At 42.2% G+C, this 72,089-nt stretch overlaps 1 non-coding gene and 4 pseudogenes across 1 annotated transcript in view; all 5 read right to left on the bottom strand.

The window, feature by feature from the left end:
- Positions 1-27,453: 27,453 nt before the first annotated feature.
- Positions 27,454-30,254, bottom strand: LOC149517757 (25S ribosomal RNA; annotated as a pseudogene).
- Positions 30,255-30,486: 232 nt separating this feature from the next.
- On the bottom strand, positions 30,487-30,641 carry LOC149517756 (5.8S ribosomal RNA; annotated as a pseudogene).
- A 294-nt stretch (positions 30,642-30,935) lies between these two features.
- Positions 30,936-32,735, bottom strand: LOC149517755 (18S ribosomal RNA; annotated as a pseudogene).
- Positions 32,736-57,334: 24,599 nt separating this feature from the next.
- On the bottom strand, positions 57,335-58,833 carry LOC149517754 (25S ribosomal RNA; annotated as a pseudogene).
- Positions 58,834-72,053: 13,220 nt separating this feature from the next.
- Positions 72,054-72,089, bottom strand: part of LOC149517753 (25S ribosomal RNA) — a 3,348-nt gene continuing 3,312 nt past the window's right edge. Inside the window, exon 1 of the ribosomal RNA XR_016344422.1 lies at positions 72,054-72,089. This exon is cut by the window's right edge and continues 3,312 nt beyond it. This is a non-coding gene — a ribosomal RNA (25S ribosomal RNA).

Raw genomic sequence — 72,089 nt, 5'->3', positions numbered from 1 at the left:
CCTTAGCCTAGGCCCTAATCTACACACTCGAGCCTCGTATGTGCCTTTAGGGCTTGGTCTTGATTTTTCTTGGTCCTTCACCTACACCAACTCAAACAAACTGTGTCTCTTGACCCTTTTGGCTTAGGACTTGCATATAAACCATGACATTCTCCCATACTCATTCTAGCAATGCCCTTATTACTAAAGGATGTCATTCTTTCATTATACATGCATGCTAGATGATGTTCCACTCTTACCTTGATGGTCCATGGTATATGATGGTTATTTGTACATGATGGTTCTTGTCACACCTTACCAGTTATCCCTTGCTTTGGTTTTGATCCTAATGTGGTTCCTATAAAATAACGCTTGTCAAAGCATGCAGTGCCATAGTTGGTGATGTGGCCTTACCATCTTCCCATACTTAATGGGCCTTTTAGAGTGTGCAATGCTCACATTACATAGGCTTCCATAAATCTTGGCTTGTTGAAAAGTGTAGTGCCTCTATGTTTGATGTGCCATTACCTTTTCCTTTGCACCATGGGTCTTTTCCCTTTTCTCGCACTCAATGGGCTTTTCGAGCTGTACAGTGACATAAGTGTAGGGCATGTAGGGTGTGCAATGTTCATGTCTAGGACATTACCCTTTCTTCAACAAATCATCCATCTCTAAGGCCTATGGCTCTCTGTAACAATACTGACCTTACCCTTATCAGGATCCTGAGAGATCATCTCTTCTCAGCTCAACTACCATTACAACTCTTGCCATTGGACTCTGCCTATGTCCTCATAATTGCTTTAGGCTTCTTCCACTATGGGTGTTCCTTGGCCTTATGTTGAGCACAAGAAGTAGCTAAAGGATATGGTCACCATACATTTATCCTAGACCAAATCTTTGGTCCTTGCCTTTCAATGGCGCAGCTCTTCATTGGCCTTCTCTTCCTTTAAGAAACTACTACTTTTATTTTTCCCACTTAACCTTTATCCCTAGGCTTAACTTTTACCTTTGTGCTATGGAGACTTAGTGCACTTAGCCTCAACCACCAACTTAAAAATGGTTATATTTTACATTAAGTCTCGTACCCTACCACTTCATTCGACTCTACCCATGGCTTTTACCCTTTTTTGGACTCTTCACACATGGAGTCAGCACTTCTATATGATCCTTGGTGTCTTTAAATTGGCTTTCATGGATGACATCTTCTTTAAAATAGCCTTTCTCTTCTTGTGCATGGGTGGGTGGCCCTCATGCACATCACCCATGCATTTAACCACAAACAAGAAGCCTAAACCAAGGATCTCCCACATATCCTTATGAGCAAACAAGCATCCTTGTGCCTTACTCTTGGCATAAGCAACCAACAATGCCTGCACCACGTAATCCCATAAGTAAGCTATCATTATAAATGCCACATTAGAATGCAAACTGCCTGTGCAACTAAAATTGACATCAATATCAATCATAACAAAGGTTTTGATCCCCCTCGATCAGAACCTACTATGATACCAACTACCATAAGCTAAGCCTAGCACCTGTGTGGCCTTAGGCTAGAAACTACCATGTTTCTAAGTTAGCCTCTTTTTTGACTCAATGCCAAACACTTGTGCCATGCATTCCATTGGCTCCCTAAGAGCTTACGAGAAAGCTAGGAAAAAGAGTTAAAGCAATTGTATTTCTATTTACCTTAAGCTACGTACAATTGTTCAATGACCTTACACTGACTCCTATGTCTATCCCCAAGTCTCTGATATGGCAAAGTCTATGACTTGGTTCTTCTTACTTTTTTCTTATTGCTTTTCTTGTTAACTAAAAATGAGGGGGAAGGCCCCTATTTATACTTGAGCCTTCCCAACACATATAACGCTTATTAATCTAAGTGTGTGGCCCTTATAGGCCTTTTAGATCCTTCTATAGCCATTTGACACTTTCTAGGTCAGCTAAGGCCTTTGCAAAAATCCAGCTTGTTTTAGGCTTCCTACTGAACCTTGAGTTTAGAAGAGTCTAGGCACTTTCACTGAGTGCCCATACCTAGCGAGTTTTAGAACCTTCCTTGTCTAGTCGCTGTTCTACATGTAGCTTGGAACTTTAAAAGCCTTCCTAGTTTGGGTGCTACAATACCCACTACTATTTCCATACTAGGCTATTCTAGAACCTTTGGTGCCCGTGCACCTAGCTGGCCTCCAAGGTTCTCCAAACTCTTCTGTGCCCATGCACCTAGCTTGTCACTAGGCTAATCTAGAGCCTTCTTTAACTATTTGCTTGCACCATTTTTCTAAGGCATTCTAAATCTTTTTGTTAAGCAATCCCCATGCTCGACACTAGGCTACTCACCTTGCTTTGCTCTTACACCATAGCCTAGGCCCTAGTTCGTACATTCGAGACTCGTATGTGCCTTTAAGATCGTGGTCTTGATCATTTTCGATCTTTTGCCTAAACCAACTTGAACAAGCTGTGTCTTTCAACCTTCTTGGCTTAGGACTTGTGCATAGATAGTGTTTTTCACCCTTACTCATTCTAGCAATGCCCTTATTGCTAGGGGATGTCATTTTTTCATTACACGCCACATCGGCTTCCATAAATCCTAGCTTGTACAAGCATGCAGTGCCTCCATGCCAATGTGCCCTTACCCTCTCTTTTGCAACATGGGGTTTGTACCCTCTTCTAGCACTCAATGGGCCCTTCGGGGTGTGCAGCACATCCAAATACAGGGTGTGCACCTCTAATGTCTAGGCCATTACCCTTTATTCAACATACCATCCATTTTTAGAGCAGGTGGCTTTCCACAGCCACACTCACCTTGCCTTTATTAGGAGCTTGAGAGATCCTATCTTCTTTATTTAACCACCATCATGACTCTTCGCATTAAACTTTCCTTAAGTCCTTATAATGGCTTTAGGCTTCTTCTGCTGTGGGTGTTCCTTGGCTTTATATGGTCTTGAGCAAAAGAAGTAATTAAAGGACATGGTCATTATACTTTTGTCTAGACTGAATCCTTGTTCCTTACCTTCTGATGTTGTGGTTCTTTATTGGCCTCCTTTTCCCTTGTGGAACTACTACTCTTGTCTCTCCCAATCAAGCCCTTACCCCTAGGCTTAACTCTTACCCTTGGGCTATGGAGACTTAAAGCATTCAGCCTTGACCACTAACTCAGTAATGGCAACATTCCCACTTTAAGTCTTGTACCTTATAGCTTCATTTAGCTTTTACCCATGGCTTTTACTTTTTTTTGGACTCATCGTGTGTGGAGTCTAGCACTCATATGTAATCCTTGGTGTCTTCAAACTAGCTTTCATGGATGACAACCTCTCTTTTGAACTAGCCTTTCTCTCCTTGTACATTGGTGGGTGGCCCTCATGCACATCACCCATGCATTCAACCACAAACATGAAGCTCAAACCAAGGATCTCTAGCACATCCTTATGAGCAATCAAGAATCTTTGTGTACACTCTTGGTATTGACAACCTGTAATGCCCATTCCAAGTAACCCTGTATGCAAGCTATCATCACAAGTGGCGCACTAGCATGCAAGCTACCCATACAACTGAAATCGACATCAACACCAATCATAACAAAGATTTTGATCCCCCTAGGTTGAAACTTGCTTTGATACCAACTGTCATGGGCTGGGGGCTTAAACCTAGCACTTGTGTGGCCTTAGGCTGGAAATTACTTTCCACGTGCCTAAGCCAACATCTTTTCTGACTCTGTGCTAAACATTTATGCTATGCATTCCATTGGCTCCCTAGGAACTTGGGAGAAAGCTAGGAAGGAGAGTTAAACCAATTATATTTCTTTTTACTTGATGCTATGTACAATTGCTTAATGACCTTATAATGACTCTTATATCTATCCTCAAGTCTCTAATATGGCTAAGTCTATTACTCGATTCCTCTTACTTTTCTTTTGTTGCTTCTCTTATTAACTACAAATTAGAGAAAGGGTCTTTATTTATGCCTAAGCCTCCTCAGCACATATGGCCCTTATTGATCTAAATTTGTCACCTTTAATAGGCCTTCTAGACCCTTCCATAACCCCGAGACACTTCTTAGGTCAGCTAAGAACTTTGTAAAATCTAGCCTATTCCAGACTCCCTACTAAGCCTTGGGTCTGGAAGAGTTTGAACACTCTTGCTGAGTGCTTACACCTAGCAGGCTCCAAACCCTTTCCCAGCTGGTTGCTACTTTACCTATAGCTAGGGCCTTTAAAAGCTTTCCTCATTTGGGTGCATAGTACCCACCACTGTTCTCGTGCTAGGCCATTCTAGAACCTTCAATGCTGACACACTTGGTTGTTCTCTAGGTTTATCCAGACTTTTTTGTGCCTACACACTTGGCCTATCCCCAAGTTAATCAAGAAGCTTTTTTGCTTATCTACCCATGCCACTCTTCTTGGGCATTCTAGATCCTTCAATGAATAGTCCTTATTCTTGGAACTAAGCTGCTCACCTCGTCATGCTCTTGCACCTTAGCCTAAGCCCTAGTCCATACATTCAGGCTTTGTATGTGCCTTTAGGACCTTGGTCTTGATCCTTCTAAGTCCTTTCTCCCTTACCAACTCAAACAAGCTACATCTATGGACCCTTTTGCATGACACAGACAAAGGCTTAAGGTCAGTACGTTAAGCCCTTTTTTCACATGGACAATAATAGATCAAGGCCATGGGCACCTATAAGTCATCAAAAAACATGGCCAAAAAGCATATATGACTTGGATTTTGCTCTAGGGATATTGCCATGGATGTATACAATGATAAGCCTGTCAAGCACACCTATTTCCATTATGAGGGGAAAAGGGGCTTGGACAACCACCTTTTAAAGTACATGAGAGATTTTACAAATATGATAGCAGTAGACATTAAGGTGTTTAAAATGGGCACACCTTTTTCAAATAGACATATACCACACCAAGGGTCCACAATCAAGGCATGTGTTCGCACCAAGGCCCAACATGTGCCGATAGTGTTTAAGGTAACTGTCTACATCAAGGGCCATCTTCTATCAATCTTGATCGAAGCATGTGCTCACACCAAGTCTAAATTATGCTGATGTTGATCAAGGTATGTCCCCTTACTAAGGGCTAGCATGTGTAGATGGTGGTTAAGGCAATTATCCATACTAAGGGCCAGCTTATGCTGATAATGGTCAAGGTAAATGCCTATACCAAAGGCTAGCTTGTGCCAATGATGGTAAAGGCATGTGCTCACACCATGCACCGGCATGTGCCATTGATGGTTAAGTCCTTGGCTGAAGTTTAATTTTGGGCCATGATGCACATGTTGGCTTGAGATGAAGAACTCGACCAATGACATTAGGGGTTCCAACAATTGGGGGTAGGGGGCTGGGTGGTGTGCGCACATAATGTACGATAAGCATTGGTCCTTGGACCTTATATTGGCCCCTGGACCTTATATTGGCCCCCTATCCCTCAAGGAACCTTAACATCTCACCTACCCTTAAAGAGCATAAAACCTTTTATAGGTTTATAGCTGTAGCCATTAAAGTGTTTAAAATACAGATGCTTGTTTCAAATGGCCACCAAATCTTCTAAATTTTGATTTTTTTAGCAAAAATTTTTATATGGACGCCAAAAAAATACAAGGATCACATATACCAAAATTAGGGCCATAACTCTTAAAAAATTTTTAAATATCTTAAATTGAGATAAATTATAAAAATCATGTAAAATAGAAAATGAGTCATCTTTCTATGAAACTTCGCATAACGGCTTAGGAGACCATTATATGAATTTACAAGCCATAAAAATGGTATTGGCATGGCAAAAATATGAAAATATGCATGAACCCATGGATTGCTTGATCGTGGTGCATGACCCAAGCCTAGGATACTTACATATGGTACATGGCCCTACATGTGCTGATAGTGGTCAAAGCATATGCCAAGAACAAGGGAAATATGTGATAATGGTGGGTGAGGCATGTTCATGTGTCATAATCCGTATGCTAGTCCAAGCCTAAGGGTTCTTTTCGAGTCGAGGTACAATTCCAGTTCAAGCAAGATAGGGTCTGATAGCCAGGGGGACCAAGCTTTAAGGCCTACTGAAAGCCCAAGTTAGAGGAACTAGCCCAGAATAGTGCTATGGGTAGTGATCAAGACTCTAGAGGCTTAGGCACGGTGTTCACATTTGGCAGAATTAAGCCAAGCCTAAGTGCAGGCAATGGCGAGTGCTTATATGAATTTACTAGCCATAAAAATGGCATTGGCATGACAAAAATATGAAAATGTGCCTAAACCCATCTACAACCTAGTTATGGTGTGCATGGTGCGTGGCCAAGGCCTAAGATACTCATACATGGTGCACAACCTAACATGTGTCAATGGTGTTCAAGGGAACTACTGCACAAAATGCCAACATGTGCTAATGGTGGTTGAAGCATATGCTGAAACCAATGGCCAACATGTCCCAGTGGTGGTCGGGGCATGTGCATGTGTCATGGTTCATAAGCTAGTCTTGGCCTAGGGGTTCTCTTTAAATCGAAGAGTAGTTCCAGCTCTAACAGGATAGGGTATGACAGCTAAATGGATTAATCCTTAAGGCCTACTAAAGGCCCAAGTCATAGGGAACTAGCCTAGAATAGTTTTGGGTAGTGATCAAGACCCTAGAGGCTCACACATAATGTTTAGGTTTAGTAAAATTGAGCCAAGCCCAGGTGCAGGCACTAAAGAGTGATGTACAGACACACAGTCAAACCCATGTGAAGGCACTAATGATCAAGGTGTGGGTAGATAGTTGGACCTAGGTACAAGCACACATAAACATAGTCCTAGGAAAATTAGATTTAGGGGCTTCTAGAAGACCTAACACTATAGCATAATCTTTGATGAGCTAGAATTATGCTAAGCACTTGAGTTCGTAGGCTGACCTAGGCACATGGAGCTAATTCTTTTTCTAAGGTACCTGGGGTTTAGCTTAAGATTAGGGCTTGTGACACATGCACCGAGTGTCATTAGGTGTCGATGCCACTCGAGGGGCAGACAAGTGCATTGGAAAGGATAAAGAAGTGGTGGAAAGGTCATGGTACACATGTTATACCAAGTGCTAGCATCTAGGGATGGTGTCAAAAGTAACAACTCACACCAAGGACCCACATGTCTCGATGGTGGTCGAGGCATGTGCATGTGTTACAGTCTACATGCTAGTCCAGGCCTAAAAGTTGTCTCTGAGTCAGGAAATAGTTCTAGTTATAGTGGGACAGGATTTGATAGCCAATAGGACCAAGCCTTAAAGCACACTGAAGGCTTAGGTCATAGGGAACTAGCCTAAAATAGTGATACGGGTATTGATCAAGACTCTAAAGGCTTAAGAAATGTGTTCAAGTTTGGTAGAATTAAGTCAAACCTAGGTGTGAGGCACTAGTGAGTGCTTATATGAATTTAAAAACCATAAAAATGGCATTGGCTTGGTAAAAATATGAAAATATCCCTAAACCCATCTACTGCCTAGTTGTGGTGTGCATGATGCATCACCCAAGCATAGGATACCCGTACACGGTGAACAGCCTAGCATATGTCAGTGGTGTTCTAGGGAAATACCCATATGAAAGGCCAACATGTGCTGATAGTGGTCAAAGCATGCACCAAGACCAGGGGCCAACATGTCCTAATAGTGGTCAAGGCATGTGCATGTGTCATGGTCTATAAGTTGGTCCAAGCTTAGAGGTTATCTTTGAGTTGAAGAGCAATTCCTGTTTTAGTAGGACAAGGTCTGACAACTAGGGGGACCAAGCCTTAAGGCCTACTAATGGCCTAGGTTGAGGGGAACTAACCTAGAACAATATTTTGGATAGGACTAAAAGCTCAGGTACATTGTTCGTGTTTGATAGAATTGAACTAGGCCCAACTGCAAGCACTAGTGAGTGCTTATATGAATTTATGTGCCATAAAAATGGCATTGCCACAAAATAAATATGAAGATGTGCTTGAACCCACCTACTACCTAGTCATGGTGTGTATGGTGTGTAGCCCATGCCCAAGATTTTGGCATGTGGTGAGTGGTCCAGCATGTGCCAATGGTGTTTAAGGGAACTGCCCACACAAAAGGCTACCATGTACTGATGGTGGTCGAAGCCTATGCTGAGATGAAAGGCCAACTTGTCCCAATGCTAGTCTAGGCATGTGTAACTGTCACCATCCACAAGCTAGTCCAAGCTCAAAGGTTCTCTTTGAGTTGAGAAGCAGTTCCAGTTTTAGTAGTATAGGGTTTGACAGCTAAGGGGACAAAGCTTTAAACCTATTGGAGGCCTAGGTCATGGGGAACTAGCACAAAACAATGGTATGGGCAATGATCAAGACTCAAGAGGCTCAAGCATGGTGTTCATGTTTGACAGAATTGAACCAAGCTTAGGTACGGGTGCTAGTGAGCACTTAAATGAATTTATAAGCCATAAAAATGGCATTGGCATGGCATAAATTTGAAGATGTGCCTGAACCCATCTACTACCCAATCATGGTGCACATGGTATGTGGCTCGAGCCAAGGATACCCATATATGGTGCAAGGCCTAACATGTGCTAATGGTGTTTAAGTGAACTACCAGTAAAAAGGGCCAGCATCTACCCATAGTGATTAAAGCTTGTGTCAAGACCAAGGGCATGTGAATGTATCATGGTTCGTAAGCTAGTCTTGGCTCGAGGGTTCTCTTCGAGTTAAAGAACAGCTTTAGTTCTAGTAGGACAGGTTCGATAGCCAAAAAGACCAAGCCTTGAAGCCTACTAGAGGCCCGGGTCATGAGGAACTAGCCAGAACAATGGTCTAGGTAGTGATCAAGACTCTATAGGCTTAGGCACAGTGTTTATGTTCGGTAGAATTGAGCCAGGCCTAAGTGCAGGCACTGGTAACTATTTATATGAATTTACATGCCATAAAAATGGCATCAGTATGGTAAAAATATAAAGATGTGCTTGAACCCACCTACTACCCAATCGTGGTATGTAGCTCAAGGCTAGGAAACTCGCATGGGGTGTGTAAATCAGCATGTGTCGATAGTGGTTGAAACAAGTGCGAGAGCAAGGGTTAACATATCCCGAAAGTGGTCAGGGCTTATACTTATGTTATGGTTCACAAGCTAGTCCAGGCCTAGGTGTTCTCTTTGAGTTAAGGAGCATTTCTAGTTCTAGTGAGATAGGGTCCAATAGTTAGGGGGACCAGGCCTTAAGGCCTACTAAAGGCCTAGGTTGCTAGCAACTAGCCTAAAACAGTGGTATGGGTAGTGCTTAAGACTCCGAAGGCTCAGGCATGATATTTATGTTCAACAGAATTGAGCCAAGCTTAGGTGCAGGCATTGTTGAGTGCTTATATGAATTTACAAGCCATAGAAATGGCATTGGAATAACAAAAATATGAAGATGTGCATGAGCCCACCTACTGCCTAGTTGTGGTGTGCATGGTGTGCGGCCCAAGCCTAGAAAACTAGTGCATGATGTGCAACCTACAATGTGTCGATGGTGTTTAAGGAAACTACACATAGAAAGGGCCAGCATGGTCGATGGTGGTTGAAGCATGTGCAGAGACCAAGGGCCAACATGTTTCGATGGTGGTTGAGGCATATGCTTGTGTCATGGTCCACACATTGGGCTTGGCCCAATTATTCTCTTTAAGTCAAGGTGTAGTTCTAGTTCTAGCAAGACATGGTTCGATAGTTAGAGGAATAAGGCCTTGAGGCCTATTAAAGACCTAGGTCATGGGTAACTAGCATAGAATAGTGGTATGGGCAGTGATTAAGACTTTAAAGGCTTAATCATGGTGTTCAGTTTAGTAGAATTGAGCTAGGCCTAGGTGTGGGTGATGGTGAGTGATCTGAGGGCACACAATTAGGCCTAGGCAAGGGCATTGATGATCAAGGTACAGGCACATTGTCAAACTTAGATGCAGGCACACCTAAACAAAACCTTGGGAGGAATAGATTTAGGGGCCTTTAGAAGGCTAAGTGCTGCAATGTAATTTTAAGAAGTTGGTATTATGCTGAGCATTCGAGTTTTATAGCTTAACTTAGGCATATGGAGTCAATTCCCTATTTAAGGTTGCATAGAGTTTGACTTAAGACCAGAGCTCGTGACACATGCTCCGAGTAGCATTTGGTGCCGATGGCACTTAAGGGGCAAACAAGTGCCTTGGGAAGGACAAAAAAATGGTGGGTAGGTCACAGTAGACATGCCACATTAAGTGACAGCATCTGGCTATAGAGTCTAAGGTGACTACCCACACAAAGGGCCAAATATGCCAATGGTGGTTGAGGCATGTGCATGCATTGAAGGTCATTAGGTCTAGATGGTTGTTAATGCATGTGCATGTGTCTTGGTTTAGAAACTAGTCTAGACTCATGGTTCTCTCTAAGTTAATGAGTAGTTCGAGTTCTAATAGGATAGGGTCCGATAGCTAGAAGGACCTGGCCTTAAGGTATATTGGAGGCCAAAGTTGTGGGGAACTACCCAGAATAGTGGTTTGGGCAGTGACTAAGACTCCAAAAGCTTAAGCATAGTGTTCAAGTTCAGTAGAATTAAGTTGGGCCTAGTTGCAAGTGTTGGTGAACGCTTATATGAATTTATAAGCCATAAAAGTGGCATTGGCACAGCAAAAACATGAAGATGTGCTTGAACCCACCTATTACCCGATCATGGTGTACATGGTGCATAACCTGAGCCTAGCATACCCATGTGGCATGCATGCCCAGTATTTGCCGATGGTGTTCAAAGCATGTGCTGATACCAATGGCCAACATGTCTCTATGGTGGTTGAGTTATATGTATGTGTCATTGTCTGCAAGTTGGTCCAAGCCTAGGGATAGTCTTTAAGTTAAGGAGTAGTTCCAATTTTATCGAGATAAAGTCCTATAGCTAAAGGGACCAAGCCTTGAGGCCTACTAGAGGCCAAGTTCATGGGGAACTAGCCCAGAACAATAGTTTAGGCAGTGATTAAAACTCTAGAGGTTTAGGCACGGTGTTCATGTTTAGCAAAATTGAGCTTGGCCTAGGTGTGAGCATTGGTGAGTGCTTATATGAATTTATAAGCCATAACAATGGTATTAGCATGGCAGAAATATAAAGATGTGCCTAAACCCACCTACTGCCAGATAGTGGTAAGCATGGTGCATGACCCAGGCCTAAGATACCCGTGCAGGGTGTGTGGCCTAGATGTGCCTTATAGTGTTTGAGCGAACTGCCCACACAAAGGGCTAGCAAGTGCCGAGACTAAGTGCCAACAAGTCCCAATGGTGGTTGAGGCATATACAAGTGTCATAGTCCTCAAGTTGGTCTTAGCCTAAAGGTTCTCTTCGAGTCAAGAAGCAATTCTAGTTTTAGCAAGACAAGGTCCAATAACTAGAAGGACTAGGCCTTAAGGCCTATTAGAGGCCTTAGTCACGAGAACTAGCCCAAAATAGTGGTATAGTTAGTGATCAAGACTCTAAAGGCTCAGGCATAGTGTTCAGGTTTGATAGAATTGAGTCAGGCCTAGGTCCAAGCACTAGTGAGTGATGCATGTGCATACAGTCAGACAAAAGTGTAGGTATTGATGATCAAGGTGTGGGCACACAATCAAACTTAAGTGTGGGCATGTTTGAACACAATCTTAGGAGGATCAAATTTGTAGGCTTTTAGAAGGCCCAGTATTGAAAAGAATGATGGGTCGATAGTTTAATGCATCAAGCCAGAAGCCTACCAACACGCATCATCATAGCACCACTTTTATGCCCATTGCATAGAAGTAGTAGCATCCATGCACATTGGTCCACAACCCACCCAATCGATTACTCAACAAACAAGCTAAGCCCTTGTGCCATGCCACAACTACTTGGCATGAGAAAAACACAAGCAAAGGCCATAAAGCTACCTCTGCCATCCAATAGGTAACAATGGCATGACACCACCAATGCTTTGTCTAGCTAGGGTCACAAATGCAAACTCCACTATCACTACCCTAGTGGGACATTGCTTGATTTTAAGACTTATTCCTAGGGTCTTATGTAAGCAAAGGCATTTTTATGATCGGTGAGAAAGGACCGTAAGACTACCAAATACCTAAGAGGCTTGGCTAGACCAAGCATGCAATTGTAGCATCTGTTTGCACCACCTCAAGGAACTATTGCCTAATTCAGAGACCTGGTTTGGGGTATAAGGTAGCATCCACCATAGGCATAAGCTCAAGCCCCTTTCTTACATGCATGCCAAACAGTGAAGGCTATGGGTGGTTGTGTCATGGTCCATGCACAAGTTCGAAGCCAAGAAGGTCAAGAGACATAGCTTGTTCGAGTTAGTGTAGATGAAAGACTGGGAAAGATCGAGACCAAGGTCTTAAAGGCATAAAAGAGGCCCAAGTGTGTAGACCATGGCTTAAGCTAAAGTGCAAGAGCATGGCAAGGCGAGCAGCCAATTACCAAAAATGGTGACTACTTGTTCGAAGGATCTAGAATACTCCAAAAGAGTGGACAAGCAAATAGGCATAGAAAGCTCTAGATTAACTTAGAGACAGGTAAGGTGCATAGGTACAGAAGAGTCTAGAGAAGCTTAGAGGCCAGCTAGGTGCATGACACTAAAGGTTCCAAAAGGGTTTGGCACAAGAATAGTAGTAAGTACTGTAATTTCCAAACAAGGTTTTGGAAGGCCCTAGTTGCTGGTAGAGCAACAACCAAATGAGAAAGGTTCTAGAACTCACTAGGCACAGGCATTTAGTGGGAGTGCCTAGACTATTCCAAACTCAAGGCTTACTAGGGTGCCTTTAATAAGCTAGATTCTACAAAGGCCTTAGCCAACCTAGGAAGTGTCTAAGGGCCATGGAAGGGTCTTGAAGGCCTATAAATGCCACACACTTGGATCTATAAGGGCCATATATGTTAGGGAGGCTCAGGTATAAATAAAGGCCCTTCATTTCATTTGTAGTTAACAAGAGAAGCAATAAAAGAAAAGTAAGAGAAACCAAGTCATAGACTTAGAGTTATTAGAGACTTAAGGATAGACATAAGAGTCATTATAAGGTCATTAACCAATTGTACATAGCATCCAGTAATTACAAATACAATTGCTTTAACTCTTTTTCTTAGTTTTCTCTAAAGCTTCTAGGGAGTCAATAGAATGCAAGACACAAGTGTTTAGCATAGAGTCAGAAAAAAGGATGACTTAGGCACATGGATAGTAGTTTCTAGCCTAAGGCCGCATGGGTGCTAGGTTTAAGCCTTAGGCTTGGGACACTTATGGGTCACTGAAGCAACCGATCATCAGACAACACAACCAAAAAGCATGCATGGCTTGGATTTTGCTTCAGGGATGTTGCCATAGATGTACGCAATGACAGGTCCATCAGAAACATCCACTTCCCCCATAGGAGGGAAAGGGGGCCTAAAAACCACCCTCAAAAGAGCATAAAAGATTTTATAGATATACTAGTAGTAGGCATTAAAGTGTCTGAAATGTGGAAATTTTTTTCAAGTAGGCATATCCTACACCAAGGGTCCATAGGTGTCAATGGTGGTTGAGGCATGTGCCCACACCAAGGCTCAATGCCATGGTTAGGCCTTGGTGTGTCTCAATCATGCCATGACAGGCTTTGAGCTGAGCAGTGGATGAGGCCTTGTTATTAAGATTGTGGTATTGGAGCTGTACATGGGTAATGTGAGCCCGAAAACATGTTGTTGATAGTTTGTATTGGTGGTGTGAGCTTTAGGCCCTAAGATGCATGGGCAAGTGCAAGCCAAAAAGCAAGCATCCTAGAGCTAAGTAGCCAGTCGAGTGCTATTAGTCGAAGTCATGCACAAGCATGCCCAAGTGGCTTGATGAAGCAATGATTGAAAGGCTAGAATTATGGTGGCTAAGAGATAGGGCACTAAGCTTTGAGTTGGTTTAAGAAAGACCCCAAGGTGGCTAGGGAGAAAAGTGTCACCTTTTTAGATATTCTTATAGTTCTTGGTAGGATGGCTAGGAAAGCTCTTACAATCTTTATAGAGGGATGACTGGAGTCAGCTTTCCACCACCCTATTGGCTAGTAGGTAAACAATGGCCTGACTAGTATGAAATGAGCTACTCTGATGCACATGTAGTGTCAAAAGGGTAAGATTATTAGGTCATGAGTATGGCATGGTGTCTCCTTGGGTCATGGTAAACCCAAGGACAATCAGGGTCGACAGGCTCATACATGCCATTGTATTAAACTATGGGCTTAGATACTAGTATTTGCTATGCCTCTCAGTTTCCTTTTTTTTTAGCTAGATCAATAAGTATCTAAGAATCATAAAATAGTGTTTGCAAAAGAGAGGTGCCATCGAACCTAAGCGATGAATGGGCTAGCAGGCAAGCATGCTATTAGACCCTTGTGTCCAATCAGTAGAGGTATGCTGTGGCTAGGGTAACACACCTGAGTCCCTTAAGGTAGGATTAAAAGGATGTAAAGTGTACATCATGTATGCACGTAACCTAGAATGAGGCTAAAGGATGAGGCTAAAGGATGAGGCCTTGAGATATGAGTTTCATGGGAAGAGATGAGCCTAGTGTGGCTTCAGGCTAGTTGCTAACTAGCATCTATGTTATGCCTTCAAGTTCTATACATGAGAGTTTACAGATGATCTAGGTGGGCATGGTGTTGGGTTCTCACCATGCTAGAATGAAATAATAGTATGAGAACCAAGGGTGTGTGCCCTTATAAAGAAGGTGGGTATGTGCTTGGGACTTTAATGCCTATGGGCAAAGATAGGTGCTCAAGGTCACCCTGAGAATCATGTGCTATTGAGTTGATGGGAGTTGGGTTCTTCGCTATTGAGTTTGGAAACGTACAACCCTACAAGGTTAGAACCAAGAAAGGCTTATGAGTATGTGGCTTAAAGGATCGATATCGAGCTATCTATGGGAAAATAAACTTATGAAAGTCTGACAATAACTATGGTAGTCTTGGTGCCACAGAGATGCATGGTTTTAGTTTAAGGAACATGTAGCATGTGACAACATCATACCAGAGCCTTGTTTGGCTCCGTAGTGGGACTAAAGTAGCCCCAAGTATGGGCATAAGATTGATAAATTAAAGTAGTGCTACGCTTTAGGAAAGCTATCAAGGCTGGATAGTGATATAGTGGCTTTGTGGGCTTGAAAATTAGCCATCAATGCATGTTGTGGGAAAAATTGGCCCAGTTGGAAGGCCTTCTAGAAAGCTCTTAGATGCCAAATGAAAGGGCATAGGAGTCTAGCCTACCTAGTGAATGGTGTTGGCTTGTACGGGCTTATGATGCCCTTCGTATGGAAAAATCCATGTTGAAACCAAAGCGTAAAAAAAGGCTACACCATAAAATGATGTTGTCTGAGGCCATGTATGCCAAAAGAGTTTTGTCTCAATGGACTTGAGTTGAACTTATTGGGATTAGTTATTAACACATGTGCACCTGTTGTGTGGTGCAGGTGCCTTAGCAGGGGTACAAGCTAAGTATTTAGGATCCAAACATGGAGCCATCCTATAGAGGCAAATGAGTTTGAGTTGGTTAAGGATTAAAGTCATAAGTTTGTGATCATCAGTGGACCATGAGTTCTTATAGTCAGAGGTTCTCATGATTTTACCAGTTAGTGGACCATACTTGTGCTAGCTAAGAGAGAAGGCCTTAAGAGATGTGGTGGTCAGCAAACCATGATAGTGTGCAGTTCAACGAAATGAGTAAGCGAGAATTGGCCAGTTGACAAGGCCTTGAGTTATGGGTCAAAAGACTGATTGCGTTAAGCAAAGCCAATGGCATTGGCATTCAAGTTTGCATCCGGTCCACGAACTGGATAAGTTTGAGCAAGGCAGAGAAAAGTCGATTAAGTTGAGGCAAATATGGAGTCTTTGAGTAAATGCGGCCATTGTAATGGCCATGAATTCAAGTAGGTCAATTGACCTTGAGTACCAAATAGGTTGGTGAACCTTGAGATTGAGCCAGCCAAAAGACCTTGTGTTTAAAGTTGGATCAATGGATCCTTAAGCATTGAGAGAGCTTTGAGATGCCTTATGAGCTATGTTAAAGTCAAGTATGATGAGTTTGTGGAACCATCATAGAGATATGGTTGCAAGCAAAGCTGAGTTCAATTCAAGTAAAGGTGGAAGAGACTTGTGATTTCTGGTGGTACTAAGCCAAGGTAATGTAGCCTATAAGATATCTGAGCATTGAGTTTGAGTCTGAGATAGTGAGCATTAAGATGCTGCCATGAGAAGTGATTGGCCAGAGGGCCACACCTAGAAAGGTGACCTTGAAAGGGCAGAGAGGACCCAAGTTGTAAGATGACGAAAATGTTTGAATGCCATCATGTTAAGGTTTATTGTGGGTGGTGTTGTATGAGTGTTGTTGACCTAAACACCATGTCCAGAGGGGTGCATCGAAGAGTAGAAGCTATAAGCATCTAGTTGGTGTGATGGTCATGTCCAATGGGGGCATACCAATGTATGGCAAAGTAAGTGGTCATTTATTCGACTAATGGTCATGATCAATAAGGGTGCTTTGAGGTCACAATATTATGAGATCATAGAGAAAGCCATGTAGTGGCACATATTGAGTAACCCGATAGAGTTTGATGGTTCAAAATGGAAACTACATAAAGGTACATGGAGCTAGGATAAGATCCTTTCACTTCATCAATGAATGAATACTATGTACAGTGCCTCATGTGATGGGATCTTGACCCAATCCTTAAGGGCACAAGTGTGAGACATATGAGAAAATGTCAATTATGGGCAATAAGAGAGTTGGGTGTGGTCTTAGCCTCGATGAGGGCATCAACATAGTAAATAGAGGAGAGTGTCATGGTTAGGCCTTGGTGTGCCTCGATCTTATCATGACTAACCCTGAGCTGAGCAGTGGACGAGGCCTTATTGTCAGGATAGTGGTCTTAGAGCTATGCACGGGCAGTGTGAGCTCAAGAACATGTTGCTAATAATGTGTGCAAGCAGTGTGAACCCAAAGCCCTAAAATGCATGGGCAAGTGCAAGTGAGTGGATAGGTGACTTGGAGTTGGGTAGCCAATCAAGTTGTTTGTCGAAGTCTTGTATGAGCACTTTCGAGTGGGTTGGTGGAGTAACAAGTGGAATGCCAAAATTATGGTGGCCAAGAGATAGGTCACTTCACCCTGAGTTGGTTAAAGAAAGGCCTTGAGGTGGCTAGGGAGAAAAGTGTCCCCATTTCAATCATTCTTATAGTTCATGGTAGGATGGCTAGGAAAGCTCTTACACTCTTTATAGGGGAAAGACTAGTGTTAGTTCTACACCACCCCCTTGGCTAGTGGACAGGTAAGGGCCTGGCTAGTTTGAAGTGAGCTACTCCTAGGCAAATTTGGTGTTTAGGTGGGTAGGCATCATTGTGTCATGAATGTGACATGGTGTCTCCTTAGGTCATGGTAAACTCAGGGATGGTTAGAGTTAGCAGGCCTTGTATCATGTTGTTGCATTAAACCATAGGGTTAGATGCTAGCATTCGCTATGCCTCTTAGTTTCCCCTTCTTGAAATGGATCAATGAGTATCCAAAGATCATAAGATGGTGTTTACGTAGGAAGGGCATCATCGAGCCTGAGGAATGAGTGGGCTAGTAGGCAGGCATACTGCTAGACCCTTATGGCCAATCGATAGAGGTGTGTTGAGGCTAGGGTAACACACACGAGTCCCTTCAGGTAGGATTGGCATGATATAAGGTGTCCATCATGCATGTGGGCAGCTTAGAATGAGGCTAAGGGCTGAGGCCATGAGATATGAGTTTCATAGGATGAGATAAGCCTAGTGTGGCTTTAGGCTGGCTTCTGGGTAGCATCTGTGTTGTGCCTTTGCATTCTAGGGACAAAAGCTTGCAGATGATTTGAGTAGGCATGGTGTTGGGTTCTCACAATGCTAGAATGAAATAATAGTATGAGAACTGAGGTTGTCTACCTTTATGAGCAAGGTGGGTCAGTGGTCGAGACCTTGATGCCTATGGGCAGAGATGGGTGCTCAAGGCCACCATAAGAATCATGGGTTAATGATTTGATAGTAGTTGGATTCCTCCTTATTGAGATTGGGAATGTGCAGCCTTATGGCTTGAAGGATCGATATCGAGCTATCCATTGAAAAATGGACTTGCAAAAGGTTGACCTAGACTATGAGTAGTATTAGTATCGCATGGATACGTGGTTTTAGTTTAAGAAATGTGCGACCTATAACACTCAACATATGCCAATGGTGTTTGATACAAGTGCCTATAGCAAGGGCCAGGATATGCCAATGGTGTTCAAGGCAACTGCCCACTTTAAGGGCCATCTTCTGCCTATGCTGATCATGGCATGTGCCTACACTAAGTCTAGATTATGCCAATACTAATCAAGGCATGTGCCCGTACCAATGGCCAGCCTGTTCCAATAATAGTTGAGGCATTTGCCTGCACCATGCACCAGCATATGTCATTAATGCTCGAGGCCTTGGCCAAAGTTTTATTTTGGGCCATGGTGTACATGCTAGGCTTCAGCATGTTCTGGTGCTACATTTTTTTTGCCTAGGACACCATCACCGAAGCATCACCGGAGAACTTGACTGGTAGCATTAGGGGTTTTGGTGATTAGGGATTAGAGTTAGGGTGTGTGCACACATGATGTGCAATGAGTGATGATCTTTGCCCTTATTTTGGCTCCCTATTCCCCAAGGAACCTTGACAACTCACCACCCCTTAAAGAGCATAAGAGTTTTATAGGTTCACAACTAGTAGCCATTCAAGTGTCTAAAATGGGGATGCTTTTTTCAAATGGCTGTAAAATCTTTTACAGTTTGATTTTTTAGTTGAATATTTTTATGGATGCCAATGAAAATTCAAGGATCATGTATACCAAATTTAGGGCCAAAACTCCTAAAAAACTTTTCACAAATCCCAAACAACGAAAAATTTTAAAAATTTTGAAAAATAGAAACTGAATCATCTTGCCATGAAACTTCACATCAAGGCTTAGGGGACCATTATATGAATTTAGAAGCTATAAAAATGGCTTTGGCATGGCAAAAATATAAAGCTATATCGGATTCCACCTACTACTCGATCATTATACGGATGGTGTGCGACTTGGGCTTAGGATACCCGCACATGGTGTATGGCCCACCATATACCAAGACCAAGGGCCAACATGTCCTGATGGTAGTTAAGGCATGTGCATGTGTCATAGTCCGTAAGCTAGTCCAAGCCAAGGGGTTCTCTTTGAGTCAAGGAACAGTTCCAATTCTAGTGGGATAGGTCAACAGCTAGGGGGACAAGACCTTGAGGCCTACTGGAGGCCTAGGTTATGGGGAACTAGCCCAGAACAATGGTATGGGCAATCATCAAGACTTTAGAGGCTCGTGCATGATGTTCATTTTTGGTAGAATTGAGCTAGGCCCAAGTGCAAGCATTGGTGAGTGCTTATATGAATTTACAAGCTATAACAATGATAATGGCAAGGCAAAAATATGAAGATGTGCTTGGGCCCACCTACTACTTGATCGTGGTGCGAATGGTGCATGGCCCAGGACCAGGATACCCATGCATAGTGCATAACCTAACATGTGCCACCGGAGTTCAAGGAACTACCTAAACAAAGGGCCAGCATGTGCCAATGGTGGTCAAAGCATGTGCCAAGACCAAAGGCCAACACGTCTCGATGGTGGTTAAGGCATGCGTATATGTCACGATCCATAAGCTGGTCATGGTCGAGAGGTTTTCTCTGAGTCATGGAATAGTTCTAGTTCTAGTGGGATAGGGTCTGATAGATAGGGGGACCAAGCTTTAAGGCCTACCAGAGACCCAGGTCATGGGAAACTAGCCTAGAACAATGGTAAGGGTAGTGCTCAAGACTCTAGCGGCTTAGGCATAGCATTTAGGTTTGGCAAAATTAAGCTAGGCCTATGTGTAAGTGCTAGTGAGTGATGCATTAGCACATAGTCAGACCCAAGTGCAAGCGCTGATGATAAAGGTATGGGCACGCCTGAACATAGTCATCGAAGGATCAAATTTGTAGGCTTCTAAAAGGCCCAATACTGTAGCATAATCTTTGACAAGTTAGAATTATGCTAAGCACTTGTGTTTATAGGTTGACTTAGGCAGATGGAGTAAATTCTTTGTCCAAAGCCACATGTAGTTTGGCTTAAGACTGGAGCCTGTGACCTATGCACCAAGCATCATTTAGTGCTGTGGCGATTGAGGGGTAGACAAGTACCTTGGGTGAGAAGTTCATGATGCACATGGTGCACCATGTGCCAACATCTAGGGCCTGTTTGCACCGATGGTGGTTAAGGTAAGTGCCCACACCAGGTGCCAGTGTCATGATTCATAAGCTGGTCCAAGCCCAGGGGTTCTCTCTCAGTTGGGTAATAGTTCAAGTTCTAGCAAGATAAAGTCTAACAGCTAAAGGGACCAAGCCTTGAGGTGCATTAGAGATCCAGGTCATAAGGAACTAACCTAGAATAATGGGGTGGGTAGTGATCAAGACTCTAGAGGCTCAGGGAAACTGGTTAGGTTCAGCAAGTTTGAGCTAAGGCCAGGGTTAGGTATGATGTGCGATGAACAAGAACCTAGTTAGACCCAGGCAACAGCATAAATGAGTGAGGTGCAGGTACATGGTCAAGCCTAGGTGTGGGCATGCCTAAACATAATCTTAGGAGGATCACATTTGGAGGATTCTAGAAGGCCTAATGCTCAGCATGATTTTAGCATTTCAAAGACTATGCAGTAGCACTAAATCCCCTAAAATCAAGGATTGTAACTTGGCTCCTAAAGTCAAGGGATTCGAACCAGTGTAATCCTTAGAGTTTAGGCACATATCTTAACATTGATTGTAAGGGGACTCAGCTAAAAATAGAAAGTCTCCCACCCTCATTGTACACATATTGGAACCATTGAATAATAACATCCTCACTCTTGCCTTAAATTTTTTGTTATTCTTTTAGCCTTTCTTCTAGCACTTGTTGTGCCTTTTCATTTTGTAATGTATTGGGCACCAAGCCCTATAGTCTAGAGTGTTTATGCATGGTTTCCTATGTTAGGTTGATTTTGGATATAGAAGAGTCCATTCCCATGTCCTAAAGTTGTGTGAACCTAGAGTTTGAGTCTCAACCAATGACACTAGCATCTGCTAAGGGTGTCTAAGGTAATAATGGGCTAGCATATGCTAGTGGTGTCTGAGGCAACAATAGGCTAGCATCTACTGGTGGTGTCTGAGGCAACAATAGGCTAGCATCTATTAATGGTATGGATATGATTGCCTACACCAATAAAAGGCCAAATGCTATCAATGGTGTTTAAGGCATCAATCTGCACTAGGGGCCAGTGTGTGCTGATGGAGCTCGAAGCAAGTTCCCACAATAAGGACGAGCCTATCACTATAACAAATACCAATGGCATTCAATTCTTATTTACTTGGACGCTCGAGGGAGGGATGTCATCACTTGGCTAAATGGGTTGCAATGGAGAACACCATTCATCCCCAACCTCAGAAAAGTGTAGTGTAAAAAAATAAAGTGAGAGGACTTTAGTGGGTGTGGTGGGGGGGAGGGATGAATCGATGCGATAAAGGGCTAAATCTCAGTGGATCATGGTAGCAAGGCCACCTTACTATTTACAATACACTGTCACATATTTAAGTTGTCTGCAAAGAATTTTACCCATTGCTCATTGGGAATTGAGCTCCAAGAAAGCTCGAGTGGCTTGCCTGCCACGAGAGCTACACTTACAACACATGCCTTTGGGGGACATGGCCACTATTGTGGGTCGACAATCGAGTGACCGGTGCATGCATCACTTCTAGCCTAGATTCTAACTTATTGGCATTCAATCATAATCCGGCACATGATAGCTTCATGCCACTGGCTTTTCAACCAAGCACAATTGTCATGCCCTGGGTGGGCACACCAGGCTCTCAGTCTTTTAGGCTCGAGCACCAGGGACTAAGGCTCAAACACTAGGGATAGTTACTGGGGTTGGTGTAATAAGCATGGGAGATAAGTCCAGACCACTTGCATAGCATACAGGGCTACTCGTATAGCCAGGACCAGACTTGCAACATGCCCGTACCACACCTAGATGGACCCAGGGGAGCTTGGATGATCTAGAATCTTCCAAAGGCATCTAGGATCGATAGCATTCAATAAGAGGATCGGTTTACTCTGAAAATTAAGAGGAGTCTTGTAATCCATGTAATAATGTGTAATCTCTAATTTTCCCCTAATTTTAAGAGTTAGCCATAAGTAGAGCTAGGGGCCTCAACTATAAAAACAGGGTTGCCCCACCCTTAATTGTACATCATTACATCCTTTAACACATTCTGTCTTCAATAATATATAGCATATTTCAGCATTCTCTATTATGTTCTCTAACTTGCATATTCCACCCTTTCTTATTCTTGTTTGCCTGCATGCTAGTTGCATAGGCTAAACTTGGGCATACAAAGCTAATTCTAATCCCTAATGTTGCACAGATTCAAGCTTAAGTTAAGAGCCTATGATAGTTTGTAAAATAGTAGGTTCCAACCGAATTTGGTATTTGAGTAGGTGTTGTTTGCATGTTCTATGTGTAGGCTGCTAGATTACAGTCAAGAAGATGGCATCCCAGAGTGATGTTGCTAGCCAACAACCAAAGGCCCAGGTGCAAGGCCATGGAATAGGGAAGAAAGCTAGTTTCATAGACATCTAGTCTACCATGGATGGGAGGTTGGCCAAGGTGGAAGTGATAGTGGTCGATGTGAGAGACAAGCTTAATGAGGTGGAGGCTTGCTTTGAGGATATGGACTCTAGGGAAAAGAAGCTCCAAAGTGAGATGTAGGCTACTCTAAATGAGATAATCAACATCTTCACCCAGAGGAATGAAGCCCTATAGGGCATGATAGAGACCAAGCATAAGGAGTTTGAGCAGTTCAAGGGGGAGCTCACTGCTTGCAAGACAACCATTGGGAATGGCATAATTACTGGTGTGAAAAAGTCTCATATGGAGATCTTCAAGCATAAAGGAGTTCAAGGGAACTAGAGTTGCAAAGGAAGTGGACAACTTTCTATGGGAGATGGAATAGTACTTTTAAGCTACAGGCATGCAGGACAATGCGAGTAAGGTAAGCAGTACTTTCATGTATCTTAGTAATGTCAGCTTATTATGGTGGAGGTGCATGTGTGATGATGTGAGGCATGGGGGTACATGATTAGAACCTAGGATGCATTTCAAAAGGAGTTCAGAGAGTAGTTTTACCTAGAGTACGCCAATAATGAGGCACGAGCAAAGTTACGTCGACTTACTCAGTAAGGGGACATAAGGGAGCATGTCCAAAAGTTTTTTGAATTGATGCTTTAGATTTTAGATCTGAGTGAGGTTGAGGGTCTATTTACCTTCATGGATGGGCTCAAGCCATGGATGAAGCATGAGTTACAAAGGCAGAGAGTTTGTGATCTAGCCAAAACCATGACTACAGTTGAGTCCTTGGTAGAGTTTAGGCCATAGAACAAGTATGAATCTTCCAAGCCCAATGGGAAGGTAGGGACAAAAGGGATTGGAAGAAGCAATCTAAGAGAAAGGACTGTGATTCACAGCCTAAGGATAAGGACTAAGATCATTTGGAGAAGGATGGCCAAAGGAAGCCACCAGTAGGGAAATGGAAGGCTAAGAGGGATCAAGAGTCGATCTCATGCTACCTATGTGGAAAAGGCCACATAGGTAGAAACTACCCATAGAGGGGCAAGCTGGCTATCGTAGACAAGGTGTCAGATGAGGAGCTAAAAAAAGGAGTAGCAAAGCTTGGCCTGATAGTACTCAATGCTATCTAAAACAAAGGTAGCCACAAGCCAAAGGGCTTGATATATATGGATCTATTGGTTGTAGGACAAAAAGTGAATGCTCCAGTGGACACAGGAGCATCACACTTATTCATTTCAAGTGATAAAGCCTACAAGCTCAGACTGAAGGTACAAAAGGGGATTGTACCATCAAGATGGTGAATTCCAAAGAAGTGCCAACTATTGGAGTATCTCTTAGGGTAGAGTTACAACTCAAAGACTGAAAGGGCAAAGAAACCATCAAGGTAATATCCTTGGATGACTATGAGTTTGTGATTGGTTTAAATCTCCTTGTTCAAATTTACACCCTCAATGTGCCTTTTGCCAATTGTATTTGTATTACAGATGAGTGGTGCCAATCATTTGTACTATTAAGGTGAGGGTCCGAGATTGGAACCAAGGTGCTATCGGCCATATAGTTTGCCAAGGTGGTGAGCAAGAATGAAGACACCTTCTTGGCTACCCTAAAGTATGATGGGTTGAAGGAGAAAGAGATTGACACCCTTTTGGAGGTGTTAGAGGTGTAGAAACCTTTAGCAATGTGATACCCATATAGCTACCTAACAGGCTGCCACCAAAGAGAAAGGTGGACCATAGGATTGAATTGATGCCTGAGGTAAAGCCATCAGCTAAAGCTTCTTACAAAATGTCATCCCTAAAGTTGGAGGACCTGAGAAAGTAACTTGGGGAGTTGATTGAAGTGGCTATATTAGGCCATCAAAGAGCTTGTACGGTGCCCCAGTTTTGTTCCATCATAAGCATGATGGATCTTTGTAGTTGTGTGTGTAGTATAGGGCACTGAACAAGTTAACCATCAAGAACAAGTATCTTATCCCACTCATTGTGGACTTGTTCGACCAACTTGGAGGTGAAAGGTGGTTCACCATGCTAGATTTGAAGTCAAGTTATTACCAGGTCAGGATTGCATAAGGAGATGAGGCCATGACAGCGTGTGTCACCTGTTATGGTTTTTATGAGTTCTTAGTTATGCCATTCAGACTCGCCAATGCTCTGGTGACATTTTACACTATTATGAACAAGGTACTTCAATTGTTCCTTTATCATTTTGTTGTGGTTTATCTTAATGACATTGTGATACAGAGCCAGACATTGGAAGACCATGTAGACCACTTGAGACAGGTGTCCAAGGTGTTATCGGTACACAAATTGTATGTGAAGAAGAAGTGCTCATTTGCCTAGTGAGAGGTACCATTTCTAGGCCACATAGTGGGAGGTGGCAAGATACACATGCATGCAGGCAAGGTACATGCCATTTTGGATTGGGAATCATTAGCCAAGGTAACTAAGTTAAGGTCATTCTTTAGGCTGGTCAACTACTATCAGTGCTTCATCAAAGGCCACTTAGCTATAGCCATACCATTGATAGATTTGCCTAAGAAAGAGAGAGTGCCAGAGTGAAGCATCGAGTGCTAGGATGTCTTTGATTGGTTGGAATGGGTAGTGACCAAGGAGCCAATGTTGGCTTTGCCAGACCATGCTAAGCCATATAAGGTGCATACAAATGCATTAGACTTTGCAGTAGAGGGAGTACTGCTATAGAAGAACCATTTAGTTGTGTTTGAGAACCGAAAGCTCAATAAGAGTAAGTGCAAGTACACGATCTAGGAGAAGGAGATGATAACAGTGGTGCATTGCTTGCACACTTGGTAGCATTACCTGTTGGGGTCAAGGTTCATGGTTAGAATGGATAATGTGGCAACCAGCTACTTCTAGACGTAGAAGAAGTTGTCCCCCAAGTAGGCCCATTAGTAGGATTTTCTAGCAAAATTTGATTATAGGTTGGAGTACAAGCCATGGTAGGCAAACAAAATGGCTGATGCCCTAAGTAGGGAGGCAAACCTTGCTACCATTAGCCAACCAGAAGGGTTTTAGGTGCCACACATCAAGGAAAGGCTCACGCATGATCCTATAGCCAAGGCTCTCATCGAGTATGCCAAGCAAAGTAAGACTAGGCAGTTTTGGTTACAAGATGACTTGTTGTACACCAAGGGTAATAGGCTATTTGTCCTATAGCATGGGAAGCTCTGTAAGAAAGTTTTGCAAGAGTGTCATGATTCGAGGTGGGCTGCTCAGTTGGGAGTGAGTCATAGCTTAGGCATTTTAGAGGAATGGTACTACTAGCTGCACATGAAGGAGGATGTGAAGGCCTATGTGAAGATTTGTCTTATGTCTCAATTGGACAAGGTGGAGCTTAAGAAACTAGGTGGTTTCTTGGAGCCATTGCCGATACCAGAGCGACCATAAGAGAACATCACTCTAGATTTCATAGTCAATCTACCAAAAATAGAGGGGATTGGGAATATCATGGTAGTGGTGGATAGATTTTCCAAGTAGAAGATTTTTATTCTAGCAACCAAAGAGTGCCCAGTCGAATAGGAAACACCATTTGTTCCTGAAAAATGTGGTGAAGTACTAAGAAATATTGAGGACTATTTTTAGTGATTAGGATGGGCATTTCATAGGGTAGCTCTAGACTGAGTTGTTCAAGCTATTGGGGTTAGACTTGAACTTTTTCTACCAGCATGCATCTTTAGACCGATAAGTAGACTGAGTGAGTGAATGGATTGTTTAAGGTACAATGTGTGAGTGCCATGCAAAGGGATTGGCCAAAGCTATTAGATGTCACCCAATTTTCATACAACTTGCTGAGGAGTGAAGAAACGAACCAAAGTCCTTTTAAGATTGTGATAGGTTAGCAACTGCTAACACCTAGTTCAATCATTATCGATTATACAGGGCCCAATCTAGCAATATAAAAGTTTGCCAAGGCTCAGTAGGAGTAAGCCAACATGGCTAGAGTTTGTCCACATAAAGTTGTGAAGAGGTCAAAGAAGTGGGTAGACTAGAATGGAAGGGACATATAGTCCCAAGTAGGGGACTTGGTTTTGGTGAAGCTGTACCCCATTGTGCACCACAAAGTGCTACAAAAAGGCTTAGTCCATAGGTACAAAGGACCTTTTAGAGTTCTTAAGAGGGTAGGCAAGGTTGCCTGCAAGCTGGATATGCCACCAAAGCCAAGGGTACACTTAGTGTTCCATGTTAGCATGCTTAAGCCATTCCATGAGGATGAGGGAGATCTAGGATAGGCAAAGTTGACGTGTGCACCATTGAGAGTTAGGGCCTTATATAAAATAAAGGTCCATAGCGTCATTGCTAATCGAGAGGTGAGACAGAAGAACTGCCAGTAAAGATAGGAGTACTTGGTGCACTAGAAGGGACTTCCAGATAATGAGGTGAGTTGGAAGCCAGTAAAAGACTTATGGTAGTTCTAAGACCAGAATATGTAGTTTCACAAAGAGGATGTAACAAGGGCATTGTGCCATTAGGTGGGGGAGAATGTCATGCCCTGGACGAGTGCACCAAGCACTCAGGCCCAAGCACCAGGGACCAAGGCTCGAGCACTAGGGATAGTTGTAAGGGTTGGCACAATAAGCATGGAAGATAAGTCCAGACTACCCGCAAAAAATACAGGCCTACTCACACATCTAGGACCAACCTCGCAACATGCCCGCACTATACCTAGGTGGACCTAGAAGAGCCTAGACAATCTAGAATCTTCCAAAGGCATCTAAGATTGGTAGCATTCAGTAGAAGGATCCGGTTGACCCTGAAAATCAATATGAGCCTCATGTAATCTGTGTAATAATGTGTAATCCTTGATTTTTAGGAAACCTGTAAATCCCATAATTTTAAGAGTTAGCCATAAGTAAAGCTAGGAGCCTCAACTATAAATAGAGGGTAACCCCACCCTCAGTTGTACATCATCACATCCTTAGACACAATCTATCTTCAGTAATATACAACATATTCCAACATTCTCTGTTATGTTTTCTAACTTGTATATTCCACCCTTTCTTCTTCTTGTTTGCTTGTACACTAGTTGCATAGGTTAAACTTAGGCATACGGATTTAATTCCAAGCCCTAAGGCCATATGGATTCAGGCTTAAGTTCGGAGCCCATGACACAATGATCAATTGTGTGAATCAGTGGTTCCACTCACACTAGGTTGAATTGCTATTATGATGCTGTTAAACTAACCTATCTTATAATGGTCTAAACCTATCTTATGTTCCCTATTGGCAACACTTGGTGAATTCTACTTCATAATGATAGGAAGACCTGATATCGAAGGATAAAAAAGCAACGTTGCTATGAACGCTTAGCTACCACAAGTGGGATAATAGACAGGGATAGTGGGAATCTCATTAATACATTCAAGCACATTACTAATTAGATGATGAGGCATTTGGCTACCTTAAGAGAGTCACAGTTACTTTTACTATTTACTCATGCTTAGTTGAATTTTTTCACTTTGACATTCAGAGCACTGGGTAGAAATCACATTGCTTGAGAATCTATAGGGACCATCACAATGCTTTGGTTTAATTAAACAATTGGATTTCCTGTCTCCTTATCAATTTTGAGTTGACTGTTCATTGCCCAGGGAAGGCCTCTAAGGGAGCTCTTCCTAGTTCATCCCCTAGCTGACACGCGGTGACCCACTCTCATTGTGGGAATAGCTCAAGTAGTGCAATGGTAGCTGATGGGTTTAGAACTAGGACCCTTATGCCCAACCCTTGAGCCAATCCTTTTTTTGAGGTTATGGATACAATTTGTTGACTTTTTTTGTCTACATTATTCCATTAACTAGAAGCTGCTCATTTTAAAGACTTAATGTGATTATTAGTATGATTGGGCACTGACAGCACTTGCTCCTCCAAATTTTAGGGGCTATCGAGGGTGAACCAGACACTATGCAACATGTGGCACTCTTTTGGTCTTTGTCTGAGCTATTTCCAAGGTGGGTAGGCCATTAAAGAGAAAATAAAACTCTTCTCAAGGCCTTTACCTATGTCTTTAGACTCCCTGACATTGCCATCAGCCATTACATCCTGATTCAAGAATTTTAACCTGATTTCTTTTTGAAGCTCGCACTGGATGCACTATGAGATAGGCGTCCCTCATCTTTTAGGATTGACTAACCCATGTGCAAGTGCATTCACATGAAACTTTTCCCTTTTTCGTTCTCATTTGAATATTTGCTATTACCACCAAGATTTGCACTGATGGCTACTCTGCTAGAACTTGTACCCTAAGTTTTACAGTAATCATTGCACCTTCCTACTCATTGGGGCTTGGCCTTTGCCCCGACAATTAGGTATAGGTTATGCACTTAAGTGCCATCCACTTTTGAGGTTACTTGATTTGGTAGGTGAGTTATTAAACACTCTCTAGCAAATTTTAACTTCCATGACCACCATCCTGTTGTTTTAATCAACCAACATCCTTTATGGGTTCTAGGATCATACATAGTTGGGCACTGTAACCTTGCTTTCGATTCATCCCACATCGACATTTCAATTTACCAAAAATGGCCCACTCAGAGCTCTCGATTTTGTGGCACAGCTCAATGAAACAACCACGCCATCTTACCTATTTAAAGTTTGAGAATTGGTCAAGGATGTTATGCCTTTGATGCCTTTAATCATTGACCTTACCCAATAGAACTTGCTAAAGGCTCCAACTATCCTAAGGGAAACTTTGGAGGGAACTAGCTACTAGATGGTTCCATTAGTCTTTTAACCTTATAGCTAATAAGATGAAAGATTTGCATGTCAATATTGTTGTAGGCCTCCACCAAAGTTTCCTCTGGCTTTACCTTGCTCAGGTATAGTTCACTATCTTTTGGGTCTCGACAGGCATGCTTACACTTGAACCCTTTTCAAAAGATCAAGGTTAGTTAGCAGTACACCCATAAGGGATCTTATAAATTAGCTACCTTGTGTTTTATGGGTTTTCTAGCCCATTGACTAGCACACATTCAGACTCTTTGGTCTATGTTTCAAGATGGGCTAGATAGGGAAATTATAGGCTGATGTTAGGAGCACACATGTGCTAAGGCACATTGATATGGCATGTGCTACATTTTGTGATTGCAATGATGATGTCTCTATAGGCATATCAAAAGCCTGAGCTTGGGCTATCATCATGACCTATATCGATCCACACCCTGAGCTAATTGGTGGACCAACTTTCACCTATCTATATATAATTGGGGTGCATCGCCAGCCCCCATCTACTTCTTTCCCCATATTTTCAAGCACTCTTTGACTCTCTTTTCGAAGTCCTTTTCATCTTTCCCTTTTAGTATTTGTTCACTATCAATCTCTCACTTGTATTCAGCCTTGGATGAAATTTATTACCTATTTAGGACTACATTCCAAAACTACCTGACTCACAAATAGTGGCTCTTAGTGTGATAGGGTCCAAGCACAATAGGGCTCTCATCCTTTCTGGCACCTCTTTTAAGGGGACTTAGCCTCGGTCCACCACTAAGGATGTTTTTCCACACTATAATTTGGATACCATGAGTGCGTAATTCTCAGGCTAGGCTCTTCCTGATTCACTCACCATTACTAGATGAATCCTAGTAAGTTTCTTTTTGTGTACTTATTGATATGCTTAAACTCGATCGATAATCTTGCTTGATGTAAGGTTGCAATGCAAGCATCAACTAAGTGATGGAAAAGTTCCAATAAGGTCCAAATGGATAACAATAGCACATCACTGGAGACAAGGGATGTTGGGAGATTTACCACCAATGGTCATGGCGTTATCATTGTCGAGGACTCACTTTTGGGCCAACCATGACCAATGAGATCATAGGAGGCCATCTTCCACCCCTTCACCTGGAACCCAATAGGTAGGGGGTTAAAAAGGGCAACAATGCATGACACCTAGGTAGGCATGCCCTCAGCCAATGGCTTAAGGCATAACTTGCATTTAAAGACTTAATGGTTCATAGGATTCTACAATTCACACCAAGTATTGAATTTTACTATGTTCTTCATTAATTTGAGAGCTAAAATATCCATTGTCAAGAGTCATTTTGGTTTTTCACCAAAAAAAGAGTTAACGTGCTGCACACGCATGCAAAGCAAATGGGATGGCGATGGCACATGTGCTCTTTTTCATTTCAGTTTTATAGTTCAATTTGTGTCGAGGGTTTGTTATTTGGCTGTAGGAAATAATACTAATCATTTTAGTCACCTAAGAAGCAGAACAAATCAACCATCATGGATGCCTAGGGCCAGAATGGGTTCAGGCACAGAGGTGGCCTTGCCTTCACCCTTGATGTTTTATTAACAGGTTCATAGGTCATTCGTTAAGCAAGTTTGAACAATGATCCTTCCACAAGTTCACCTATGTAAACCTTGTTAAAACTTCTCCTTCTTCTAAATGATAGGATCTAACGGACTTTTTATGACATCTTGGGTAGTTAACCATCCACATCACTATGATCTGAACACTTCACTAGACCATTCAATTAGTAGAAACAGCAGGTGGTGTGTACAAAGTGTAAAGACATAATCAACGTGAGTTGATGACTCACGCTTACTAGGAATTCCTCATTGAAGACCAACAATTGCAATGATTTATCCCCATCATGATGAAATTTCAAAGATTACCTGAGCCTATCAACCAAGGCTATAGATTTCTTGAATACATCAGTGTGGGGCATGTTGCCCAAAACATCTAAAGGCATAACAAACTTGTTGTTGCCTCAAACTTTCTTGGCCTAAGTGGCCATAGTCCCTCTAAGAAGCTAGCCATAAAGCATCACCTCTAGCTAGTTAGTAGACTAAGGTCTCATTTGTTAACGAAATTAACTAGACAAATTGCTCCACTAACTAAGAATGGCCATGCACCACCACCTATAAAATCAAGAAAGAGCGCTCCTAATCTGTAATCTTTACTATATTTAGACCTAGAAGTTTCTCTGTGTTGAGTTAAATTATGCCTAGGTTCCATTGCTAGTGTGCCCTTCTAACAATTCCTTTAAGTTTCAACCTTGTGACCACACTCCCCTTAGAACCCAAAGACTTCAATTTCTCATAAGGTGTTGGCAGAGTCCTAAAAGTAACATCCATTAGTCCCTACTTGATATTGTTTATGGTTAAGACTAAGATAGTATCTGATTGTCTTCAAGCCCCTAACTTTTGTTCTTGATTAGTGAAAACATCATTGGTAAATGCTTTCACAATTGTTCATTTTTCATAAATCTAAGAATTTCACCTCTGATTATGAAATACAAATGCCCTCGATTATCCTTGTTAATCATTACTCAAATGCCAAAGGCCAACACAATAGGATCGAAATCCTATGATGTTATCCAATCCTAATGTATATAAGCATTGGGCTACTTTGAGAACTCTAATTTCTTCAAAGTAACAACATCAGAGAAACAACTTAGCCAATTAAGGTTAGGAGCACATTATTGATAGTAGGGATGAGTAGACACATGCTTACCATGAGGCGAATCAAACAACCTAACTATAGCTCTAACTAAGAGCTTTTTAACTACATCAACTTAAATATATGCAATTAGAGCTAGAATTATAACACCTACTAGCAGTAGACTTGCCCTCCAATGAAACCTTATTAAGGGATTTAGATTGCATTCATTCCAATTACTAGACTCATAAAGCCCAGTATTGCTATTTATTATCAGTACCTCCCCTTATCAAGATTGAGTAATTAGCACACCTGCTGTCTTCCATAGATGTGGTAGGCATTTCTCATGCTTTCTTTCTAGAATCGAACCTTAATTCTCTTTTACTTGTCACCACTATAGTAGACCACTATCCAACCATCAAAAGTTGATAAGGTAAAAATTTGAATGATGTGTCACCGATACAAAGGTCGTATGATTCATCGAGTTATCATGAATCATTAGAGCAATGGGCAAAGCTCGCATTGAGCTTTTATCCAATAAATGCATCCCTTCCAAAAGTCGAGGCTTGTTGCACAAATTAGCTTTAGAGTTACTACAATTATCTTAGTAGTAAATACCATCAAACAAATTATAATTGATTTAACGAGCCATTCATAATTTCACAGTTTGAATTAGTTTGTACTTAAATGTGCATGGCTTAACCTTTGAGATAAGCATATAACTAATGGCAAGATCAACTAGGTAGCATTCCTTTGGGATGTTAGCACTACATAGGCCTCAATGCATCGACTGAGCGATGAAAAGAGCCAACATGGAGCACAAGTGTCATGCATGTCGAGCACATAAAATCATAGCATTGGATGAACAAATGTTAAAAGCCCACACCCATAAAATGTTTTACATTTGATAGCATGATCGAACACTAGTGTACCAAAATGGCCATAGAGGTTTGGGTGGCACACTTAGGACACAAAGCATGATTGAGGTCTAATGCATTGCCTCTAAAGACATAAGACAGATGAGGGATGGCAAGACATCTAGTTTCCATTAATTTAGGTATTAAGCATAGGATCCTGATTATGCCTCCAGGGTACATAACCATATGGGGGAGATTGAAAAGGATGATGGGTCAACAATTTGATGCGTCGAGCATGAAGCCTACCAACATGCACAACCATAACACCACTTATATGCCCATTGTGTACAAGTGGCAACATCTATGCACACTAGTCCATAACCCACCCAATTGATTACTCGATGATTGAACAAAGAAAACAATGTATGAGGCCATGCCATAACCATTTAGCATGGGAAAAACATAAGCAAGGGCCATGAGACTACCCCTACCATCCAACATGTAACAACAACATGACATCACCAATGCTTGGTTTGGCCAGGACTACATACATAAACTCTATTATCACCACTTTAGGGGGACATTCTTGATTAAGAGACTTACTCTTGGGGGGTCTTGGGTAGCATCAGTTGCATGTGTCATGGGCTTTGATCTTAAGCCCTACAATCATACAGCCCTAGGTGGAAAAATACCATTGATGTATGCCTAAGTCAGTCTTTAACTAGGTTGAGTGTGCCACTCACTAAGGACTAGTCAGACCCTAAAGACAATCAAACACTATAACACACTAAAAAGGCATTGGTAAAAGAATACAAGATCTTTTTTTTTGCTGAAACAATGTGGCTTATGTACAAATTTGCTTGAATAGCTTTGTGGGTTCACAAGCTTATTAGATCATAAGTTGCTCCTATAGGGAAGGAGGCACCCCTATTTATACTTGAGCCCCAATGGCCTAGGTGGTCATCAATGAGCTAATGTATGGCTTTAACAAACATCCTAGAGGATTGTAAGGCCGTTAGACACATACAAAGTTGGTTAGGGAATTTTTAGAAAAAAAATTGGTTCCAAATACTTTGTGGCACATTGATTCCAAAAGTTTCCTGGCTCTCTCACAAAGTGCCTGAACCTTGGGCCTTTCAGAAGCTTTCTTGCCTAGTGTGACAATAACCATACCCATTCTCGTATTTGGCTCTTCTAGAAGGTTCTATGTCTATGCACCTATCTTGTGTCCAAGGTTATTTAGAGCCTTCACACCTACAGTGCTTGCACCTCTTTTTTAGGGCTTTCTATAAGCTTATCCTAAATGGTCCTCAAGCTTAGTATTAGGTAACTCTAGCAAGGACTCATTCTTGTAATTTGGTGCTTGAGTGAGGGTCTGGCCTCCATACGCTAGTGCTTGGGCCTTGGCCTCAATGGTGCACATCGGGGGTGTGACATTCTCCCCCATCTGTTTCATTGATGCTCTCGTTGTGTATTCTTTGTAGAACCTATCGACCTAATCCTAGAACTACCATAATGATTTAATTGGCTTTTAGCTTATCTTAGTATCTGGTTAACTTTTTTATTGTACTAAGTACTCATGCTTAGGCATTTGTTACATCTATCTACCATGTGATTGATTAAGATGTGTTCAACCTCTCGATCATGAGAGGCCTTAATGCCCATTAGTGCTTTCTTTGATTGGCCTTAAAAGGGATCATTTGAGTTTTTATGGTTGGGTTTAAGCATACTTACATGAAAACCCAAATGTACCTTCACTATAAGAGTAGCTCAAGCTTGTATGTAGTCTTGCCTACTAGCTTAAGAACTTTGAAAAAACCTTCATACCCCTGAGTAAACCTCTTGTGCATCCCTGGATACCGTAGCACTAAGTGTAGCTTGACTAATACCGAGTCACCTACTTGATACTGCATGTTCCTCCACTATTAATCAACCCACTTTTTTATTACTTCATGGCCTTGTGTAGACAAACTCAAGCTAGATCGACTTTTTCTTGCCATGCTTTGGCAAATTTGTAAGCTACTAGGTTCAATCCCATCTACCCCAAGGCAATAGCACCGGGTGCACATGGCTACTGCTCTATCACAATCTCAAAGGGTCTTTGATTCATAGTGTGAGAATTGAGCTATGTCCAAAAATTTGGGCCAATTTCATTAGGAGGCACTGACATAATGTCAAAGGTACCTTTTCAAGAAGCCATTCACCCTCTCAGTCTACCATCTATCTAAGGGTGCATAGTGGTAGAAAACCTCAAGTTAGACCACTGGAGCCTAAACAGTTCACTCTAAAACTTGTTGATAAATCAACCATCTCAATCAATGATGATGGATTAAGGAACACCCTAATACTTAACTATGGTTTTGAGGAACAATCAAGTTGCTTCCTTTATTAGGCATTCCTTAGTTGCTAGAATAAAGGTTTCATACTTGGAGAATTGGTCCACCACTATGAAGATGTTGCCATACCCATCCACCTTGGGTAATCCAATAATAAAGTCCATGGAGACACTCTCTCATGGGTGTTTGGGAACTGACAGTGGCTTTAGGAGGTCGATTAGAGATTTTGCTCTATCTTGTCTTGTTAGCACACAAGACAAGTTCTAATATAGGCCATCATATCATCCCTTATCCTAGTCTAATAATATCGGTCCTCAATAAAGGCTAAGGTGTGGTGCACACCTGGATGGCCTACCCATCATGAGTTGTGAAACTCTTTTATGATTTCCTTTCATAGCTTGCTAAATTATGGGACAAAATTGGTTTCCCTTGGTGTAGAGTAGATCCCCTTCAAAATAGAACCATCTAGTCTTCCCTTGTTTCACATACTCAATCAAGGTTTTGGCTATGGGATCTTAGATCGGCCTTTTTTTGATATGTGCAAGTAGGGAACCCTTTGGCCTACTAATCATTGCTAGTTCAGCCTTGTGGCTGAATGCATCTACCATGACATTGGCATTTCTTGGCTGGTACTCCATGGTAAAATTAAACTTGGCTTTAGGAAGTCTTACTAGCAAGCTTGTTTAGGAGTAAGCTTCTTTTGACTTTGGAAGTAACTGGTAGCCATGTTGTTGGTCATCACCACAAACTTACTTCCCAACAAGTCAGGCTTCCATGTGTGCAAGAAATGCACCACAGTAGTCATCTTTTTCTCTTGGACTGTAAATTAATGCTTGATCTAATTAAGCTTTTTACTCTTGAAGGTAATTGTATGCCAGTCTTGCATCAACACACTATTAAAAGCAAAGTTGGATGCATCAGTGCATACATAATTTGGCTTGGTGTAGTCAAAGAGAGCTAAGACTGGCTCTTCTATGATAGCTTGCATTAGGTGATTGAAGACATCCTAACTCTCAAGACTCTATTCCCAAACTCTTCCCTTATTAAGCATGTCGATCAAGGGTGCTATAATGGTTGAGTACCCCTTTATGAATTGTCAAGAGCTATTTGCTAGACCAAGGAATGATTGCAACTCTATGATCTTGGTTGGTAGTTCGCACTCTTAGATTACACTGACCCTATCACCTTTCATCTGGATTTGACCATTTCCCATAATATGGCCTAAGAATGAGACCTCATGCTGGGTGAATGAACATTTCACTTTTTTTATCTATCGTTTATTCTCCCTTAGTACTTGGAACACTTGTCGTAAGTGATCCACATGTTCTTCAAGCGATCAGCTATAGATAACAATATCATTAAGGCACATTATAACAAATCTATCAAGAAAAGTTTTTAGTACCTTGTTCATTAACATTCAGAATGTCATGGGCATGTTTATCAGACCAAAAGGAATTACTAGGAACTCTATGCCTTATAGTGAGTCACACCTGGTGTCTTTGGTTCATCACCTTTAGAATCTTAGATCTAGCTTGGTAAACCATCATGCTCCTCCTAACTGGTTGAACAAGTCAACAACGAGGGGAATAGGATACTTGTTCTTCATCATGAGCTTGTTTAGTGCTCGATAGTCAACGCACATCCATAAGGCCCCAACATACTTCCATGAAATAGGACTGGTGCACCCTATATAGCTTTAGGGGGCCTGATGAACCCCTAAATCTATAAGCTCTTTGAGATATCTCCTTAGCTCTTTCAGCTTTGAGGGTCACATCTTTTATCAGGCTTGGCCTGGTGGCTTGGCATCAAGCACCGGTTTGATCTTGTGGTCTACCTCATTTTAAGGTGGTAGTCTCTTGGGCAATTCTGCAAGCATGATATCCTTGAAGGACTCCAACACCTGCAAGGGGGTGTTGTCATTCGATTCTTGAAGGTCATTCTCGTTTAGGGCCACCAAGAAGCTAGGCTCTTCCTTTTGCATGCCCTTGGCAAGTTCGATGGTAGATAGTGCCTTAGTTACGATCCCTTGCTCTCATTTCACTGGGACAATACAATGGCACCGATGGTCCATGATGCAAATGTAGTTAGTGAAGGGAACAAGGAGTGCATTGATCCTATCAAGAAAATCTAAGCTGATGACAAAGTCATAGTCATCAAGAAAGATTACGTCAATGGATTCCTTGCTTTTCCACACTCCAAGTTGTAACTCAACTCCTTATGCCATGCCAATGATCAGAATTTCTTTAGAGTTAATGGTCTTGATCCATCCCACCTTTTTCTTGAACTTGAGCCATAGTCTTTTCACCATTCCTTTGAACATGAAGAGATCAGATGTATTTGTGTCCACCAAGGCTTTCAAGCACTTCCCTGCAATTGAGATTTTGATGAACATGAGCCTCATTTTCTTGTGGCCCTTTTTTGCTAATATAGAACTTAGCATGATCAAACCAAGTTTTAGTCCCTCCTACTTAGGTTGCTCCTTGTATCCCTTGATGATAGCCATAAGCTTGGCTTTATTAGGGCAATCCTTGGCTCGGTGTTGACCATCACACAAAAAATTGGTCATGGGTCCATCCCTTATCACTGGCCATTTGTTCTTCTTTTTGTCTCCCTCCTTAAAGGACTTCCATTTATGCATTAGTGTCTTACCACTGCTACTCTTGTCTTTGTCTCCCTCACCTTTGCCCTTGCCTTTGGGTTTGGAAGACTCAAACTTGTCACCTTTATTGAATTCCACAAAGGATTCAATAGTAATCATAGCTCGAGTGAAGTCTTGGACACCCATCCTTATTAGCTCTTACTTAGCTCAGGGCTTGAGCCTATCTATAAATGTGTAAAGTGCCCCATCCTCCCCAAGGTTAGGAATTCAGAGCATAAGTTTTGAGAACTCTAGAACATAGTCACACACCTCTCTATATTGGGTGAGCCATCATAGATTGGCAAGTGCAACCTATACGACATATTATGGGTAAAACTATTGCCTAAACTCCTTTTGGAACTCCTCCCACTTTCTAATGGTAGTACCCCTGTGCCTGGTCTCTTTGGACCTACAATGCCACCATAGAAGTGTGATGTTTACAATATACATAAAGGTGGTGTTTACCTTATTAGCATCCCCTTCAATACCCATTACATGGAAATACTACTCTATGCCTTATAAGAAGTTATCTACATCTTTTGCAGACCATGTCCCATTGAACTCCTTAGGCTTGGGAACCTCTACCCTAGTCATAGGAGTTATTACAAGTATACCTCCCTCTACAATTGCCTCACATACGAAGAGGGTTCTCTTAGGCTACTCCATCTCCTCCCTCATGGCCTCTACCAAGGCTTTTAGGGTAGATTTTTTATGGGTAAGGCTTTTGATTTCTTTGGAAAGAGTTTGCTTTATCTCTTTTGTTATCTCTTTTCCAGCCGAGACCAATTCTTTCATTTTGGTCTTTATAATTGTCCCATATTTTAGCCATTACCAACTTCACCTTGGCCAACTAGGTATCAAAGGTTGAGATCATGTCCCTACTAGCGCCTTTCTTACCCTTTCTAGTAATGCATGTCTTACAAGCCTTTTGCCTTCAGTGTGCTGATGGCTCATTCTAGAAGTAAACATTGTCTTGGATTGGGGTCACACACTAAACTGTGCTTTGATACCAACTATCACCGACTTTGGTCTTAAGCTTTGCAACCATGCAACCTTTGATAGGAAACTACTATTCATGTATGCGTAAGTTAGTCTTTAACCAGGTTGAGTAAGCATGCCACTCACCAAGGACTAATTAGGCCCTCAAGAAATTGAACACTATAGTACACTAAGAAGGCATTGGTAAAAGAATACAAGATCGTTTCTATTGCTGGAAAAATATGGCTTATGTACAAATGTGCTTGAGTAGCTTTGTGGGTTCACAAGTTCACTATCTCATAAGTTGGTCTAATGGGGGAAGGGTCACCCCTATTTATACTTAAGCCCCCATGGCCTTGGTGGTCACCAAGGGGACAAGTGTATGGCTCTTATATACATTATAAAGTATTCCAAGGCCCCTAGACACATACAAGGTTGGCTAGGGAATTTCTAGAAATAAGCTAGTTCCAGACACTCTATGACGCACTAGGTCCAGAAAGTTCTAGGCTCTCTTACAAAGTGCCTATGCCTCAGGTCTTCCATAAGCTTCCCTACCTGGTGTTATAGTAACCATACCCATTTTTGTATCTAGCTCTTCTAGAAGGTTCTACATCCATGCACTTGGCCTATGTCTAGGTTTATCTAGAGCCCTTGCACCTATAGTGCCTACATCACCTTTTTGGGACTTCTAGAAGCTTTTTCCAAATGGTCCTTAGGCTTAGCATCGGGTAACTCTCGTAGGGACTCATTCTCGTAGGTTGGTGCTTGAGTGAGGGTCTGGCCTTTAGCCTCAAGTGCTTAAGCCTTGGCCTTGATGGTGGTCTTGTAGAGTGTGACACATGCACAGGCTTGGCCAAGCCAAGGCATTTTTATGGTCGATGAGAAGGGACCACGAAATTGCCAAATACCCGAAAGACTTGGCCAGACCAAACCTGTGACCACAACTTCTACTTGTACCCCTTAAGAGCTATTGCTTGACTAAAAGACTTGCCTTGGGGTCTGGGGCAACATCAACTATAGGTACGAGCTTGAGCTTGGCACAACTGAGCCTTTTTTCCACATGCATGCCAACTAGTTGAGGCCATAGGCACCTATAGCTTACCAGAGCAACCAGTCACTGGATAGCATGACTAGAAGGCATGCACGGCTTGGATTTTGCTCCAAGGATGTTGCCATGGATGTACACAATGATAGGCCCATCATGCATACCTTTGGATAATCACCCCCTATAGAGCATGATAGATTTTATAGATTTGCTACCAATAGACATTAAAGTGTCTGTAATGGGGAAGTTTTTCAAATAGGTATATCTTGCACAACAAGTCCACAAGTGCTAGTGGTGGTCAAAGTATGTGTTGACACTAAGGCCCAGATATGCCGATGGAGTTTGTGAGAAGTGCCCATAGCAAGGGATAGCTTGTGCTAATGGTATTCAAGGCAACTGCCCATACCAAGGGCTATCTTCTACTAATGCTGATCGAGGCATGTGCTCGCACAAGTCTAGATTATGCCAATGTTAATTGAGGCATGTGCCCATACTAGGTCTAGATTATGCCAATGTTGATCAAGGCATGTGCTCGCACAAAGGGCCAACATATGCCAATGTTGGTTGAGGCAAATGCCCATACCAAGGGCCAGCTTATGCCGATGATGGTCAAGCCAAGTGTCCATACCAAAGGCCAACTTGTGCTAATGATGTTTGAAGCCTTGGCTAAAGTTTAATTCTGGGCCATAGTGCACATGCTGGGCTCAAGCATGTGCTGGTGCCACATTTTTTTGGCTAGGGTAGCATTACTGGAGCATCATCAAAGAACTTAACAGAGGGCATTTAGGCTTTCGATGATTAGGGGTGGCAGGCTGAGGAGGCGTGCACACATGATGTGTGATGGGTGCTAGTCCTTGGCCATTATATTGGCCCCTTATCCCCTAAGCAAGCTTGACAACTCACACCCCCTTAAAGAGCATAAGAACTTTTATAGGTTTGCTACTGGTAGCCATTCAAGTGTTTGAAATGGAGATGCTTTTTTCAAATAGCCACAAATTCTATAATTTGATATTTTAGATAATTTTTTTTATGGATGCCAAAAAAATACATGGATCACATATACCAAATTTGGGGCCAAAACTCTTTTTTAAAAAATTTCAAACCATAAAAAAATTTAAAAATTGTGAAAAATAGAAAACAAGTCATCTTGCCATGAAACTTCACATGAAGGTTTAAGGGACCATTATATGAATTTACAAGTGATAAATATGGCATTGGTATGGTAGAAATATAAAGATGTGCCTGAACCGACTTACTGCGCAGTCATGGTGCACATGGTGCACAGCTCGAGCCTAGGATATCTGTGCACGCTGTGCAACCAAGCATATGCCAATGGTGTTCGAGGGAGCTACCCATACAAGGGCCAACATGTTCCTATGGCAGTTAAAGTATGTATGAATACAAAGGTTCAACAAGTCTCGATGGTGGTCAAGGCATGTGCATGTGTCACAAGCTGAGATTTAAGCTCCAAGCTTACGTGGCTCCAAGACATAAGAATGAACTCTTTCGTGTACCAAATCAATGTAATGCAAGAAATGATGTTAGACACTCTAGATTGTAGGGCTTGGCCTCTCAGTACACTGCAAAGTGAAAGGGCACAACAAGTGCTAGAAGAAAGGCTAAAAAAAGAACAATAGAAAAGTTGAAGGCTTGAGTAAAGATGTTATTACTCAATAGTCCTAGCTTCTATACAATGAGGGCGGGGGACTCTTTATTTATAGCTGAGTCCCCCTTACATTTAGTGCCTGAGATACATTTATGAACTCTAGAGATTACAATCCTTTGATTCTAGGGGCTATGATACAATCCCTAATTCTAGGGGATTTGGTGCTACTGCACAATCATTAACTCACTAAAATCATGCTGAACCCCAAGACTTCTAGAAGTCACTAAATTTTATCCTCTTAGAGGCGTGCCCACACTTGGGCCTAACCATACACCCATACCTCAGTCATTAGTGCTCTTGACGAGGTCCGATTTGGTGCCCACGCATTGCTCACCCTTGTCACCTTTTGGCCTATCTCAATCTTACAAAACCCGAACACCTTCACTGAGCCTTTAGAGTCTTGATCACTACTTACCTCATTATTTTGGGCTAGTTCCCCATGACCTGGACCTCTAATGCACTTCAAGGCATTGTCCCCTTTACTATCAAACTCTATCATGCTAGAACTAGAACTACACTTAACTCAGAAAGAACCCCACTTGTCACAAGCTGAGACTCAAACACTAGGCTTGCATGACTCTAGGACATGGGATTGGACTCTTTGCATCCTAGATCAACCTAACACAAGAAATTGTGCATGGACAATCTAGACTACAAGGCTTGGCAGCCTAGTATGTTACAAAATGAAAGGGCATAGCAAATGCTAGAAGAAAGGCTAACAAAAGAACAACAAAAAGGTTTAAGGCAAGAGTAAAGATGTCAGTACTAAATGGTTCTAATGAGTGTACAATAAGGGTAAGGGACTCTCTATTTATGGCTAAGCTCCCATTTACATTTAGTGCTTGAGATGCATTCCTAAGCTCTAGAGATTGCAATCCTTTAATTCTAAGAACTAAGTTACAATCCTTGATTCTAGGGGATTTAGTGCTGCTACACAATCTTTGACTTGCTAAATTCATGCTAAGCGGTAGGCTTTCTAAAAGCCCCCAAATCTGGTCCTCCCAGGTTTGTGATTAGGCATGCCCACACTTGGGCTTAACTATATACCTGCCTCTCGATCATCAGTGCTCACAGCTGGGTCTAACTAGGTGTCTATGCATTGCTCACCACTTTTTACCTTTAATTTTGGCTCAATCCTACCAAACTTGAACATTTTTTCTGCGCCTTTGGAGTCTCATTCACTACTTGCCTCATTATTTTAGGCTAGTTCCTCATAACCTGGACCACTAGTGCACTTTAGGGCTTGGTCCCCTTAGTAGTTAGACTCTATCCTACTAGAACAAGATTTATCACTCGACTCAAAGAGAACCCCTATGTCTGGACCACCTTATGAACTATGAAGTTCTCCTCCACTCGTTCTAGCAACACCCTCATTACTAAGGGGATAATGTGCCCAGCTTTGACATTGGTTCCAACTCCTACACCACGAACCAATTTTCCAACATTTTGGTCCCATACCCAAACATGTACTTTATTGGCTTTCGTCATTCTCAATCTTAGGTTCCTTAGCACTTTGCTATAATGGCCTCTTCTGCCCATGATACAAATACTTCTTGTGCTTCCTTTGAGTTGCTCATGACACACTCTTTTATGAAGAATTTGGCCGCACTGTGGGACTCATGCTGAGGCATTCTGCTACCACTAATTTCCTTTTATCAGCTCCTCGAGAGTTCTAACCCTTCGACAGTCTTAACTAGCAACTGGCCATTCCTCTTTGGGCTCTTTCTTGTGTTGTTTACCATTGCCACTCTTGGTTTCGGATAGCCCTTCTACCCACTTGATGGCTAAAAGCTTTAAGCACTCCCTAACCTAATATGGACTGGCATAAAATTAGTAACTCAAGGGCCCTTTGCCCCTATTGGCAACTTTGTTAGTCTTGTAAAATCTAGGCTCCTTTGTAGCCATTTCCTTCCTCGAGGAATAAACATCGATGTCTCCCCCTTCTGGCCTTTTCCTTTTAACCTTGGAGACTTGGTGCACTTAACCTAAGTTAATGATTCCATACCAACTCTAGCCTAACTTGACTCTTGCACACCATTTTTTTGTATCATTGCCTTTACCCTTGACTTTAGTCCATCAATAAAATGCTTAGGCACCTCCACTCTCAGTCCTAAGCTTGCACCAGCAACAGTGGTAGCTCATAATGCATCATGGTCAAACTTGAGCCTAGCCAGCTCCTATCACAAAGTTGTCACCACAAACTCTAATGCCTCATTACACTGCATGAGCTTCTCCATTACCTTATTCAAGAATCCCTCAACATCTCTAAACTAATCTATTATCTAAAGAATGACCTCCTTACACTTTGCTAATCGAGTGCTTGTTAGTACATATCTTGTTGAAACCTTCCCCTACTTCTTTGTAGGTAGGCACTCTTTGAGTAACTTGCTTTGGTCTCCTGTATGGTTTTCGCAAGCCATGCCACAACACAAAACAAACAAAATATTAGATCATGGATGCACAAATGAAAGGATTACCTTAACTCAAGTAGGCACTCTAGTGATCTGATTTTAGTTCTCATAAGCTAACACACCAATCTGTCAACATGGCACACCATACAACACTAGTTGTCGAGCACTAGTTTGCACACTAGCTCAACACACAAGCCTCTCGATCAAGCTCTAGTATGCACACCTGCACAGCCACACATCCATACAATGGCATAGGCTAGGAGCTTAAGCCTAGCTATGGTATGGCCTTAGGTGGGAAACTACCATCTATATGCCTAAGTTAGCCTTTTCCTTGACTTTATGTTGAACACTTTTACCGTGCATTCCTTTAGCTCCCAACAAACTTAGGAGAAAGCTAAAAATGAGAGTTAAAACAATTGTAACTTCTATTTACTTGATGCTATATACAATTGTTCAATGCCTAAGTTAATGACTTGGTTTTTCTTACTTGTGTAGCTTCTAACTTTTTACAAATAAGGAGGAGGGCCCCTATTTATACTTGAGCCTCCCTAGCACATATGGCCCTTACTGATCCAAGTGTGTGTCCATCATAGGCCTTTTAGACCATTCCATGGTTCCCAAACACTTTCCAGGTTGGCTAAGGCCTTTGCAGAATCTTACTGGTTCCAAGCTCCCTGCTAAGCCTCAGGTCTGAAAGAGTCTAGGCAATCTTGCTAAGTGTTTGTGCCTAGTGAGTTTTAGATTCTTCCTTGTCTGGTCACTACTCTACCCATAGCTAAAGCCTTTCAGATCCTTCTTCATCTAGGTGCTATAGTACCTACTACTATTCTCATCCCTAGCTCTTTTAGAACCTTTGGTACCCATCCACCTAGCCTACCTTTATGCTTCTCTAGACTCTTCTACACTCGCGTGCATAGTGTATCTCCAAGCTAATATAAAACCTCATGTGCCTACTACTCGCACCAATTTGTTGATGCATTCTAGATCTTTCTAACAAGTAGTCCCTATTCTCGATACTAAGATGCTCACCTTGCCATGCTTTTGCACCTTAGCCTAGGCTCTGGTCCATACACTTAAGCCTTGTATGTGCTTTTCAAACCTTGGTCTTAATCCTTCATGGTCCTTACCCATACCAGCTCAAACAAGCTATATTTTTCAACCCAGTCAGCTTAGGATTTGTGCACAAATCATGACATTCTCGCTCACTCATTTTAGCAACGCCATCATTGCTAGGGAATGTCATTTATTCATAGCATGTGCATTCTGGATTGATGTCGCACTCTCATCCTGATGCTCTTTGGCACAAATTGGTTCTTAGCACATGATAGTTCTTAGTACACCTTTATAGTTATACCTTGTTTTGATCATGATCCCAATATGGTTCCCATGAAACCATGCTCGTCAAAGCATGTAGTGCCTTAGCTAGAGTCACGCCACTACCTTTTCCCTACACTCAATGGGCCTTTTAAGGCATGCAACACTCATGCTACTTGGGCTTTTATGATCTTGGCTTGTCAAAGCATGCACCACCTTTATGTTTGATGTACCATTACCCTTTTCTCTACACCATGGGGTCCTTACCTTCTTCTTATGCTCAATGGGCCCTTTGAGGTGTGTAGCACAAATGGGTGTAGGGTATGCAGTGCTCACGCTTAAGCCATTACCCATTCTATGACAAATCATCCATCTCCAGGATCAGTAACTCTTCATAGCCACACTCACCTTACCTTCATTAGGAGCCTCTAAGATCTTTTTTTCTCAACTCAACCACCATCATGACTCTCGCCATTGGACATTCCCTAAGTCCTCACAATGGCTCTGGGCTTCTTTCGCTATGGGTGTTCCGTCACCTTATGTGGTCCTAAGCATAAGAAACAATCAAAGGACATGGTCACCCATGCCTTTGTCCTAGACTGAATCCTTGGTATTTGCCTTTAGATATTGTAGTTCTTTATTGGCTTCTTCTTCCCCTATTAAACTGCTACTCTTATCTCCTCTATCAAGACCTTACCTTTGGGCTCAACCTTTAGCCTTAGGCTATTGAGACTTAGTGCACTCAGCCTCGACCATTAACTTAACAATTACAATACTTCTGCTTTAAGTCCTATACCCTACTGCTTCACTCGGCTCTTACCAATGGCTTTTACCCTTCTTTGAACTACTCTCGTGTGGAGTCTAGCACTTGGATGAGATCTTTGGTGCCCTTAAACTAGCTTTCATGGACAACGATCTCTCTTTTGAACTAGCCTTTCTCCCTTTGCATGTGGGTGGGCAGCCTTCATGCATATTAGCCATGCATTCAAAGATAAATATGAAGCTTGAACTAAGGATCTCCCATATTTCCTTCGGAGCACTTAAGCATCCTTATGCCCTACACTCAGCACCTATGAACAATAATGCCTACACCACCAACCCTAACTACAAGTTAATAGCGCAATCGGCACGCTAGCATACAAGCTACTTATGCAACCTAAACTGACATCAGCATTGGTCATAATGAAGGTTTTGAAACCTTTCAGTTGAAACCTGCTCTGATACCAACTATCATGGGATGGGAGCTAAGCCTAGCTACTATGCAACCTTAGGCAAGAAACTACCATTTGTATTCCTAAGTCAGCCTTTTCCCTCACTCTTTGCTAAACACTTTTTCCATGCACTCCATTGGCTCCTTAGGTGCTTGGGAGAAAGCTAGGAAAGAGAGTTACAGTAGTTGTAACTTCTATTTACTTAATGCTATATGCAATTGCTCAATGCCCAAGTCTATCACTTGGTTTTTCATACTTGTGTAGCTTTTAACTTCTTACAAATAAGGGGGAGTGCCCTTATTTCTAATTGAGACTCCCCGGCACATATGGCCCTTATTGATCCTAGTGTGTAGCCATCATAGGCCTTGTCGACCATTCCATAGTCCCTAAACACTTTTTAGGTAAACTAAGGCCTTTGTAGAATCCAACTAGTTCTAGGATCCCAACTGAGCCTCGAGTTTGGAAGAGTTCAGAAACTCTCATTGAGTGCTTGCACCTAGTAAGTTTCAAAACCTTCCCCATTTGGTCACTGCTTTACTCACAACTAAGGCCTTCCAAAGCCTTTCTTGTCTGGTTGCTATAGTACCCACTATTGTTCTCATGCTTGGCTCTTCTAGAGCTTTTGATGCCTATGTACCTAGCCTACCTCTAGGCTTCTCCAGACTATTTTGCACCTGCATGCTTGTCCTATCTTTAGGATAATCTAGAGCCTTCTATGCTTGCTTGCCCATGCCACATTTCTAAGGCATTCTAGATCTTTCCAACAAGTAGTCCCTATTCTCGGGACTAGGTTGCTCACCATGCCATGCTCTCACACCTTAGCCTAGGCATTGGTTTGCACACTTGGGCTTCGTATGTGCTTTTAGGACCTTGGTCTCAATCCTTCTTGGTCTTTCATTTGAACCTACTCAAACAAGCTGCATCTTTTAACCCACTTGGCTTAGGATTTATGCACAAACCATGACACATAGCTTGCCCAACACACCCACAACACATAGCAACAAGTTGTCAAGCACTTGTCCTACACTTTAGCATGCCTGCACCTAGCACACCAGGGGCATTTAACTAGCACACAAGTACAGTAGCCCATCTAGGATGTGCACACCAAGTAGTAAACCACCTATACCATACAGTTGAATGTCTATACACATAACAAGATGTCTACACAACTCACCACAATTCCTACAAACCATACCAGGATGCTTATATGCAAGTCCCCTAACCTACACTAACTCCAACTCTGGTTGTCATAGTAACTTTAGCTTCTCTTGTCATGAGTAGGGATTTGTTACACACTTTAAACCAAGGCTCAAGTCACTACCTCTGGTATGATCTAAGCTCTGATACCCCCTAGTATCTGGTTCTATTGCCTACTCTAAATGTTCCCCTAAACTAGGCTTTGATACCACTTGTCATGGGTCGAGACTCAAACTCCAAGCTAGCACAGCTCCATGATATAGGAATGGACTCTTTCGCATTTTAGATCAGCCTAACATAAGAAATGGTGCACAGACACTCTCGATTACAAGGCTTGGCCACCCAATATGCTGTAAAATGAAAGGGCATAGCAAGTGCTAAAAGAAAGGCTAACAAAAGAACAACAAAAGTGTTTGAGGCAAGACTAAGGACATTATTACTCAATGGTTCTAGTATGTGTACAATGAGGGTGGGGGACTCTTTATTTATAGTTGAGTCCCACTTATATTTAGTGCCTAAGATACATTCCTAAACTTTAGAGATTACAATCCCTTGATTTTAGGAGCTAAGATACAATCCTTGATTCTAGGGTATTTGGTGCTACTGCATAATCCTTGACTTGCTAATATCATGCTAAGCACCAAGCTTTCTAAAAGCTTCCAAATATAATACTCCCAGGTCTGTGTTCAAGCATGCCCATACCTGGGCATGATCATGTGCCCGTAGCTCAATCATCAAGGCTCCTACTTGGGTCTAACTGGGTGCCTTTGTATTGCTGACCAATGTCCACCCCTAGGCTTGGCTTAATCTTGCCAAACTGAAACACCTTCCTTAAGCCTCTAGAGTCTTGATCACTGCACATCAAGGGTAGTTCCTTGTGACCTAGATCTCTAATGCACATCAAGGCCTGGTCCCCTTAATTGTCAGACTTTGTCCTACTCGAACTAGAACTATCACTCGATTCGAAGAGTACCCCAGGGCCTGGACCAGCTTGCGAACAATGACACATGCACTAAGGGTTATTTGGTGTCGATGGTGATCGAGGCATGTGTATATGTCATGGTCCACAAGCTGTTGTCATCAGCCATGATTTGCCTAAATTGAAACTGCACTTCTGTGTAGCACCAAGACTACTTTTAGTTGAGGCCAGCCTTTCTCGAGTCTGTTTATCCTTAGACAAATCATTTTTTATCCTCCAAGCCACATATTCATGAGCCCTTATTGGCTTAAACCCCATAAAGTCACATGCAACATTCTCAAACACAATAAGGAGGAACCTAACTCCCATCATCATAAACATCCCATGATTCTCAGGGTGGCTCAAAGCACCCATCTCTGCCCATAGGCATGAAGGTCCTGAGCATTGACCCACCTAGCTCATAAGGGTGGACACCCTCAGTTCCTATGATATTATCTCATTCTAACATGGTAAGAACTTAACACCTTGCCTACTCGCATCATACGTAAGCTCTTGTACTTTGAACCAAAAATCACAACACCGATGCTGGTAGCTAGTCCCACAAAGCTCATATCTTAAGGCTTTAATGCTTAGCCTTATTCTAGGCTACCCACATGCATGACAGACTCTCGACATGATGCCCATCCCGTCTTATGAAACTTGGGTGTGCTACCCTGGCTATAGCATACCTCTACCAATTGGCCACAAGGGTCTAGCAATGTGCCTGCCTACTAGCCCACTCATCTTTTAAGCTCAATGGTGCCCCTTCTATGCAAACACCATCTCATGATTTGTAGTTGCTCATCGAATTAGCTCAAGGAGGGGAAATCGAGGGTCATAGCAAATGCTAGCATCTATACTCATGGTTCAACATAAAGGCACGATACAAGATCTATCAGCCCTAACCATCCCTAGGTTTATCATCACCTTAGGAGGCACTATGCCATACTCGTGACCTAATGATGCCTACCCACCTAGGCATCACATATGCCCAGGAGTAGCTCACTTTCGACTGGTGAGGTCCTCGCATATCCCCTAGCTAAGGGGTGGTCTAGAGCTAACACCAGTTGTTCCCCTATAAAGAGCATAAGAGATTTCCCAACCATCTTACTAGGAACTATAAGACAATTTGAAATGGGGACACTTTTCTCCCCAACCATCTTAGAGCCTTTCTTCAACCAACTCAGGGCCCAATGACCTATCTCTTCGCCACCATAATTCTTAGATTTCACTCGTTGATCCATTGACACATTTGTGGTTGCCTGTGTATGATTTCAACTGATAGCACCTAATAGGCTACTTGGCTTCAAAGTGCCCACCTATTGGCTCACACTTGCCCTTGCATCTTGGGGTTGGTGCTCACATCAGCTACACATATTATCAATAACATGTTCTTAGGCTTACATTGCCCATACATAGCTCTAAGACCAAGTCCCAACCATGAGGCCTCATCCATTGCTTAGCTTAAGGTCAGTCATGGTAAGACCAAAGCACACTAATGGCTAACCATGACACTTTCCCCTACTTACTATATCGATGCCCTCATCGATGCCAAGACCACACCCAACTCTCTTATTGCATACAGTTGACATTTTCTCATATGTTTCTCACTTGTTCCCTTAAGGATTGGGTCGAGATCCCTTCACATGAGGCACTATCTATAGTACTCTTTCATTGTCGATGTAGATAGGTCTTATCCTAGCTCTAATGCACCTTTATGTTATCTCTGTATATGACTACTAAACTCAAACTATTGATTAACAAGTGCCACTGCACTACTTCACCCATGATCACATCATGTTGCAACCTTAAGGCACCTAATTGATCATGACCCTTAGTCAAATGAATGACCACCTACTTCACCACACATTGGTGTGCCTTGTTAGACATGACCCATCCCACCAACTACACACCTCTGACACCAACTCTTTGATGCTCCCCTCTAGACATGGTGTTTAAGTCAACTGCCCTCAAACATCACCACCCAAAGTAGACCCTAACATGGTGACATTCAAACATTTCGATCATCTCACAACTTGGTTCCTTTTGGCCCCTCTAAGGTTACCTCTCTAGGTGTGGCCCTTTGGCCAACCACTCTCATGGTGGTACCTTATCTCAAACTCAAACTCAATGCTTAGATATCTTATAGGCTTTACTATCTTGGCATAGCACCACCAGAAATCACAAGTCTCCCCCATTTTTAGTTGAACTCAGCTCAGCTTTGCATGTAACCATGTCTCTATGATGGTTCCATAACTTATCTGCCTTGGCTCTGGCATATCTCAAAGGGTAACTCAAAGCCCCTATAAAGCTCAAGGATCCACTAATCCACTTCAATCCCATTGGGCAATATTTACTCAAAAAGGTTCTGTATTTGGCTCAATCAATTGGCTCAATTTTGCCTTGCTCAAACTCATCTAGTTCACTGACCAAATCTTACTTGAACACAAATACCATCAACATACTCAACTCAATCTATCCTTTAACCCACATAACTCAAGGCCTTGTCAATTCACCAATTCTTGCTTACTCATTTCATTGAACTGCACATTATTTTAGTCTGTCGACCAATGTTCTAGTCTACTAACCACCACATCTCATAAAACCTTCTCTCTTAGCCAACATAAAGCATGGTTCACTGATCTACACACTCTTGTGATCCTTTAACCATAAGAACTCATGGTTTGCTGACCATCACAAAATCAAGGCTTTCATCATCAGCTAACTCAAACTTCTTTACTTCTGTAGAATGGCTCTATACTTGGATCCAACTACTCGACTTATACCCCTGCTAGAGCATTTGCACCACATAATAAGTGCACATGTTAGTAACTAATCTCAATATGCATTACTCATGTCCCTAAAAAAAAAAACTCATTCGGCCCACATGGCCTTACTCAAACACCATTTCAAGATATAGTTCCTTTTTCACATTTTGATCTCAACATAGTTTTTCCATCCAAACAAGCCAACACCTTTTGGTAGGTAAATCTAGACTCTCATGCCCTTTCACTTAGCATCCAAGAGCCTCTTCGATGGCCTTTCACTTAGGCCATTTTTTCCCATTTATCACCTCGATGGCTCATTATTGAGCCCACATTTCCATGATATTGCAATCTCACCTTAATAGCTCTCTTTCAGCTTAGCACGACCTCAATTTCTCATTATCATACCCACACTTGGGCCACTTTAATCCCACCAATAAGTCAAACTAGGCTCTAATACCAAAATTTCATGGGCCATGCATTCCTTAGATTGAAACCATGCATCCGTATGGCACTAAGACTACTTTTAGTCAAGGATAGCTTTTCTTGAGTCCATTTCTCCATAGATAGATCATTTTCAATCCTTCAAGTTGCATACTCATGAACCCTTCTTAGGTTGAATCCTATAGGGTTACATGCAATATTCTCAAACTTAATAGGGAAGAACCCAACTCCCATTAGCATAGTCAACCTATGATTCTCGAGGTGGCCCTGAGCACCTATCTCTACTCGTATCTATCAATGTCTCAAGCACTAACTTGCCTAGCTCATAAGGATGTATGACCCTGGTTCTCATGATATTACCTCATTTTGGCATGGTGAGAACCCAACACAATGCTTGTTCACATCGTATACAAGCTCTCATGCCTTGAACCTAAAGGCAAAACATAGATGTTGGTCAATCTAGATCGAAGCCACACTTGGCTCATCTCGTCCCTGTGAAACTCACATCTCAAGGCCTCAACTCTTAGCCTTATTCTAGGCTGCCCACATGCATGATAGACACTTGACATGATGCCCATCTTGTCTTGAAGAACTTGGGTGTCTACCTTAACTGTAGCACACCATTACTAATTGGCCACAAAGGTTTAACAAAGTGCCTACCTGCTAGCCACTCATCCCTTAAGGATGATTTGCCCCTCCTACACAAACACCATCTCATAACCCTTGGTTAATCATCAAACTAGCTTGATGAGGGGAAACTGAGGTGCATATTGAATGTTAGCGTGTAACCTCGATGGTTCAACACAAAGGAGCAATATGAGGCCTGCTGGCCCTAACTATCCCCATATTTACCATGACCAAAGAAAGCACTATGCCATATTCATGACCCAATGATACCTGCCTACCTAGACACTACATGTGCCTACAAAATAGCTCACTTTAAACTAGCCAGGCCCTTGCCTACCCACTAGCCAAGGGGGTGGTGGAGAGTTAACACTAGTCACCCCTTATAAAGAGTGTAAGAGATTTCCCAACCATCTTACTAAGAACCATAAGACTATCTAAAATTGGGATGCTATTCTTTCTAACCATCTTAAAGCCTTTCTTCAACCAATTTAAGGCTCAGTGACTTGTCTCTTAGCCACCATAATTCTCAAATTTCACTCATTGCTCCACTAACCCACTCAAGGGTGCCTGCACAAGACTTTAACCAATAACACCTGACTGGCTACCTAGCTCAAAGGTGCTCGCTCATTGGCTTGCACTTGTTCATGCATCTTGGGGCCTAGGGCTCACACCATCGTACACACTATCAGTAACATGTTCCTAGGTTTACACTACCTATGAACAGCTCTAGAACCATTATCACAACCATAAGGCCTTATTCGTTGCTTGGCTAAAGGTTAGTCATGGCAAGATCGAGGCATACTAGGGCTTGACCATGACACTAGTCTAAGACTAAGGGTTACCTTCTAGTTAAGGCATAGTTCTAGTTCTAGCGGATAAGGTCTAATAGCTAGAGGGACCAATCTTTAAGGCCTACTAGAGGCCTAAGTTATAGGAAACTACCATAGAATAGTGGTATGGGCAGTGATCAAGACTCTAGAGGCTCAGGCACAATGTTCAAGTTTGGTAAAATTAAGCTAGGCTCAGGTATAGGCACTTCTAAACATAGTCCTAGAAGATCAAAATTAAGGGCTTCTAGAAGGCCTAATACTGCAGCATAATCTTTGACAAGCTAGAATTATGTTGAGCACTTAAGTTTTGTAAGCTATGTTAGGCAGATAGAGTCAATGCCCTATCCAAGTTAGCATAAAGTTTGGCTTAAGGCTAGAGCCTATGACATATGCATCAAGCATCACTTTGTGTTGATGGTGATCAAAGGTTAGATAAGTGCCTTGGGTAGGAGGGTCACAGTACATATTCTTGACTAAGTGCCATTATTATGGGCCAAGAGCTTAAGCCTAGCTACTGTGTAGCCTTAAGCAGAAAACTACCATCTATATGCCTAAGTCAGCATTTTCCCTGACTCTAAGCTAAACACTTTTGTCGTGCACTCCATTGGCTCTCTAAGAACTTGGAAGAAATCTAGGTAGGAGAGTTAAAGCAATTGTAACTTCTATTTACACGATGCTATATACAATTATGTAATGCCTAAGTCTATGACTTGGTTATTCTTACTTGTGTAGCTTTTAACTTCTCACTAATGAAAGTGAGGGCTCTTATTTATACTTGAGCCTCTCCACTATATATAGCCCTTATTAATCTAAGTGTGTGGCCTTCATAGGCCTTTTAGAGCCTTTCATGGTCTCTAGACACTTTCTAGGTTGGCTAAGGCCTTTATGGAATCTAGCTTATTCCAAGCTCCTCGTGCAGCCTTAAGTTTGGAAGAGTTTAGGCACTCCTGCTGAGTGCCCATGCCTAGTGAGTTCCAAAACCTTCCTCAACTGGTCATTGATCTATATCCAACTATAGCCTTCTAGAGCCTTCTTCATCTAGGTGTTATAGTGCCTACTACTATTCCAATGCCAAGCCCTTATGAAACCATCGGTGCCCTTGCACCTAGCTAGCCTCCAGTCTTCTCTAGACTCTTCTACACCCATATGCCTAGCCTATCTTTAGGTTAATCAGGAGCCTTTTATGCCTATTTGCCCATGCCACTCTTTTGGGGTTTTCCAGATCCTTTCAATGAGCAGTCCCCATTCTCAGCACTAGACTACTCACCTCGTCATGCTTTCATACTTTTACCTTGGCCCTACTCCACACACTTGGTCCTTGTATGTGATTTTAGGACTTTGGTCTCAATCCTTCCCAGTCTTTCACTAGCACTAAATCAAATAAGGTATGTCTCTCGACCTATTTGGCTTAAGACTTACACATGGATCCATGACATTCTCTTCTATTTGTTCTAGCATTGTCTTTATTACTAAAAGATGTCATTCATTCACCATCCATGCATGCTAGATTGATGTCCCATTCTTGTCTTGATGGTTTTTGGCACGTGATGGTTCTTGATACACCTTCGTAGTCATCCCATGTTCTGGTCATGATCCTAGGTGGTTCCTATAAAACCAGTGCTTGTTAAAATGAGTAGTGCCTTAGTTTGTGATGTACCATTACCTTTTCCTTACACTCAATAGGCCTTTCAGGGTATGCAGTGCTCACTAGTGTAGGGCGTGCAATGCTCACATCTAGTCCATTACTCTTTATTTGATGAACCATCTATCTCTAGGGCTGATGGCTCTTTGTAGCCACACTTGCCTTACCCTCATTAGGAGCTTAAAAGATCCTTTCTTCTTAGCTCAACTACCATTATGACTCTTGCCATTGGACTCTCTCTAAATCTTCACAATGGCTCTGAGCTTCTTCCACTATAAGTGTTCCTTGGCCTTATGTGGTCTTGAGCATAAAAAGTAGTCAAAGGATATGGTCACCCATACCTTTGAACCTTTGGTCCTTATTTTCCTATGCTGCGGTTCTTTATTGGCTTACTTTTCCTTTAAGGTATTACTACTCTTGTCTCTTTCACACAAGCCCCTACCACTAGGCTTAGCCTTTACCTTCAAGCTATGCAGACTTAGGGTACTTCACCTTAACCACCACTCAATAATGGCAATACTCCTACTTCAAGTCTTGTACCCTACCACTTAACTCAGCTCTTACCCATTGCTTTTACCCTTTTTTGAACTCATTCTATATGGAATCTAGCACTCATATACAATCCTTGGTGCCCTCAAACTAACTTTCACGGATGACAATCTCTCTTTTTAACTAGCCTTTCTCCCTTTGCACATGGGTGGGTGGCCCTTATATACATTACCTATGCACTCAACCACAAATATGAAGCTTGAACTAAAGATCTTTTCATATCCTTAGGAGCACTTAAGCATCCATATGTGCTATTCTTGGCATCAACAACCAGTAATGATCACACTATCCAACCCCAACTACAAGTCAATAGCACAACTGGTACACTAGCATGCAAGTTGCTCGCACAACCTAAATTGATATCAACATTGGTTATAATTAAGTTTCTGATGTCCCTATGGTCAAACCTGCTCTGATACCAACCTCAACTAGAATTGGCTCAAATACCAATTGTCATGGGTTAGGAGCTTAAGCCAACTACCATGTGGCCTTATGCAAGAACTTCCATACATATGCCTAAGTTAACCTTTTCCTTGACTTTATGCTAAGCACTTTTACCATGGACTCCATTAGCTCCCTAAGAGTTTGGGACAAAGCTAAGAAAGAAAGTTAAAGCAATTGTAACTTTTATTTACTTAATGCTATATACAACTACTTAATGCCCAAGTCTATGATTTGGCTATTCTTGTGTAGCTTTTAACTTTTCACAATGAAGGGGAGGGCCCTTATTAATACTTGAGCCTCCCTAACACATATGGCCCTTACTAATCCAAGTGAGTGGCCCTCATAAGCCTTTTGGACCTTTTCATGCCCTAGACACTTCTTAGGTCAGCTAAGGCCTTTGTAAAGTCTAACTTGTTCGAAGCTCCCCGCTGAGCCTTAGGTCTGGAAAAGTCTAGGCACTCTCGCTAAGTGCTCACACCTAGTGGGTTCTAAAACTTTCCTCATCTATTCACTACTCTGCATACAAGTAGGGCTTTCTAAAGCCTTTGGGTGCTATCGTGCCTATTACTATTCTTGTGCCAGGCCTTTTGGAACCTTAATGCCTAGAAACTAGCTAGCCTTCAAGCTTCTCTAGACTCTTTTGCACTCACACTTCTAGCCTATCTCTAGGGTAATCTTGAGCCTTCTGTGTCTATGTACCTATACCACTCTTCTAAGGTGTTCTAGATCCTTCTAATGAGTAGTCCTTATTCTTAGCACTAGATTGCTAACCTCACCATGCTTTCACACCTTAGCCTAGGCCTTGGTCTGCACACTTTGGCCTCGTATGTGCCTTTAAGACCTTGGTCTCAATCTTTCCTAATGCTTTGCTTGCACCAACTCTAACAACCTGCATCTCTTAACCTACTTGATTAGGACTTGTGCATGAACTGTGACACTAGCATTTACCAAATAAGTGTCTGAGGTAACAACCCATACCAAAGGCCTACTTGCACTGATGGTGGTCTAGGCAAGTGTCATCACCAAGTGCCAACATCAAGCAATGGCATCAAAGGCAACATCCTATACCAAGGGGCTAGCATTTGCTAATGGTGTCTAAGGCAACAATGGGCCAGCATTTGTAGATGGTGTTGGATGCAATTGCCTGCACCAACCAAGGTCTAGATGCTATTGGTGGTGTTCGTTGCAACAACCTATACTATGGGCCAGTGTGTGTTAATGGAGTTTAATGCAAGTGCCCACACCAAAGGTAAGACTATCCCTGTAATAAATACTAAGAGTATTTGGTTGTTGTTTATTTGGATGCTTGAAAGAAGGATGTCATCAACCCACTGAATCAATTGCAACAGAGAAAACTATTTATCCCTAACCCCAGATGGGTGTGGGGTAAAAAATGAAGTGAAGAGACTTTGGTGGCTATGGGGGGATGGATAAATTGAAGTGACAAAGGGCTAAATCTTAGTAAATCATGGTAGCAAGGCCACTCTACCACTTACAATACCTCATCATGTATTTAAGTCATCTATAAAGGATCTACCTACCACTCAGTGGGAATTGAGCTCTAAGGATGCCTACGTAGCTTGTCCACCATAAAGGCTACACCTATGACACATGCCTTTGGGGGCCATGGGCCTCTACTGTGGGTTGACAACAAGGTGATAGATGCATGCATCACTTCTAGCTTGGATTATGACTTAGAGGTGTTCAGTCATAATCTAGCACATGGTAGCTTTATGCTGCTAGCTTTTCAACCAAGCATGATGACCAATTATGCAAATCAATGATTCCTCTCATATTAGGTTGAATTACTATTGCGATGCTACCATCAGTAGTCTAAGACTAACCTATCTCATAATGGTCCCAAACCAACTCACAATCCTTATTGGTGGGTGAACAATCCAACTCTTGGTGAATTCTACTTCGAAATGATAGGAAGAGCCAACATTGAAGGATTAAAAAGCAACGTCGCTATGAATACTTGGTTGCCACAAGCCAATTATTCTTATGGTAACTTTCTGACATCTCTAGCTTCAAATTTTGAAGGTCTAAAGGATTGATAGGCCATGCTTTCATGGTTTGTATTCATACTAGAACTTAAAATCAAACAAGCTTTAACCTTTTTGTTTGACACGAGATTTTTGTTCTCATTGCGATCATTTTAGGACACTTATGTTATCTTTTAACAGATGTGCTACCATAGCCAAGCTCTCTAGCTGACAATGTTTTCTACCCAGATTGATCGACTGAGGTTGGCCTTAGGCCAAAAGAAGGGATCATACCCTGCATCTTATTCATGGAATAAGTAAATAACATTAAAAGTAATGGTATTTCAATTTTGCCTCAAGGTTCCTATCATTCTACACCTTTAAAGTCATTTCACAAAGTCAAACTAGAGTTAAGCTAATCTGGGTTTTCTTTCCTTGCTAATTTTGTTAAGCCCATTCCCTTGGCTATGGCTTCGTTGGATAATAGATAGGGATAGTAGGAATCTCATTAATCCAATCATGCATGTTAGTAAGATGATGAGGCATTTGGCTACCTTAAAAGAGTCATAGTTACTCCTGTTGTTTACCCTTACTTGGTTGAATTTCTTCACTTTGACATTTAGAGCACTGGGCAAAAATCACATTACATGAGTATCTGCAAGGACCATCACTATGGTTTGTTTTAATTAAATAGTCAGATTCTTTTTGTCCATACCAATGTTGAGTTAACTATTCATTACCTAGGGAAAGCCCCTAAGGGAGCCATTCCCAGTTCATCTTTAGGTTGGCATGTGATGACTAGCTCTCACTATAGGAGTGGCTTGAGCAGTGCATAGCCAATCTATAAGTTTGAGACTAGGACCCCTATGTCCAACCCTCAAAGCCAATCCTTTTCTCAAGCTAATGGATCCATTTTCCTAACTTCCCTTACCTATATTGTTCCATCGACTAGAGGCTATTCACCTTGGAAACCATATGTGGTTATGAATATGATGGGCATGGACAACACTTGATCTTCTAGATTTTCAAAGGTCATCAGGGGCATACTAGTCACCATGTGACATATAGTGCTTTTCTAGCCACTAGACCTTACCTCTAACTGAGCCATTTTTAGGTCAGGGAGGCTATTAAATAGAAAAGATAACTCTTCCTAAAGCCCCCTAATGTCTCAAACTCCCTAATCTTACTGTCAATCATTGCATCTTGGTTTAGGAATTTTAACTCAATTAGTTTTCCAAGCTTATGCTAGACACGCTATTGAACAGGCTTCCCCCATCTTCTAGGATTGTCTAACCCATGTGCAAGTGCTGTTCACATGGAACTTTTCCCTACTTCAACCTTAAAAGTTTTCATTTGAATAATTACTACTACCACTAAGATTTGCATTGATGGTCGGTTCACCAATGCTCACTCTCCTTCAGTGGTTGGAAAGGACCATGAGATAGCCAAATACTTAAAATACTTGGCAAGACCTAGCCTATGACCATAGCTTCTGCTTACACCACCCTAAGAGCTACTACCCTATTCAGGGACTTCCTCTAGGTTTTGGGGTAGCATCAGCCATAGGCACAAGCTTGAGCTCAGCATAGCCAAGGCACATTTCTATATGCATGCTAGCCTATCTAGGCCATGGGTGCCTACAAGTCACCGAAGCAAGAAGTCACCAAATAGCATGACCAAAAGGCATACACAACCTAGATTTTTCTATAGGGATGTTGGCATGGATATACATAATGACAGGCCTATTACACATACCTACTCCCTTTGTGGGGGGGGAAAGGGAACTGAACAACCATCCCTTGAAGAGCATGAAAGATTTTACATATATACTTGTAGTAAACATTAAACTATCTAAAATAGGGACACTATTTTCAAATAGTCATATCCTACACTAAGAGTTCATAGGTGTCAATAGTGGTCATGGCATAGGCCCACATTAAGGCCAAGCATGTGCTAATGGTATTTGAGATAAGTGCTCATAGAAAAGGATAGCATGTGCCAATGGCAGTCGAGGTAACTACTTGCACCAAGGGGAATTTTCTACTGATGCTGATTAAAGTAGGTGCCCACACCAAAGGCCAGTATATGCCAGTAGTGGTCGAGACAAATGCCCATACCAAGGGCTAGCTTATGCTGATGGTGGTTAAGGTAAGTGCCTATACCAAAAAGTAGCTTATGCCAATTATGGTCGAGACATGTGCTCGAACCATGCACCAACACGTGCCAATGATGGTAGAGGCATGTGCCCGCACCATGCACTAACATATGCCATTGATGGTAAGTCCTTGGTTGAAGTTTGATTATAGGCCATGATGCACAAGCTGGGCTTGAGCATGTGCCAGTGCTACATTTTTTTGCCTAGGGCACCATCACCAGAGCATCACTAGAGAACCTCACTAATGGTATTAAAGGTTTTGGCAATTGAGGTGGGGGCTCGAGGGGTGTGTGCAAAAGATGTGCAATAGCTACTGGCCCTTGGCCTTCATTTTTGGCCTCTTATACCCCAAAGAACCTCAACAACTCACTCCCCCTTAAAGCATAAGAGCTTTTAGAGGTTCGCAGCGAGTAGCCATTCAAGTATCTGAAATAGGTCCATTTTTTTTTCAAATGGCCACAAAATCTTCTACACTTTGATTTTTTAGTTGAATTTTTTTATGGATGCCAAGAAAAATACAAGGATCACATGTACCAAACTTGAAGCAAAAAGTCCTGAATCATAAAAAATTTTAAAAATTATGAAAAATAGAAAATGATTCATATTGCCATGAAACTTCACATGAAGGCTTAGGGGACCATTATATGAATTTACAAGGCATAAAAATGGCATTAGATTCGTAGAAATATGAAGATGTGCTTGAACCTACCTATTATCTGATCAAGGTGTGCATGGTGTATGGCTCAGCATTTGTCAATGATGTTTAAGGTAACTACCCACACAAGGGCTAGCATATGTCGATGATGGTTAAAGCATGTGCCAAGATAAAAGGCAAACAAGTCCTGATGGTGGTTAAGGTATATGCATGTATCATAGGCTTCAGTCTTAAGCCTTGCAATCATGTGGCCTTAGGTGGGAAACTACCATCCATATATGCCTAAGTCAACCTTTAACCAGGTTCATTGAGTGTGCCACTCACTAAGGACTAGTCAGACCCTAAAGATAATTAAACACTATAGCACACTAAGAAGGCACTGGTGAAAGAATACAAGATCCTTTTTATTGCTTAAACAATATGGTATATGTACAAATATGCTTGAAGAGCTTTGTTGGTTCGTAAGTTCACTAGCTCATGAGTTAGTCCCACAGGGGTGGGGGCACCCCTATCTATACTTGAACCCCCATAGCCTATGTGGTCACTAAGGAGCCAAGTATATGACTTTTATATACATTTTAGAGGGTTCCAAGGCCTTTAGACACATGTAAGGTCGGTTAGGAAATTTTTAGAAAGGAGTTGGCTCAGACACTCTGTAGTGCACTAGGTCTAGAAAGTTCCAAGCTCTCTCATAAAGTGCCCATGCCTTGGGTTTTTCCCTACTTGGTGGTACAGTAACCATACCTATTTCATATTTGGCTCTTCTAGAAGGTTTTACACCCATGCATCTAGCTTGTGTCTATGCTTATCTAGAGCTTTCATACCTATAGTGCCTATATCATCTTTCTAAGGCTTTCTAGAACCTTTTCCCAAATGGTCGTTAGGCTCAGCATCAAGTAACTCACATAGGGACTTATTCTTGTAGACTAGTACTTCATCGATGGTCTAACCTTTAAACATCGGTGCTCAAGCCTTAGTCTTGATATTGCTGATGCATGGTGTGACATTTTCCCCTATCTATTTTGTTGATGCCCTCATCATGTCTTCTTCATGGAACTTATCAATCTGATTTTAGAACTACCATAATACCTCAACTGGCTTCTAGCTTATCTTACTATCTGACTAGCCTTTCCATTGTACTAAGTACTCATGCTTAGGCATGTGTTGCCTCATGGTTGGCTAAGTTATGCTCAACCTTTCAATCATAAAGGGCCTACTGGTGCTCTCTTTGATTGGCTTTAAGAAGGATTATCCAAGTCATTATAGTAGGGCTTGAGCATACTTACATAAGACCCTAGATGTACCAAGAGCCTTAGGGGAAGCTCAAGCTTGTATGCATCCTTGGCTATTCACTTTAGAACTTTGAAAGGACCTTTGTACCTATAAGTAAGCCTCTTCTATATCCCTGGATACCATAACACCAAGTGTAGCTTGACTAGTTCCTAGTCCCCTACTTAATTCTACATGTCCCACCACTTTCAATTATCCCACTTTTTCAATCACTTTGCTACCTTATTTGGACACACTTAGGCTAGATTGACTTGTTCTTGCCATGCCTTGCCAAATTTGTAAGTGGTTGGGTTCGATCTTGTGTACCCTGAGGTAATAGCACTAGATATACATGGTTACTATTTGATCACAATCTCAAAAGGACTTTTATTCATAGCCTCACTTCACTGAAGATTTTATGAGAACTGAGATACATCCGACAGGTTAGGCCAGTCTCATTGGAAGGCACTAACATAGTGTTTGAGGTGCACCTCTAATAAGGCATTAACCTTCTCAATTTGCCCATCCATCTAAGGGTGCACAATGGTGCAAAACCTCAAGTTTGACCCTAAGAGCCTGACCAATTCACTTTAGATCTCACCCATAAATTGATGATCTCGATCACTAATGATGGATTGAGGAACACCCCAATACTTGACCAGGTTCTTAAGGAACAATAGGGTTACTTCCTCCACTGGGCATTCTTTAGTTACTGGAATGAAGGTTCTATTCCTGGAGAACCAGTCCACCATTACAAAGATGCTACCACTACAATCCAGCTTGGGTAGTCCAATAATAAAATCTACGGAGACACTTTCTTATGGGTGCTTAAAAAGCAATAGTGGTTCTAAGGGGTCAGTGGGGGACTTTTGTTGTATCTTGTTTTCTTGGCACATAAGACAAGTTTTGGCATAGGCCTCCACATCATCCCTTATCCTAGGCCAATAGTATCGATCCTTAACAAGGGCTAAGATGTAGTGCACACTTGGATTGCCTGTTCATCATGAGTCATGACACTCTTTCATGACTTCCTTTCATAGCTTGTCGAATTATAAGACAAAGAATTAGTTTCCCATGGTGTAAAGTAGATCACCTTTAAGCTAGAACTATCTAGTTTTCACTTGCTTCATGTACTCGATCAAGGTTTAGGTTGTGGAGTCTTTGGTCAACCCATATTTGATATATGCCACCAAAAAACCATCTAGCCTATTGATTGCTACTAGTTTGACCTTGCAACTAAGTGCATCAACCATGACATTGGCCCTTCCTGGCTTGTACTCTATGGCAAAAACAAACTCAGGTAGAAAGTCTTATAAATGTGCTTGTTTAAAAATAAGCTTCGTCTGACTTTAGAAGCAGTTGGTCACCATATTGTAGGTTATCATCACAAACTTACTTCCCAACAAGTAATGCCTTTATGTGCACAAGCAATGCACTATGACAATCATCTCTTTCTCTTAAATCATATATTGATGCTTGGTCTCATTGAGCATTTTACTCTTGAAGGCAATTGGGTGTCGGTCTTGCATCAACACACCTCCAATAGCAAATTTGGATGCATTAGTGTGTACCTTATATGGCTTGGTGTGATAGGTTACTTTAGGCGATCGAAGGCTTCTTGGCTCTCGAGACTCCATTCCTAAACTTATCTTTTCTTATGCATGTCGATCAAGGGTGCTATAATGGATTAGTACACCTTTATGAAGTGTTGATAGCAACTTGTCAGACCAAGGAATGACTACAACTCCATGACCTTAGTTGGCAACTTCCACTGTTGGATTGCATGGACCTTGTCAACATTCATCCAAATCTGGCCATTTTCCATAATATGGCCTAAGAATGAGACCTCATGCTGGGCGAATGTACATTTCTCCTTTTTTACATATAGTTCATTCTCTTTTGTACTTGGAACACCTACCACAAGTGATCCACATCTTCATCGAGTGTTCGACTATAGATAACAATATAATCAAGGTATACAGCAATAAATTGGTTAAGGAAAGGTTGTAGTACCTTGTTCATCAGCATGCAAAATGTCATGGGTGCATTCATCAAACTGAAAGGCATGACTAGGAACTTATATGCCTCATAGCAAGTCATATTTGTGTCTTTTATTCATTAACTTTGACTATCCTTACTTAATAGTATCCCAATTTTAGATCTAGCTTAATGAACCATCATGTTTCTCCCAGCTAGTCAAACAAGTCAGCAATGAAGGGAATGGGATACTTGTTTTTCATCGTAAGCTTATTAAGCACTTGGTAGTTGATGCACATTCAAAAGGACCCATGTGCTTCTACTAAAATAAGACTAGTACACCATATAGAGCTTTAAAGGGCTTGATGAACCTTGCATCTAGAAGCTCTTTAAGTTGTCTCTTTAGCTCCTCTAGCTTTAGAGGTGACATCCTATATGGGGCTTAGACTGGTAGCTTGGCATTAGAAAGTAGCTTGATCTTATGGTCTACCTCTCACTTAGGTGGTAGTCTCTTGGCAGTTCTATAGGCATTTCATCCTTGAATGACTTAAACACCTCTAGCACCTCAAAGGTGGTGTTGTCTTTTCCCATGCCCTTGGCAAGTTAGATAGGTGATAGTACCATGGTTCTAGTCCCTTGCTCTCATTTCACTAAGACAATGCATTGGCATCGATGGTCAAAGATGTAAATGTAGTTGACAAAGGGAACAAAGAGTGCATTGATCCTGTCAAGGAAATCTAAATAGATAATAAAGTCATAGCCATCAAGTGGGTTTACCTCGATGGATTCCTTGCTTTTCCATGCACCAAGTTCTAATTCGACTCTTTGTGCCATGCCTACGATCAAAACCTCTTTAGAGTTAATGGTCTTAATCCATCTAGCTTTTTTCTTAACCTTGAGCCTTAGTCTATTTGCCAATCTTTTGAACATGAAAAGATCAGATGCACTTGTGTCTACCAGGGCATTTAAGCACTTGCCCATAATGAGATTTTGGTAAACATGAGCCATTTTCTCTTGTGCCCCTTATTTGCCAAGATAAAACTTAGCAAGATCAAACCAAGCTTCATTCCTTGCTTTTTAGGTTGTTTCTCATACCTTTTGAAAATGGCCATGAGTTTGGCTCTATTAGGATAGTCCTTGGCTTAGTATTGACCATCATAAAGAAAATAGGTCATGGGTCCATCCTTGGTCATTGGTCATTTATCCTTCTTCTTGTCTCCCTCGCTTTTTACTTTTGCCCTTAGCCATGGAAAACTTAGACTTGTCATTTTTCTTGAATTTCACTAAGAATTCAATGGCTGTCATGGCTTAGGTGAGGTCTTGGACACCCATCTTCCTTAGCCCTTACTTAGCCCATGGCTTGAGCCCATCCATAAATGCCTAAAGGGCCTCATCCTCCCCATGGTTGGGAAATTGGGGCATAAGTTTTAAGAACTCTCAAACATAGTCCCACACCTTTCCACATTAGGTAAACCACTATAGCTTTATGTGTGCCTCTTCCACAGCCTATTATGGGTAAAACTATTGCCTAAACTCCTTTTGGTGCTCCTCCTATGTTTCAATTATAGTAACCCTACATTTGGCCTCCTTGGACCAATGACACCACCATAAAAATGTGTTATCTACAAGATACATAGATGTAGTAGTTACCTTAGTAGCATCTTTCTTGATGCCCATTGTATGCAAATACTGCTCCTTGGCCTATAAAAAGTTATTTACATCCTTTGCAGACCATGTGCCCTTAAACTTGTTTGGCTTGGGACTTCCAACCTAGTCTTAGGAGCTATTGTGAGTATGCCTCCCTTATGGTACCTCATATATGGAGAGCCTCTTCTTGAGCTACTCTATCTCCTTCCTTATGGCTTCGACCAGGGCCTTTAGGGTGGAGTTCTTATGGGTGAGGCTTTTGATCTCTTTGAAAAGTGTTTGCCTTAACTCTTCCATGATCTTCTTTCTAGCTAAGACTAATTCCTCCATTTAGTCTTTGTACTTGTCTTGTATTTCAACTACGACCAACTCCACCTTGGCCAACTGAGCATTAAAGGCTAAGATCATGTCCCTACTAGTACCTTTTTTGCCATTTCCAATAGTGTGTCTTGTGAGCCTTTTGCCCCTCAACATGTTGGTGGCTTATCTTGGAAGTAAACATTGTCTTAGATCAGGATCACACACCAAACTGTGCTCTAATACCAATTGTCATAGGCTTTGATCTTAAGCCTTGTAACTATGTGGCCTTAGGCAAAAAACTACCATCCATATATGCCTAAGTTAACCTTTAACTAGGTTGAGTGAATGTGCCATTCACCAAGGACTAATTGGACCCTAAAGACAATCAAACACTATAGCACACTAAGAAGGCACTAGTGAAAGAACCCAAGAACCTTTCTATTGCTATAATAATGTGGCTTATGTACAAATGTGCTTGAAAAGCTTTGTTGGTTCACAAGTTCACTAGTTTATGAGTTGGTCCTATGGGGAAAAAGGCCACTCTATTTATACTTGATCCCTAATGGCCTATGTGGTCACTACGGAGCCAAGTATGTGAATCTTATATACATTCTAAAGGGTTCCAAGGCCTCTAGACATATACAAGGTCGGTTAGGGAATTTTTAGAAAGGAGCTAGTTCCAAACACTTTGTGGCACACCAGGTCTAGAAAGTTTCAGGCTCTCTCGTAGAGTGCCTATACCTCAGGGCTTCCAAAAGCTTCCCTACTTAGTGCTATAGTAACCATACCAAATTTTATATCTAGCTCTTCTAAAAGGTTTTGCACCCATGCACTTGGCTTGTGTCCAAGCTTATCTAGAGCCTTTGCACCTATAGTGCTTGCACCATCTTCTTTAGGCTTTCTAGAAGCTTCTCTCAAATGGTCCTCAGGCTCAGCATCAGGTAACTCTCATGTAGGCTATAACACATGCACTAATAGTGGTCAAGGCAAATTCTTGTGTCACAGTTTGCAAGCTGTCCAAGCCAAGGGTTCCCTCTGAGTCAAACAGTAATTCCAGTTCTAGTGTAACAGGGTCTGATAGCCAAGGGGACCAAGCCTTGAGGTATACTGGAGGCTTAGGTCATGGGAAACTAGCATAGAATAATGGTATGGCCAATGATCAAAGCTCCAGAGGTTTAGGCATGGTGTTCAAGTTTGGCAAAATTGAGTCAAACCCAAGTGCGAGTGCTGGTAAGTGATGCATGGGCACACAGTTAGAACCAAGAAAGGGCACTGATGATCAAGGTACGGGTGCAGGTCAAACCTAGGTGCAAGCATGCCTAAACATAGTCCTAGGCAAATCAGATTTAGGGGCTTTTAAAAGGCCCAATACTATAGCACAATCTTTGATAAGCTAGAATTATGCTGAGCACTTGAGTTTCATAGGCTAACTCAGGCACATGGTGTCAATTCCCTATCTAAGGCCACATGAAGTTTAGCTTAAGATCAAGACTGCCACACATGCACCAAGCATCATTTTGTGTCTATGGCATTCTAAGGGTAAACAAGTGCCTTAGGAGGGATAGAAGAGTGGTGCAAGCGTTAAGTACCTATGTCACACCAAGTGCCAACATTTGGCGATAGTGTCAAGGCAACAACCCCCATCAAGGGCCAACATGGCCAATGGTGGTTGACACATGGGCCGAGACCAAGGGCCAACATGTCTCAATGGTGGTTAAGGCATGTGCATGCACTAAGGGTCATTGGGTGCCAATGGTGGTTGAGGAATATGCATGTGTCATGGTTTGCAAGCTGGTCTCTAGGTTGAAAAGTAGTTCCAGTTCTAGTGGGATAGGGTTTGACAGCTAGGGGGACTAGGCCTTGTGGCATACTAAAGGCCCAAGTCATTGGGAACTAGCCTAAAATAATGGTACGAGGATTGATCAAGACTCTAGAGTTTTAGGCACGATGTTCAGGTATAAAAAAATTTAGCCAGGCCTAAATACGAGCACTGGTGAGTGCTTATATGAATTTACAAGACAAAAAATGGCATTGGCTTGGTAGAAATATGAAGATGTACTTGAACCCACCTATCAATCAATCATGGTGCACATGGTGTGCTACTTAAGTCGAGGATACCTACGTGTACTGTGCAACCTAGTATGTGCTGATGGTGTTTGAGGGAACTGCTCACATAAAGGGCTAACATGTGCCAATGGTGGTTTAAGCATGTGCCAAGACAAGGCCAACATGTCCTGACAGTGGTCAAGGCATGTGCATGTGTCATGGTTTGCAAACTGGTCTAGGCTTAAAGATTCTCTCTGAGTCAAGAAGTAGTTCCAATTCTAGTGGGATAAGGTCTGACAGCTAAGAGGACTAGGCCTTGAGGCCTACTAAAGGCTCGAGTCATGAGAAATTAACAGAGAGCAAAGGTATGGGCTATGATCAAGACACCAAAGGCTCAAGCATAGTAACAGAATTGAGCCAAGCCCAAGTGCAGGCACTGGTGAATGCTTATAGGAGTTTACAAGCAATAAAAATAGCATTGGCATGGAAAAAATACGAAAATGTGCCTAAACCACCTGTTGCACAGCCATGGTGTGTATGGTGCATAGCTTAGGCCCAGGATACCCATGCATGGTGCATAGCCCAGCATGTGCTAATGGTGTTTGAAGGGACTACCTGCATAATTAGCATGTGTTGATGTTGATCAAAGCATATGCTAAGACCAAAGGCTAACATGTCTTGATGGTAGTCGAAGCATGTGCATGTGTCACAGTCCATAAGTTGGTCCAAGCTCGGGGGTTCCTTTCAAGCTGAAGAGCAGTTCTAGTTCAAGTGGCAAAGGGTCTAATAGCCAGAAAGACAAGGCCTTGAGGCCTAGGTCACAAGGAGCTAGCCCAAAATAGTGGTATGGGCAATGATCAAGACTTTAGAGGCTTAGGCACAGTGTTCATGTTTGGTCAAATTAAACCAATCCCAGATGCAGGCATCAGTAAGTGCTTATATGAATTTACAAGACATAAAAATGGCATTAGCATGGCAGAAATATGAAGATGTGCATGAACCTACCTATTGCTAAATTATGGTGTGCATGGTGCATGGCTCAAGCCTAGGATACCTATGTGTGGTGCATAGCCCTGCATGTGCTGATGGTGGTCAAAGCATATGCCAAGACCCAGGGTGAACATGTCCTAATAGTGGTCGAGGCATGCACATGTTTCATAGTTCACAAGCTGGTCTAGCCCAAAGGTTCTCTTTAAGCTAAGTAGTTCTAGTTTTAGTGGGACAAGGTTTGATAGCTAGAAGACCAAGTCTTAAGGCCTATAAGAGGTGCAGGTTGCAAGGAGCTAGCCCAAAATAGTGGTATGGGCAGTGATTAAGACTCTAGAGGCTCATACATGGCATTTTTATTTGGCAGAATTGAGCCAAGCCTAGGTGTGGGCACTAGTGAGTGCTTATATGAATTTACAAGCTATAAAAATGGCATTGGCATGGTAAAAATATAAAGATGTGCCTGAACCCACCTACTGCCTAGTCGTGGTGCACATAGTGCATGGTCTAGGCCCAAGACACCAGCATGTGGTGCACATGGTCAAAACATGTGTCGAAACCAAAGGCCAACATGTCCTAATAATGGTCGAGGCTTGGGCATGTGTCACAGTTCGTAAGCTAGTCCAGGCCCAAAGGTTTTCTCCAAGTCAAGGAGTAGTTCTAGTTCTAGCGACATAGGGTCCAATAGCCAAAAGGACTAGGCCTTGAGGCCTATTAGAGGCCCAAGTCATAGGGAACTAACCTAGAACAATGGTATAGGTAGTGATCAAGACTCCAAAGGCTCAGGCATGGTGTTCATGTTTAGCAGAATTGAGCCAGGCCTAGGTGCGAATGTTGGTGAGAGCTTTTATGAATTTACAAGCAATAAAAATGACATTGGTATGACAAAAATACGAAGATGCTCCTAAACCCACCCACTACCCGATCGTGGTGCACTTGTTGCCTGGCCCAGGCCCAAGTTACCAACATGTGGGGTATGATGTAGCATGTGTTATTGGTGCTTAAGAAAATTTTCCACACAAAAGGCTAGCATGTGCCAATGGTGGTCAAAGCATATATCAAAACCAAGGGCCAACTTGTTCGATGGTGGTTGAGTCATGTGCATGTGTCATGGTCTACAAGGTAGTCTAGGTCCAAGGGTTCTCTTTGAGTAGAGGAGCAGTCCCTACTCTTATAGGACAGGATCTAATAGCCATGGAGACCAAGCTTTGAGGCTTAATGAGGCCCAAGTCACAAGGAACTAACGTGGAACAACGGTATGGGTAGTGTTCAAGACTTTAGAGGCTTAGCCACAGTGTTTATGTTTGGAAAAATTGAGCCAAGCCTAAGTGTGGTTGCTAATAAGTGCTTGTATGAATTTACAAGCCATAAAAATGGCATTGGCATGGTAGAAATATTAAGATGTGCTTGAACCCACCTACTACCTGATCATGGTACAAAAGGTGCATGGCTTGGGTCTAGGATACTCGTGCGTGGTGCGTAACCCAACATGTGCTAGTGGTGGTCAAAACATGTGCCGAGACTAATAGCCAACATGTCCCATTGGTGGTCGAGGCATGTGTATGTGTCATGGTCTGCAAGTTGGTCCAAGCCTAGGGATTTTTTCTAAGTATGGAGCAGTTCTAGTTCTAGCGGGATAGGTTTCGACAATTAGGGAAAACCAAGCCTAGAGGCCTATAAGAGGCACAAATCATAGGGAACCAACCCAGAACAATGGTATGGGTAGTGATCAAGACTTTGGATGCTCAAGCATGGTGTCATGTTCAACAAAATTGAGCTTGGTCTTAGTGTGGGCATTGGTGAGTGCCTATATGAATTTATGAGCCATAAAAATGCCATTAAGACAATAAAAATTTGAAGATAGGCTTGACCCTACCTACTGCCCGGTAGTGGTGTGCATGGTGCATGGCCCGGGCATAGGATACCCTTGCATAGTGCACAACCTAGCATGTTGCAATGGTGATTGAAGGAATTACCTACACAAAGGGCCAACATTTGCTGATGATGGTTGAAGCATGCACTAAGACCAAGGGCCAACTTGTCTCAATGGTGGTTGAGTTATATGCATGTGTCATAATATACAAGCTGGTCCTAGCCCAATGGTTCTCTCCAAGTCAAGGAGCAGTTCGAGTTCTAGCGAGACAAGGTACAACAATTAAGGGGACAAGCCTGAAGGCCTAGGTCACGAGGCCTAGGTCACGAGGAACTAGCATAGAACAGTGGTATGAGCAGTAATCAAAACTCAAAAGGCTCATACACAGTGTTCAAATTTGGCAAAATTAAGCCATGCCCAGGTGCAGGCATTGATAAGTGATGCATAGGCACATAGTTAGAACTAGGTACGGGCATTGATGACCGAGGTGTGAGTGCATGGTCAGGCCTAGGTGGGGGTGCATGGTCATACCAAGGTGTGGGCCCACTTGAACGAAGTCCTAGGAGGATCATATTTGAGGGCTTCTAGAAGGGCCTAACACAGCAACACAATCTTTGACAAGCTCGAATTATGTTGAGCACTTGAGTTTTGTAGGCTGACTTAGGCCGATGGGATCAATTTGCATGGAGTTTGGCTTGAGATTAGAGCCTATAACCCATGCACCGAGCATCATTTAGTGTCAATGGTAATCGAGGGGCAGACAAGTGCCTTGGGTGGAAGGTTCATGGTACACATGCTGCACCAAGTGTCAGCATTTACCAAAGAGGTGTTTGAGGCAACAACCCATAACAAGGGCCCACTTATATCGATGATGGTCGAGGTAAGTGCCAGGATCTAGCTTTGGTGTCTAAGGTAACATCTCACACCAATGGGCTAGCATCTACAAATGGTGTTGGATGCAATTGACTACACCAACCAAGGGCCAAATGTTGTCGATGGTGCTTGAGGCAACAACATGCATTGGGGCCAGCATGTGTCGATGGAGTTCGAGGCAAGTGCCTACACCAAAAGTGAGTCGATCACTGTAACAAATACCAAGAGCATTTAATTGTTGTTTACTTGTATGCTCAAGGAAGGGACATTATCACCTGACTAAATCAATTGCAATGAAGAACACCATTCATCCCCATCCCTAGAGAGGTGTGGTGAAAAAATAAATAAAGTGAGAGGACTTCAGTGGCTATGGTAGGGGGAGGGGTGAATCAATGCAACAAAAAGGTTGAATCTCAGTGG

The sequence above is a fragment of the Durio zibethinus genome, chromosome 8, assembly GCF_047325235.1.
Source record: "Durio zibethinus cultivar Kanyao isolate XHJ-2024 chromosome 8, ASM4732523v1, whole genome shotgun sequence".
NCBI lineage: Eukaryota > Viridiplantae > Streptophyta > Magnoliopsida > Malvales > Malvaceae > Durio > Durio zibethinus.
The sequence above is the reverse complement of the archived record's forward strand: the minus strand, read 5'-3'. Positions and strand labels throughout refer to the sequence as shown.